This window comes from Schistocerca nitens, chromosome 1, assembly GCF_023898315.1.
Source record: "Schistocerca nitens isolate TAMUIC-IGC-003100 chromosome 1, iqSchNite1.1, whole genome shotgun sequence".
Taxonomy (NCBI): Eukaryota; Metazoa; Arthropoda; class Insecta; order Orthoptera; family Acrididae; genus Schistocerca; species Schistocerca nitens.
Window position 1 is genome coordinate 903,851,979 of NC_064614.1, and position 72,089 is coordinate 903,924,067.

Sequence of the window (72,089 nt, forward strand, 5' to 3'; positions counted from 1 at the left end):
AATGGATTACACACGGTGTCCAGACGAGAGGTCTGCTGGGGAGGTTTCAGAAGTAGCTATAGCTGTACAACCCGTTGCAAAGTTCAACAGTCTGCAACCGAGACACTAGCGGCTTCGTAGCCCATCCGAATTTCGGCTGTCTTGATAGTTGTTCGTCATTAACTCCGATTAAATCACTCCTAGTAAATCAGCAGTTGACGTTCTTGAGTTACCGGGGTCTACTGTCGGATAGCGTCGCCTCCCTTGCATCATACTTCGGTGACGTGACTCGCCGCCTTCATTAGAAGCTACCAGAGACTGATAGATGGCTGTAGCGTGTCCGTAATCAGTCCCCTCCGTCTTTCCGCTCCATCTGCAGACACCGCTATCGAGTGTTCTGTTTTCGGTTGAAGCCTGTTGATCGCGTCCTGTTTGCGGTCCGTACCTGTTTGGGTCGCAAACGGAGTGGGAAGGCAGAGAGTAAAAATTACGGACGCGCTCCAGTCGACAGCCTCAGGTAGCACTGGATGACCGTGGCTAGTCACGTTACCGAATTACAGGGTAAAGAAGTCGACGATATCCAGCAGTACACACGATAATTCAACAACATCGAGAAACCGCCGAGTATGCCTCAAGATTTATAAATCAACAGTTGTCAAAATTGCTCTTTTCTAGTCCTGATTACGATGATATTGCAGGCTACTTGGATTTCTAGAGGTAGTGTGAGTTCGATGAAGCAGCCATAAAACTCGAACCCAAAACATGCACAAGACGGTCTTCTCTCTCTAGTACGACTACACTTTGTCCAAGTTTCATCTCGTTCGATAGATAACTTTTAATTATCACCTCGACAAAATAAAATTTATTTCGTGCAGGTGCGTCTCTGTGGTCATTGTATATACTGTCATCACCGCATCACATATAGAAGTGAAGTGTATTCGGAACAGCATATTCATTGATGCAGACGCAGTCAGTTTGTTGAAACATGTTTGAATGACGAGGAGCAAAGTGACAAACTGTCTACCTGATAAAAGTCGAGAATTGCAATAAAAGTAAAGACCGCAGTGCAAAAAGACCAGGCTATCACAATGGAGGTGATAGCGGATCAGTTTTCAGCATCTCGCACTACAAGTGTTCAAATGTGTGTGAATTCCTAAGGGACCAAACTGCTAAGGTCATCGATCCCTACACTACTTAAACTAACTTAGCTAAGAACAACACACACACACACCCGAGGGAGGACTCGAACCTTCGACGGGAGAGGCCACCCAATCTCTGACATGGCGTCTCAGACCACACGGCCACTCCGCGCGGCCTCGCACTACATTTTAACGACAACAGAAGTCGCCATCCGCCGAGTTCCGTGACTACTCACACCCATTCAAAAAGCCAAACGAATCATGGCGACGGCGGAAATGTTGCATCTGTGTCAGACAACAGCAGTTGACTTCTTTAGCCGCTTGATCGCTATAAATGTTTTCCGGTTGTATCTTTATGACCATGAGACAAAGCAAGAAGTGGAACAATTTGAATACACCATAGCTCAATAAGGCGAAGACACAATCAAGGTTACGTTCAGTGTTTTTTAGTAGTGCCACAGTGTGCTGTTGGAAGATTACGGTCGTAAGTGGAAAAGCGTCACAGGAGCTCGTTACCGAAACCCACTGTTACGGGAGGTTGTCAAAACTATGAGCCACATCAGTCTGTCCAAAAAGGTGCCTTTTCTCCACCGTAGGGCCCCAGTTCACCCCACGCAGCCCAACACGACGTACCCACACTTGCTGCTTGTCTGAGGTATCATATTTTGTCGCAAACCGATAACGATCGCGATAACCTGCTCACATAAGACCCATTAATTTCTTCCTTTCTTCTCGGTTGAAAAAATCACTGCATGATAGACGTTTCGAAAATAATTTCCTAGGTGGTTAAAATGTGAGAATGTAGAGAAACAGTAATACCAAGTTTTATAGTTGCAGCTTTTTCGAGACGACAAGCAAAGAAGCGAAAGCTGAAAGATGGAGAGAGTGTGTAGACTGTTTATACAAGGAAAGTTAAGTTGAAGGCAATGTTATAGAAAAGGAAGCGGGCGTAGGTGAATATAGACAGGGGATATAACAGTGCGAGAAGAATTCTACGGAGCACTGAAAGGCCTAAGTCAAAACAACGCCCAGGGATTAGATGACATTCCGTCAGAACTTATCCTTCGGAGAGCCAACCATAACAAACGTATTTCACCTAGTGTGCAAAATGTATGAGACAGGCGAAATACCTCCAGACTTCAACGAGAGTATAATAATTCCAATTCCAAAGAAACCCGGTGCTAAAAATGTGATTATTATCGAACAATCAGTTTAATAAATCGTGGATGCAAAATACTAAACAAATTATTACAGAAAAATGAAAAAAACACAAATTATTACAGAAAAATGGAAAAAGTCGTAAAAGTTGACTTCGAAGAAATGTTGGGCCATGTGAGACAGTAATGAGCCTACGACTTTTCTTGGAAGATAAGTTAAGAACAGGCAAGCCCACGTTTATAGCTTTCGTAGCTTTGGAGAAAGCTTTCAACCACGTGACTGGAATACACACTTTGAAATTTTGAAGGTAACAGGGGTAAAATTCAGGGTACGAAAGGCTATTTACAACTTGTACAGAAACAAGACGGCATTTATAAGACTCGAAGGGGTTGAAAGGGAAGCGGTAGTTCGGAAGGAAATCAGGCAGGTTTGTTGTCTGTCCCCTATGTTATTTAGTCTGTATAATGAGCAAGCAGTATAGCAAAATAACGAAAAATTTGGAGAAGGAATTGAAGTTCAGGGAGAAGATTGCCGATAATACTGTAATTCTGCCAGAGACAGCAAAGGACTTGGAAGAACAGTTGCACAGAATGGACAGTGTCTTGATAGGAAAATATAATATGAATATAAACAAAGCCAAAACAAGTGTAATGCATTGCAGTAGACTTAAATCAGTCGATGCTAAGGGAATTAGATTAGGAAATGACACTAAAAGTAGTAGATGAGTTTTGATATTTGGGCAATAAAACAACTGATGCTGTCCGAAGTAGTGATGACATAAAATGTTGGTTGGCAATGGCAAGACAATCGTCCAAGACGAAGACAAATTTGTTAAGATCGAATAAACATTTACGTGTTAAGAATTCTTTTTGTAGGTATTTGTCTTGTATGTAGCCTTGTAAGAAACGAAATGTGTACGGTAAAAAGTTCAGACAAGAAGAGAGTAGAAGCTTCTGAAATGTTGTGCTACGTAGAATACTGAAGGTTAGATGGGCAGATCGTGTAACCAATGGGGAGGTATTGAATATAATTTGATAGAAAAGAAATTTGTGGCGTAACTTGGCTAAAGGAAGAAATCTGTTCATGGGACACATTGTGAGATATCAAAGAATCCCCAGTTTAGTATTGGAGGGATGTGGCGGGGAAGAATTGTGTAGAGGGAGACCAAGAGATGAATACAGGAAGCAGGTTCAGAAGGATGTAGGTTGCATTAACTATTCAGAGATGAAGATGCCTGCACAGGATAGAGTAGCGTGGGGAGCTGCATCAAACCAGTCTTGATACCGAGGACCACAACAACAAAACAACAATTCCAACTTTATGACTACCGCTCGTAAATGCTTAGCGATCCTTCCGCTGGCGAAGTATTGTCGCCCTGTAGCAGAGACGGCCCCCACAAGACAAGACGCCGTGTCCACCTGGGCCACCCGCCCCTGCCCTCCGCCCCCGCCCCCCCCCCCCCCTTCCACGACGCTGCTTCGCTCGATAGCCGCCCGCCTCGCTGCCCCCCTGCGGCCGACGCCTCCGCGGTCTCCCTCGCACTTGACGCTCCGATCAATCCCGACAAGGAGCCGCAGGAGCCCAAGACGCGCTCCCCCTTTTCCATCCCCCTGCTCTTCCCTCAGCCTCACCAGCAGAAGGGAAGGGTTCTCATGTCCGCCCCGAAACTTGTGTCACGAAGCGCCAACTCACTGCGTCCGTACAGCTTTCTGTCTGAGATCCCCTCCTATCAGGGACGATAGGGTAACAGTATTACTACAAGAAGCAGAGAACTGTACATGAATTTAATTGAAAGAGTTGCGTGATGACAGTCTCACTCCGCATAAATGAGTCACCTTTGATTCAATAGCATGTCATTCATTATAAGCTTTAGTAACAGCTACGATCACGATTTTGTGGATTTGAAACGCCTAATGATACAAAGGATCTTACTGTCACCTTATTCTTGCAGGACGCCTAGAGCACGTCGGCCAGTTTTATACGAGTGTCTTCTTTACTTACAGCACGTCGTTCCGAGATCATCTTGAAGTCTTCATTAGGGTTACGACCAAAATGTATCGCAAATAAGTCCAGACGTGTGACTGCTTTAATTGTCGCCGTTAACATGCTGTGGCAGACTGAGAACTTCCTCTGTGTATATCCGCAAAAAAAGGGAAGGCTGGAAATGGACTTACGCGAATGCTGCAATAGTGCCCCACGTGAACAGAGATTACCCTGGCACCTATAGCGCTGCATCATCGTGACTTTAAACCTCAGCGTACTCCTATGTGGATTCAGACCTCCTGTACGATAGATGGTTTCTTTCGTGACGAAGGAAATGGGGGAAGTTGTACAAAGCTAGGAGTCTTCTTTTGTCAATACATGGTGTCTGAAGCTGTAGCGCCGGCCACTGTGGCCGAGCAGTTCTAGGCGCTTCAGTTCGGAACCGCGCTGCTGCTGCGGTCGCAGGTTCGAATCCTGCCTCGGGCATGGATGTGTGTGATGTTCTCAGGTTACTTATGTTGTAAGTGGGCTGTTTAGGTTTTTATGTTGGTAACACCAAGTAGCTCTGTATGAAAATCACTGACTGTGCTGTGTGCAGTCTGTGGCTGGTCGGCATTGTTGAAATACTCGCTATTGTAGTGTTGGGTAGTTGGATGTGAACAGCGTGTAGCGTTGTGCAGTTGGCGGGCGTGGAGAGACAGATGCCAGAGTTATATATATATATATATATATATATATATATATATATATATATATATATATATATATATATATATATATGAACATTATTAAGGAAAATACATTGTGTTTTCTCTACCAAAATCTTTCATTTGCTAACTATGCCTATCAGTAGTTAGTGCCTTCAGTAGATAGACTCTTTTATTTAGCTGGCAGTATTGGATCTCGCTGTATTGCAGTAGTTCGAGTAACGAAGATTTTTGTGAGGTAAGCGATTCATGAAAGGTATAGGTTATTGTTAGTAAGGGCCATTCTTTTGTGGGGATTATTGAAAGTCAGATTGCGTTGTGCTAAAAATATTGTGTGTCAGTTTAGTGATGATCAGAATAAGTAAAAAGAGAAATGTCTGAGTAATTTGAGCTGTCTCTGTATCAAATAACGTAAGAGGTTTTTCAGCACTGTCATTCATAATTTTTCATAAGGGGACGTTTCAAGATTTAAGTAGTTCTAAGTCTAGGGGACTGATGACCTCAGACATCAAGTCCCATGGTGCTTAGAGCCATCTGAAGCATTTTTGAAACCGTGGCCCACAGCCGTTTATATGGAGATAGGGAACCAACGGTAGGTATATTTACTGTGTTGTGGACATACACAGCGTGCTTTTCATCACATCAACGTAGCTCAGAGTAACTGTTCAAAGTGAGAACCGCCAGTCTCAATGGATGCATGGGAACTGCGCAGGTAGTTCTGCTGCACCCTCTCAAAGATCACTGGTATCTACTGCACCGGGAGACAGACCAGCTTGGACCCTAGCAAGCAGGTCTTCATCAATTTCCACGGGGATTTCGTGTATCAGCGTCTTTAAGTAACCACAGAGGAAAAAGTTCAGAGGTGTGAGATCCGGCGATCGCGCTAGTCATGGGACAGGATCTTCGTTTCCAATTCAGCGATGAGGGTACGTGTTGTTAAGATGCTCGCGATCGTTTATATCGAAATGGCTTGGTGCGCCGCCGTGTTGAAACCACATCCTTTCGCGGACAACAGCTGTGGTAGTCACATGGCGCATGTGCTATAAGCTAAGTTGTGTACGCTGTTTATCACGCGCTGCCTGTACGGCAGACAACCAGCAGGTTGGTGTACGTGCAGAGCTCTTTGTATTTGGCCAGCTAAGTTTCGACATGCTGATCGACTGACAGATAGGTACTACAGGGTGGCGCACGAAATGTGTTACCAATTGTTTCTTTCACAATTTACGACGCACATTAGATATGCCGCTGGGATCTCTACAGCAGTACCAGCAGAGCTTAGGAAAACAAATGAGTTACGAAGTGACGTGTAATTCACGATACTGCCGCTAGGGGACTAGTAAGCAGCAATGGCTGACAATGGAAGGCTGACGACACAGCAACGAGCGGCAGTTGTGTTACTTTTTCATGAAACGAAAAGCCTTGTTGTGACCCAGAGGCGTTTTCGACAACAGTTTAACACACGATGGGTCCCTTGCAAGAAGACCATCCACAGGTTGTACGATAAATTTGTACAGGAAGGAACAGTATTGGAAGCGAAGCGACCTCTGCCTAAGCCTGTTTGTTCGCCGGAGAATATTGAAGCGGTATGAGTTGCTGAACAGAGAAGTCCCGGGAAATCGTGTAGAAAGGCAGCAGCGCAATTGGGAATATCCAAACGCTCCGTTCAAAGCATTCTTAAAAGTGACCTCCATATGTACCCATACGAGATGTCCTGTGCACAGAAGCTCACTGAAGAACACAAGCAGCAGGGACTACTATTTGCTCAGTGGGCGGAGTATAGGGAAGAAACTCTCAACAACGTTTGGTTTTCAGACGAGGCGCATTTTCATTTAGACGATGTGGTTAACAAACAAAATGTACGCTTTTGGGCCACTGAAAACCCACAAGTGCTTCATGAACGACAACATTATGCTCCGAGGATTACAGCGTGGGCAGCAATTTCCAGTCACGGACTTATTGGACCCTTTTTCTTTGAGGAAACTGTCAACAGCGAGCGTTATTTGAGCATGCTTCGCGATAGCTTCATTCCACAGCTTCTTGCTACTGCCTTGCCGTTCAACACGCAGTGGTTCATGCAAGATGGAGCAAGGCCACATACTGCAAACACTGTGTTGGCGTTTATACACGAGCATTTCGACATGCGGATCATTTCACTCAGGTTTCCAGGTCGCTTCAATGACGGACAAAATTGGCCCCCCAATAGTCCAAACCTCTATCCATGTGACTTTTTTCTTTGGGGATTGTTGTTGTTGTTGTGGTCTTCAGTCCTGAGACTGGTTTGATGCAGCTCTCCATGCTACTCTATCCTGTGCAAGCTTCTTCATCTCCCAGTACTTACTGCAACCTACATCCATCTGAATCAGCTTAGTGTATTCATCTCTTGGTCTCCCTCTACGATTTTTACCCTCCACGCTGCCTTCCAATGCTAAATTTGTGATCCCCTGATGCCTCAGAACATGTCTTACCAACCGGTCTCTTCTTCTTGTCAAGTTGTGCCACAAACTTCTCTTCTCCCCAATTCTGTTCAGTACCTCCTCATTAGTTATGTGACCTACCCATCTAATCTTCAGCATTCTTCTGTAGCACCACATTTTGAAAGCTTCTATTCTCTTCTTGTGTAAACTATTTATCGTCCATGTTTCGCTTCCATACATGGCTACACTTCATACAAATACTTTCAGAAACGACTTCCTGACACTTAAATCTATACTCTACGTTAACAAATTTGTCTTCTTCAGAAATGCTTTCCTTGCCATTGCTAGTCTACATTTTATATCTTCTCTACTTCGACCATCATGAGTTATTTAGCTCCCCAAATGGCAAAACTCCTTTACTACTTTAAGTGTCTCATTTCCTAATCTAATTCCCTCAGCATCACCGGACTTAATTCGACTACATTCCATTATCCTCGTTTTGCTTTTGTTGATGTTGATCTTATATCCTCCTTTCAAGACACTGTCCATTCCGTTCAACTGCTCTTCCCAGCCCTTTGCTGTCTCTGATAGAATTACAATCTTTGGGGCTACCTAAAGGAGAAATTTTTCCCGAAACGTCCACGTGATTTAATGGAGCTCAGAAGACTTATTCTTCAAGCTTGCAGTGAAATTAGGGAAGACATGCCGTAGGGTAATCACTAACTTCAGTGTTCGTTTGAAGGAAACGAAATGGTGGACATTTTGAGCATGTGCTGAGTTAGAACAAATCTCCATGGAAGGCTCTTCATTGTAGTATATGTTCCTTTCAGATGGTATTGACAATAAAGTTTATATTCAAAAACAAAATGGTAACACATTTCGTGCGGCACCCTGTATTTTCGAACTTAACAGTGCTAGAACAATCGTGTACATAGCTACCCCGATGCCCTATCCATCCGAGCTGTGTGCCAGAGGCTCGACTGGAGTAGATGCAGTTCCAGGTGCAGGGCGACAGGGCTGGTGGCAGGGTGTCAGCAGGGCAGCTGCGTGCGTGCGTGCGTAGCCGCAGCGCTAATTGCGGCCTGATCGATGCGGCGCTGCGTCGCGTAGCAGCGGGCTGCGAGCGCGCGCGCGGGGGTCGAACCGGGGCCCGCAGCTCGGCAGCCCTGTCGCACGAGCAGTGCGGCCGCGGACGCAAGGCCGGCTGGGCCGGGCCGCGACCGGTCTGCAGCCGGGCCGGCCGGATGCTGGAAGCGCCGCGCGGGACGTCCCGCGCCCGGCCTCCGGGGCGGCGTCTGGGACTGGTCCCATTCCCACACGGGACATCTTCGGGTCAGCGGCGGGGTCAGCGCTTCTGCGTCGGGAAGTGACTGTGGCCGCCACTGGAGCCAGTAATCCTTGCAAGTGCGTCGCGTCCAGTCGGTACGGCTGCTCCAGGGGCGCTCGCCCTACACGCCGGGGAGAGCCGCAGCATCCACCTCGTGCCCAGCGCGAACATGTCGATGGCTGCAACTACCGACATTATCCGGATGTGACTCGCCAGTTTCCTGAGGGTGACTAGAGCGGGCGTATCGGCAGCGACAACTGCACACCGTCTGGAATGCGTCCAGAGGTACTGCAGTTCATTTTCACGGCGAGCGCTCCTCCGGGCTGGTGTGGCAGTAGCCGTCGGCGGTCGAATGCTGCTGCAACTCCGGAGTTCCACAACCGCTGGCAGTAAGAGCAGTAACGGAGTAGGTGTCTGCACTGAGCATCGTTTCCTCGGCACTACCGTAATTTGTCTGAAACAAGTACATTACATCGGATGTACTGTACTCAAAAAGTTTCCGTATTTTATCGATATGAGGTGCTATTTCTTCTACTCATTCATACCATCCTTAATGTCTGTGTTCAGTCATGTTACTTGATGTTGTGGGCTGCACTTCTTGCGGACCTTGTGAATTCTGAGGAACGATAGGCCGGTGAATCATGTAGATAATTCGGAGCTACCGACTGCGGCTGAAATATCAGTGTTGCTTTCGATCGCATGTACGGTGAACGTATAAAACTAATTTTGCTGCAGTTTTTCCGGATTTGTTAACTTTCTCAGTAATCTCGGCGAACATCAGTCATCACTTGGAATAAGTTCACCGGCATTTCTCAGCTGGTATTAAGTAGTGAAAAGATGTGGATAAGTGCCGGCCGCTGTGGCCGAGCGGTTCCAAGTGCTTCAGTCTGGACCCGCGCGACTGCTACCGTCACAGGTTCGAATCCTGCCTCGGGCATGGGTGTGTGTGATGTCCTTAGGTTAGTTAGGTTTTAGTAGTTCTAAGTTCTAGGGGACTGATGACCTCAGATGTTAAGCCCCATAGTGCTCAGAGCCATTTGAACCATTTTCTGCATAAGTAGCTCCGTTGTTTTGTCGAAACGTTTCCATATGGCTCTGAGCACTATGGGACTTAACATCTATGGTCATCAGTCCCCTAGAACTTAGAACTACTTAAACCAAACTAACCTAAGGGCATCACACAACACCCAGCCATCACGAGGCAGAGAAAATCCCTGACCCCGCCGGGAATCGAACCGGGGAACCCGGGCGTGGGAAGCGAGAACGCTACCGCACGACCACGAGATGCGGGCACGTTTCCATAAGAATCATATTGTCCGTCTTGTACTGCACTTGCCGTTTCTGCATTAGAAGACAGTTCAAAGGTGCAAAGATTTTTCTGCACTTTCTCCTTACAGCGTGTTCGCAATATGTCTACACTTACCTGAATCTTTACCTGATTTTGTTTCTCCTTGTTTGATACAGTTGATGTATAGGAAATGAAGCCATGTTCCTCTTCATTTCTCCAGCTTTGTCTGCGAATAGTTCTGCGTCCGTGGTATCGTTAATGAAACAGTGCCAGGCAGCGGTTACTTCACCGTCACATTTCGTAAATGGGTGGGTTCAATTTCCAATCCTATTATCCTTGAGTTTTCAATGCATCTTTGTAAAACAATTTAGGTGGACTGGCTCTTCAAACTTTGTAACCCTTTGTAACTATCTTCAAGCGTCTGAAAGTTCATGTCTATGGACATTTCCGTGACGCTCGCTCTTGTGTCACACAAACCTGTGATTTCGCTAAATCGCTGAAGACGAATGCCAGGTTGATTCCTTTCAAAGTGCACGACAGTCTTCCTTCCGTATGCTCCTGTAGTCCGACCTTGTCCTCCATCTCCAACACTTCGTCGGCAGTGGGATGTTAATCTTTAATCTCCCTTCTTCGTTCCATAATGACACCATTGTCGTAGCCGGCCGCTCTGTCCGAGCGGTTCTAGGCGCTTCAGTCCGGAACCGCGCTGCTGCTACGGTCGCAGGTTCGAATCCTGCCTCGGGCATGGATGTGTGTAATGTCCTTAGGTTAGTTAGGTTTTAGTAGTTCTAAGTTCTAGGGGACTGATGACCTCAGATGTTAAGTCCCATAGTGCTCGGAGCCATTTGAACCATTTGAGCTATTTTCGTCGAGAAGTTTATTTAACCAAAAATACTAATGTGGTTAATATTACAGGTTACTGTTGTAATTTAATTTCCCATCATCTTTGACATAATTAAACAAAGATCACAAGCTGGGAATGCACGCGGATGGGAAATGCAACCGCCTTGTTTAAGGAACCATCCCGTCCTTCACATAGGTGTTTTAGAAAACTGCGATAACCTAAATCAGTACAGCCGAATAGGGAATTAAATGTCGTTCCTCTTGAGAGTGGGTTCAGTGTTGCCCTATCCGAGCATTTGCTCTATATGTAACGATCTTATTGTTCAAGACAATTTCGTCATCGTCCGTTCTAGCGCGTGCTGTGCATAAAAATCTTTGCACGTTTCGGTTGGTCGCTACATCTTCTGCCTTTGCCTGGCCTTTGTCGAGTATCTTCACGGGTGGGTTTGTTAATATTGGATTTGGAAATGTAAGTGGTAGTGGATGACCGGATGCCCTTTTTCCAGATCCCCCCTCCCCTCCGCCCCTCCACCGGGTCAGAAGCTGTGTACTCCAGTTCTCTGTTCTGTAAGCCGGCCGGTGTGGCCGAGCGGTTCTACGCGCTTCAGTCTTGAACCGTGCGACCGATACGGTCGCACGTTCGAATCCTGCCTGGGGCATGGCTGTGTGTGATGTCCTTAGGTTAGTCAGGTTTAAGTAGTTCTGAGTTCTAGGGGACTGATGACCTCAGATGTTAAGTCCGATCGTGCTCAGAGCCATTTGAACGATTTTTTGTTCCGTAATGTTGTCTCATGTAAAAGCATGCGAATCTATTAACATGCTTGCGAGTCTGTTAACAGGGGCGGGACGATATGAGTACCAGCCCGGTGTTCACCTAGTCGGATGTGGTAAACCGCCTAAAAACAATGTCTCGACTGGCCGGCACACCGGAACTCGTCATTATTCCGTCGGACGCGCTTTGCCGAATCCTGGAAACGGTGTGCTAACGAGGGCGGCTATTTGGCCAGGTTGTTAGTCTCTACACCGCCAGTGGGGATGAGCAGAGGTCGTTTCGGTCTCTTTCTCTGCCGTCTTCTTCAGTCCTGAGATATTTCGCTTCTGTAGCGTTGGAAGCGGGGTGCAGTGGTAAGTTGCCGCACACAGCCCGGTAGAGGCCGTCCGGTGAGATAGTGGCGGCCGCGGCCGCGGGCAGCTGCCATTGGCAGAGCGCAGCAGAGGCTACGGCATGGGTATCGGCGAGGCGCTGCTCGGTATGCCGCGGGCGTCGCGGCCCGGCGCTACGTGACGCCACGGGAGTTGCGCAGCTCCCCACAAAGCCCACGGCCCACGGCCCACGGCCGCGCCGGACTCGCGACGAGAATTGCAGAGGCGCGCCGAATGGCGATGCCTGCCTCCCAAGTTGGCCAGCCTACCCGCCGCCTGATTATACCCTCCAGGGAAGCGGCCGGTCCGATGACGTGCAAAACGCACCTCCTCTTCCATCTCTTACACCCAATTCACATTTCTACCTCATTCTTATACAAAGGCATGTTACTGAACCGTTTAAACCAATTTTTACTTTCTACAACAGTAGCGTAACTACACCGTTTAAGTGATGTCGATAGTGCTCCAGCTGTGGCGTAAGGCTTCTGTTTCTACGGGACAGCAAACCAACGAAATAGCAGAAAGACTGAGGCTGCACCGACACAGAATTTATCTTGAAGTTTCCCAGAACATATGCTGGACCGGCACTCGAACTGGGAAACGTACCTTTAGCGGGCAATGCTCTTACCGAACGAGATATCCAGCCATGATTACCCCAACCCTCTCCCCTCACAGCTTTAGGTCTTTCGTGCTTCCAAATCCTCTAGGCTACGCCTAAGTCATTTCTTAATAATATTCCTTGTTACGGGAACGCTAGTCGTGCAAGATATGTAGCAAATTTTTTTGTTAATTTAGGGATGCTGGAGAGAGTTATTGGCGGAAATAAAGCGGTGAGGACAAATCGTTCGTTGATGCTTGGGCAACGCAGCCGCTAAGAGCATCACCCGCGAATGGTGAGGTTCCGAGTTCGAATGCCGGTCAGATACACAGTTTTCATATGCTAGGAAGTTTCAGAAAAGCGCAGAAACCGTGGAAGACTGAAACATTCCTTCTGAGAGCCCATCTTCTAATTAAAAAAAAAGTACTTAGCATTCCAGACATGTGAACGAGTCGTTCTTGATCACCTTTTAATACTGCTCCGATAACGAAGCAACTACGACCATACCACTATGTAGATATCAACGAGAAAGTAAAGGAGCGAGTTCTGAAGGAAACAGTCCAGGGCCGGCCAGAGTGGCCGAGCGGTTCTAGGAGCTTCAGTCTTTAACAGGTTTGAATCCTGCCTCGGGCATGGATGTGTGTGATGTCCTTAGGTTAGTTAGGTTTAAGTAGTTCTAAGTTCTAGGGGACAGATGACCTCAGCTGTTAAGTCCCATAGTGCTCAGAGCCATCTGAACCATTTGAAACAGTCCACCGAGTCTCATGGACGACGATACAAAACCGTGGATAACGTAAACCTGAATTTGTTCCTTCTGATTACGAATTAACAGCTTCACTCACTGTAGCATTTCCTTTTTGCACAGACTCCGTGAACGTTTAAGCGGTAAAAATTTTAACATGGTCCCGATTTGAACTCTAGCAAATGTAGGTGGATTGTAATTACTTAGCTACTTGCCTGAAATTGCAGACATGGTGAAAATGAAATGTAAATCTCGGACATTAGCCTACTTGTGTTCTAATGTGTTGCTGAACATATACTCTGATATACAAGGGGGCTGAAGTTTAATTGGCAATCTTGTTGATTCTTGTCATAAAAGTCTGTCACGCCAGAGACGAAATTCCTTGCTGTGTTTCTGTGCAATATCATTTTCAGAACGATGATGGAGAAACAGTTGCGAACACTGCAAGATAGTTGTACATCAACGAATTGACTAAACATTCATTAAAACTTTTTCATTTATCCTTCGTATTTGCTACCGTTATTTAAATAATGCTCGGCACTAGTTAGCTGCGGTGAAGGAAGTATGCATTAATGCAAAGAGAAATGAATCGTATGCTCCATGACTTCCACACACTTTTTCTGTCCTGCAGGTGATGAGGCGGTAATTGTGGGTGACGTAGCAGAAGAGTACCGGTCGCTGCAGCTCCAAGGCGCGTGCAGTGCTCGGGAGAAGCTGTACAGATAACGCTGGCTCCAAGAGGCCAGAAACTGAGGTACGGCGGTTAGCCTTGGCTGCAGATTCGTCTAAATTGATGCCAAAATGATAGAAACTTTATGTTAGTTGGTACTCTGTGATTAGGATAGGGAATTTTCTGTTATTCATTGGTACCCTACAAGTTTCCATGGTTTTATTACGTCACTTGTAATGTATCTCTAATATTTTATCGCAGTCAGTGGAAGCATTGCCAGATATGTCGTAGCTTCTTTGACGTTTATAGCTGCTTGTTCCACCGCGGGACTAAAGTTCTTTTCTAATCAACATGGCCCAGTAAGCGGGAAGGCACAGCTGTTGGTGTAACAAAAAATCATGTTTTTGAACCACGCTTTAAGGAAGTTACTAGTTTCAGTGTAGCACGGGAACTAAGACTTCTGTAGCGCCATTTAGGCGTTTGGACGTGGTAAATCACTTGATAAAACAGAGATGTCAATCGATGCCGAGTAATTATGTGAACATTAAAAGAAACTGATTGCTAGTATCTTAAATTCGCTCAGTAACTCCATGCAGTAGTAATGGCACCACTCATACTACTCAGTGTGAAGTTATTATGGCGCGTCTCATAGTATAGGACGTTGTACTCATTGTGACAGGGAGTCGTATATGTCACGAATAGCTCAAAAGGCAATACTTTATACCTTCGCGGGTAGTGCTGAAATAAGGATGCTCTGGTATACTGTGATGTGGACGTTACTTCTCAGAGCAGACTAGTTGTACGAGGTTGGAAAAGGAAATCGGCCGTCACCATATTCAAGCAAGCAGCTCAGCGTTGGGCTGAGGCGATTTATGGGTAAACCACTAAAACGCAGATCAGTTTGTGAGGAGGGGGATTTTTGTAACGGTCGTCCTACCGAATATAAAGCTAATGCATTTCCCACCGTGCTACCTCTTGAAGGAGGTGTACTGGTTTGACCGACGGATGTGGTTAGACTCCCAGTGACGCTATTCAGTATGTTAAGAAATGAGCAGTATGACATCTCTGCTAACAAATTCTTATCGCGAAACTCTTATATTTGCCAGAAAACAATGTTGTACTAATCTAAGGTCCTGTGATATTTACTTCTTAGAAACATATTGTCTTTTAAGTAGAGTACTATGAGCTATAGAATAACGGGTCACTGGAACTTTCAAAATTCCGCGTTTAGTCTCATTCTGGCAAACAGTGTAAACCCGCCAACGGGTTTCAGAAACAGCACGACCTCCGCTGCAGAGTGAAAGATTCATTCTGGTACCACAACATCGTTTCACCCATCTCTAGCGACTTCGTCGTGACAAGATGTTAAACGCTACACGTCCTTCAGTGTTACCTCAGCTATGACATATATTCTCCCACACTGAACAGTGGAAACACTAAAGAGCACGACAGTCTCCGTAACAACTAATCCTAACTAATCCTCACGAGACTTATTGTATGTCGCGATTTTTAAATGATCAACGTCAAATATTGCACAGTAAAACTAATATACATTTTCTGGAAGTATCTTCGTAGCTTCAAGAAACTTTGATGCCAAAGATTAGGTGGGTGGAACGGAATAGCTAATGAAGAACTAATGAATACACGATTTAGTAAGAACTGTAGAAATATATTGTGTTTGTATTTACCATACTCGTTTTATCACCACTTGTCAGCCCGCATCTCGTGGTCGTGCGGTAGCGTTCTCGCTTCCCACGCCCGGGTTCCCGGGTTCAATTCCCGGCGGGGTCAGGGATTTTCTCTGCCTCGTGATGGCTGGGTGTTGTGTGCTGTCCTTAGGTTAGTTAGGTTTAAGTAGTTCTAAGTTCTAGGGGACTGATGACCATAGATGTTAAGTCCCATAGTGCTCAGAGCCATTTGAACCATTTGAACCACTTGTCAAAATTAAGAACTGGTCTTCAAAGGCCGAGAATAGAAATTGACTTCAGTCGCAAAATGCCAATATTCTCGCTGGTACATCGCTTCGATGACACTGTAATTCTGTCAGAGACGCCAAAGGACATGCAAGCGGAATTGAATGGAATGGTTAGTGTCTTGAAAAGAGGTTGTAAGATTAGCGTCAACAACGGTAAAACAACAGTAATGGAATATAGTCGAGTTAAATTAGGTGATGCTGATAGAATTGGACTAGTGAGTGAGACATTCAAAGTACTAGATGAATTTTTTTGCCGGCCGATGTGGCCGAGCGGTTCTAGGCGCTACAGTCTGGAACCGCGCGACCGCTACGGTCGTAGGTTCGAATCCTGCCTCGGGCATGGATGTGTGTGATGTCCTTAGGTTAGTTAGGTTTAAGTAATTCTAAGTTCTAGGGCACTGATGACCTCAGAAGTTAAGTCCCATAGTGCTCAGAGCCATTTGAACCATTTGAACCAGATGAGTTTTGCTGTTTGGACGGTACCGTAACTTACATGACTGGAGAAGATATAAAATGTAGACTGGCAACAACAAGAACAGCGTTACTGAAAAAGAGAAATTTGAAGTTTTAGGAAATCATTTCTGAAGGTCTGGGCTGTAGCCTTGTACGAAAGTGAAACATGGACGATAAGCAATTGAAACAACAAGAGACTATAAGTTTTAGAAATGTGGTATTACGGGAAAAGGCTGCAAATTAGATGGGTAGGTACAATAACGGATGAGGAGGTAGTGAATGGAAGCGGGGAGTAAGGAAATGTGCGGCCCAACTTGACTAAAAGAAGAGCTCAGTTGCTGCGACACATTCTTAGGTATAAAGTAATCATCAGTTTGGTACTGCAAGGAAATGTATGGAGTAAAAACTGTAGAGGGATGCAGAGGGAGTCAAGGCATGAATACAGCAGACAGGTTCAAATGGATGAAGTTTGCAATAGTTATTTAGAGATGAAGAAAATGTATGAGGGTAACCAGCGTGAAAACTTGCATCAAATCAGTTTGAAAACTGGGGAATATTATAATAACAAATTTGTAAGACATCACGGCAGCAAAAACTTGTCGCAATAAAAGCTCGTTCCGAAGTACCAGATGAAAAGAAAGTTTCTTTCGCCACTAACGCCCTGTTTCCATTATTTAGACCATCCTAAGAGAAAACCGAAAGTGTTTTGTTTCGTGGGATGGGGCGACCTGCGGGCCGGGAGGAGGGGGCGGCGGTCTGGCTCGGTAACGGTGCCGTTTATCAGCGCCGACCCGGGGGGCCCAGAGAGGCGAATCGGAATTCCCAGCAGGGCGGGGAGGGATTTGAACCGGGCAGCATTACCGGCCACCGCCACCGCCGCCGCTGAATTATTCAGCAGCGGGTGTGCTGGCGGGGGCGGCGGGCTGCTGCAGGGCGCCGCGCCGCTCAGTTAAGTACCAAGTTGGCCGCCGCCGGCACCTGCGCAGCTCTTGAGTCTCGAACTCGGACCCGCCGCCCCGCTGCGCCGCCCTACGGCCGAGGCGCTTCCCTCCGCGTGAGTCACTTGCCGCCCCCGCAGCCCCCCCGCGCCAGCCCACTGCCTCACTCCTCCCCCGCGCCGGGCACGCTTCGCGGTATACATCTTATTTCAGTCCTCCTCTCCCCATCTTCGGCTTCTCCTCCTGCGGCGCACTCCCTCCGTTTCCCCCTCTCCCCGCTCCGCCCCCAGCCCACTTCCCGAGGCGTCGCTCTCTCTCTCTGTCGCCCGCTTACTCTCCGTCCCCCTCTGCCGTCCTGCGCGTCTACTTACCACGCTATCTCTCTCTCTCGTCTCGCGCTTACTCCTTTCATCCCACCTGTTTTTTATGGTTTTGTTTGCTTCCACAAGTAGTCTAATTTTATATTACGTCTCGCATTCTCCTATCTGATTCTTCGGTGAATTCCCTTTCGTCTTCAGGATGTGTGTACGGCCTTAATGAAAGTGCTTTAAAGAGTTTTATTCTTTCTGGTTCATCGCTCCACCACGGTAGAACACATTTTCATTTGCCGTTACATTCCAGCCCACGGTGTTTTACTTTTCTAAAATAACTTTTGAGGCTTTCTTACGGCCCAGTACAGCAGTTTCATACTAGATTCGCCGGTCGCGAATGCCCAAACGTGGAAGGGAGGAAGTTGGGAAGATAGTGTTTAATGACCCGTCGTCATCGAGGTCATTAGAGACGGAGAACAAGCTGAGATGATTTCAGATGTAGGAAAGATAATCGGCCGTGCCCTTTCAAAGGAAACTCTCAGCATCTGACTGGACTGATTTAGGAAAATCACGGAAAACCTAAATCTGCATGTCCGCACCGGGGTTTGAACCGTCGTCTTCCCGACTTCGAATCCAGCGTGCTAACCACTGCACCACCTCGTTCGTGCGCTTTCCCGATACGACAGCCAGTCAGTGAGTGTAGCCTTGGATGGGTTTAATCAGCATTCGACAACAACGTACTTTTCCAAGACGCCTTTCTACGCGGCAGACATCAGCAGAGGAATTCTCAGGTTGTTAGTGTGTAGTTGCAAACATCTGAATGAAGTTCAACATCCTGCAGCTGTCATTGTAATATCCTCTAGTCTTCTCCACCCCTCATTCTTATAGAAACAATACATCACATTGTAAAATAGGGCACTTGTATTAGCGGCCGACCGGAGTGGCCGTGCGGTTCTGGGCGCTACAGTAAGGAACCGAGCGACCGCTACGGTCGCAGGTTCGAATCCTGCCTCGGGCGTGGATGTGCGTGATGTCCTTAGGTTACTTAGGTTTAATTGGTTCTAAGTTCTAGGTGACTGATGACCTCAGAAGTTAAGTCGCATAGTGCTCAGAGCCATTTGAACCATTTGAACTTGTATTAGCAGACTGTATAGTTCCACTAACAAAGAAGCACGATCGGATCGTTCAGCTAAGAAGGACATTGTCCGCAAATGTCCAAATTAGATTTCCGACTCGCCACTTGTTTTAATCAGTCTGGAGGTGCCGGTATTTCACTTTCCGTTGGCTTAGCTATTTCAAATTACTATTCCACTACACGCTTTAAGAGAATGAGTGACTATTTTAGACTATACCTTCTGCATCGAGATGACAATAATTACTGAGTGACTCTCGATGCCTCTTCAAAGGATAGCAGAATATGTTTAATGTTAATGTTATCCGTCAAAGAATATTGCAGTTTTTACTCACTAAATCGATATAATGCGATTTCTAAGACAGGGCTATGTTGCAGTAACACGCTTTGTAAAACCGAGAGTTTGAAGGACGAAAAAGGTGCAGAACACAAAAAGAAGCATTTAAAGTAAAGGAAAGGAGGTAATATGTTATGTAATGTCGAAGCGCGTTTCTCAGGCTAACTTTCAGAGGCTTCTTTAGGATATTGCCTGAGTGAGTCATACAAAGAATCCATTAGTTCCGTTCATGTGTTACTGAACAGCCGATTATCTTCACGTATGTGAATTCAAAGAACCGTGTAGGTGATAAACATAGCTCATAGAGGATAACTACTTGAAGCAGCGTTTACTTAGTGGTGTTTTGGTAACTGTGGTCCGGCTCAACAGTTGCTTTGTTACCAAATACGAAACTGACCCAGCTCCGCTAGTCAGCTCATGGGAACCGAATAATCTACCAGACAGTGGTCGTCGCTCTTGCGGACGTGTATTCTGGGCCTGTTGTAGCCAATTAAGTTGCCAGCCAATCTTGCTAAAAGTTGGAACGTATTCAAGACTCCAAATTGCGCCTGACGTGATCAAAAGAGTTGACGATTTGCGTAGCTCTGGTAAGAATGCAATGAGCACTATACAATAAATTAAAAAGCGAATACATGTGTTACAGGCGGTTCCGTAAATACTCAATAAGTGTTTTGTATTTTTCGTTGTATGCTCGCTAGTATTGTTGTATCAACCATAATTCTACTGTGTGTATGTCGGAAAATTATGAGCATATGTTTAATTTCTCTTTTATAACCATCAGCGTCTCGAGGACGTCTAGCGGTTAGACTGTTGCCGGACGCTGTGGCCGAGCGGTTCTAGGAGCTTGAGTCCGGAGCCGCGCTGCTGCTGCGGTCGCAGGTTCGAATCCTGCCTCGGGCATGGATGTTTGTGCTGTCTTTAGGTTAGTCAGGTTTAAGTAGTTTTAAGTCTAGGGGACTGATGACCTCGGATGTTAAGTCCCATAGTGCTCAGAGCCATTTAAACCATTTTTTTCTTGTTTGGGTCCATATTACCCCGTACCAAAACATGGAAAGCAAAGAGCTTTCAGTGGAAGAGATTTTTTCAGAGTGTCGAAGAAATAGTAATCATAGCTATTAAGAAACGTATTTTGGGCTCATGTTTACTACAGTTTTTTGCTTCGAATGATCGTTCCTCTCGTATTTGTGAATGCTGACCATTCCTCCTGAGACGCCCTTTGCAGAGCCAATGAAAGTAGCTGATCTATTTTTGGAAGTCCGGTGTTTCATTTAATTTAGTGGTGAATGCGTGTGATACTAATACTAACGATACCGTACAGCCGGCCGTGGTGGCCGTGCGGTTCTAGGCGATCAGTCCGGAACCGCGTGACTGCTGCGGTCGTAGGTTCGAATCCTGCCTCGGGCATGGATGTGTGTGATGTCCTTAGGTTAGTTAGCTTTAAGTAATTCTAAGTTCTAGGGGACTTATGACCACAGCTGTTGAGTCCCATAGTGCTCAGAGCCATTTGAACCATTTGATACCGTACAGAGCAGTGAGTTTCGTCATGAAGTTGCATCGTTATATGTGAAACATTTTGAAATTTTGCTTATAGAAGGGCTAGGAGTGAAACAGTCACACGTGTGAGGTAACCAAGATTCCTCTGGGCGGAGAACTAGCTTTCAGTTGAGGAAATTAACGGCCGCGAGAGCCGCCATCGCATGAGGAGAATGTGTGGATAGTTCCCTTGGTAGGGCAATGCCGATTTTCTTCCCTACCCTGCCCTATGACCGGACTGTCTCTAAACATCTCGTTGTCGATGAGACACTAAAGCTTACTCTTTCAAAGGTGCAGTCGGCCTGAGTACTTACTTTTTGTTTCCGGTAAAGTGCACTCCACTCTTCCAATGTTTGTTAGTATAGGAAATACCAAACAGCATCGTGATTCGGAGTCCAAGTGAAACAATAGCTCCTCCTATAACTGGTTCAAAAATGGTTGAAATGGTTCTGAGCACTATAGGACTTAACATCTGAGGTCATCAGTCCCCTAGAGTTAGAACTAATTAAACTTAACTAACCCAAGGACAGCACACACATCCATGCCCGAGGCAGGATTAGAACCTGCGACCGCAGCAGCAGCGCGGCTCCGGACTGAAGCGCCTTGAACCGCTCGGCCACAAAGGCCGCCCCAAACAAGAAAAACGTTGGTTGGTTGATTCGAGGGAAACAGCGAGGTCACCGCTCCCTTAGGGTTAGGGAAGGATAGGGCAGGATGGAGGCGTGCCCTTTTCAAAGGAAGCGTCCGAGCGTTTACCTGAACCGATTTAGGGAAATTACGGAAAACCTAATTCAGGATGTCTGGACGCGGGTTTGAGCCGTCGCCCTCCCGAATGCGAGTCCAGCGTGCTAACAAGAAGAAGTTGTCTGGTAAATACGGGCTCTAAAACGCTTCAGCTATGAGCGCTTGTTCGGTAGAAACTAAGTGTTTCACAGTAGCGAAAAGAAACGAATGCTCACAGCTCTTAAGGTATGATTTTAGAACCCATTTTTACTGGACTTTTTTTGCCTGGAGTTATCGTTTCTCTTATATCTCTGAATAGTGACCATTCTTCTTGGGACACCCTGTATAGTAACGAGAGACTGAGCACTTACGAGCAGAAAAATGAAAGATCAGTTTCAGCACTCTGCGAGTGAGAGATTAAGAGATCTATTATTTGTTCTGTGATCGGAACGACAAATAATGACAGCAGCCCAAAAGTCAACCTACGACGAAGCAATCTCGTGCTTCCCTGGGGAACCGAAGGCGCTGCTGTGGAAGACGGGCGGAACGCGCGAAGTCGGCGCTGCCTGATGATCCCCGCGCATGCGCGGCGCTGAGCGACTGTCTTGTGTTTATGAAGCGCGGTTGCGGCTGCGTGGGGCGCGCCACGCCGTCCGATAATTGCATTACAGTCAAGGATACGGCGTGGCGCGACCGCCGGCAACGTAATTCCAGATACGGGCGCACATAAATTGCGTCCCGGGGCCATCTCTGGCCGCCGGCACTTGCATGGCAAACACTTTTTTGTGCTCTGCTTGGCGGGAGCGGAGAGATGGCCGGACGACAGGTTCGCGCCTGGACCGGCCGCGCAGGTCCATTTTCTCACGGCCCGAGATGTGTAGCAGGGCTGCTGCGACCGGTGCTCCGGAACCGGTCCGCTCTGTCCAGTGGGCCACAAAGAGCGGGGAAGACGTTCCTGGAACTGCAGCTGCGGGGCAACGTGTAGCACACGGAGATGCGACTCGTTATGAGATACATTTCCGTTTGCCCTGACCTGGCGAGCTGCCGAAAACAGATTGGAGGTTTAATGTCCCGTCGACGTCGACCTCATTAGAGACGGAGCACAAGCTCAGCTTCGCAGCCAGGTATTGTTCAAAGCAAAACAAAAGTTTTAGGGAAACCAGGGATGTGATGGGCAAACATCTATTAGGCGCACTACGAATGTAGTGGTATGGACATGTTGGGAAGGTGGGCCTCACGGGGAGCGTACAAGGGGTAAGTCCCTGCAGGCGCACTACCCTCTATGCCCTCGGTGGCTCAGGTGGATGCTGGCACGGTAGCTCAGCGTGTTCGGTCAGAAGGTTTACTACCCTCTGTAACAAAAAAACTGAGTGAACGGATCAACGATCAACCTGAACGGGTGTCATCGGACGTCCGCCCCGAACAAATCCAACGAACAATCTAGAACAAAATGAGATCAACAAAAAAGAAACAAAAAAGTGGATAGAGCGTCTGCCATGTAAGCAGGAAATCATGGGTTCGAGTCCCGGTCCGGGCACACATGTTCAACATGTCCCCCATTGATGTATATCAACGCCTGTTTGGAGCTAGGGTGTCGATTTAATTATCATTCCAAACCAAGGAAAACCTAAATGTTGACGACCGGACAGGCACCTGTGTCTAGTGCTTTAACGCTGCGTCATCTAGACCGGATGGGGAAGTGCCATCTCAAAGAGATGGGCTACGTAGTGTCATGAAAAAGAGAAAGAAGAAGAATGTCACCGGGATGAGAGGGATCTTCACTTTGATTCTTAATGAACCGAAGCAAGAGATTTGCATATTTATTAACATTACGGAGCTACCTACCATCTCGGTAACTATGGCGGTTTGTTTGCTTGTAAAAACTAGAAATAAAGCCGCCGACATGGTCTGTGTTCTTTTTCTGCAGCTTTTCTCAGATTTTATCCTCCCTTTGTTTACATAATTGCTGTTAGTTAGAAACACATATGACGCACAAAGTAAATTTTGAGAAGGGATGCCAATGTTATTACGTTTTAAGAAGAAAGTAATAGACGACAGGAAATATGTAGACAGAAATAGGGGTCCGCGTAGCAGGCTATTTCATTTTGGAGGGCTTCGGTAAACACTTCAGGCCCGTATAACCTGGGGTAGCATTGGCACGAGTCCCATCGACGTCTAGGTCATCAGAGATAATGTGCTAATAGAGATGAGGATGTGTGGGCAAGAAAATTGGCCGTCGTATTGAAGGAACCATACCAGCATTTGCCTGATGTTATTTACGCACTTCAAGATGATGAATTAAGTTAATTTCGAGCACTAGAGAAAAGCGTCTCCAGACTGACTGCTCTGATATTAGACACAACAAATTGCGTTCTTTTCTCTAATTATGCACGAAATTTTACACGAATATAAAAGAAAAATCTAAACTCCCCAGCCTGAGGAGTTATCTTTGGATTCTATGGTGGCTAAGTACGACAAAGACTTACGACGCTTACTGTGGCATTGTGTTTCTCGGATCAAAGAAATGGTTTAGTCCGGATGACACTCTGGTACTATGCTTTCTTTTCTTTTTTCTTTTCTATTTTTAGTACGTGATCTTTTGCTGTACAGTAAATATAATTCACCAACGACTTGCTGATTATAAATATTATTAAGAATAAATATGTGCTTCAGTGATGTTCTTATAAAAACTGCACGCTGATTGTTTGGATAACGTCATACAAGACAGCTCCTATAATTAGATGCGAATCGAGTTAAAATGACGGCGCCCATACATCACGTGAACAGCAATTTTATTTATTTATTTTTTTTTTTTTTGACGCGTTATTCTTGGCGTCCCACCCAGTAACGCCTTACATTGTTGCCTGTAACTGCGTGTAATAAATGCGGACGTCATCGCACATCTGACTACGGTGAGACGGATCGGCTGACGTGAACGAGAGTGAAGAACCCTCGCCATCTGAGCAACAAAAGAGTGAGAAACGCAGGTTTTGAAATGCTGAACACTTTTCCGTCGAACGTTGATATTGTTACAGTAGCCTACAATGAGGATGTGCCTGCTATATACGTATGAGAGAAACGCTTATAACTGACGTTTCCAGAAGTACTTGATTGATTAACGGGATCTGACGCTGGCTGGAAAGATACCTCGTCAGATACAGTAAGGTGGGGTGTATGTTGAATACTAGCCAGACAATTTACAATTTTACCTTACGTGTGATCTAGGATGTTCGCCTATTAACTGCACTGCATTTTTCTTATACCCATTTTTTACGGACGCTTCTGACTAAGCTGGTGTGTGGTCAACGTTTCCATCTCCGTCGTACGAGATACGGTTTCATGATTTTTCCAAATTTGTTTTTATTGTAACTATGCATTGTTGTGACCCCCACATCGCCACAGTGGTCAGTTAGCACCATGTCTGTGAATCGTGTGACCGTATTCTGTGTGTGCGTGTTTTTTTAACTGTTTGTGGTTCGTGTTTTCTGAGATTGATATTGGGAAACAGACCAGAATTTGCCCCTGTGAGCGTGAGAAACCGTCCAAAAACGAAAATGAGACTGGCCGATGTACCAGACCAACGGTGGATTCATTTCGGGACTGGCTGACCCTATTGTCTAGCAGGCTAGCGCTGCGAGTGTTAAGCTATCCACGTTTCTACAGTCTTGAGCTACCGTATCACCGCAACATTAAGTGAATAACCATTCCCTCAACCGGCGCCCTAGGTCGCTTTATTGTACCTGAAAGATTTTACGTCCCTTCGATAAGCATTACGCGCTGAGAGAGACCGCTTGCTGAGCTCGGAAACTATCCGAAATGATTTTGTAAATTAAGCAGTACGAAAAACGGTAACTGTAGCCTTTTTATAAAGAATAACGATGACATCAATCTGAGTCGATCAGTGAATATCAGTGCATAGCCTCGATTGGAAATTCGACTTGGTTAACTATAGGTGCTGCTTTCTTGTGCTGTGTGTCAAAATCACTGGCTCGCTATCGGTTACGTCCGCCTTGGCACCGCAACTGGCGAGGCTGAACACGTTGTTAGCATTGTCTGGCTTCACCCTATCTACATCCAGATAAAAAATATACTTCACTGTACACTGCTCCGTTTCGAAACGTCTCCGCACCATCCACGTTGTAAAAGAGATGCAAGAACCCGTGATCGCACAGCAAGTTTTACAATAGCACTTTTTTTCTTTTTGTGTCTATTAACTCACGTTAACTGTTTGAACTTATTTGACGTTACCAGTCGAGAATTACAGATTGCTTCCAGTTTATCAAATCAATCAAAAAAATAATTAATCCTTACTAATAGTTGGTTTAGCGAACGGCCTTCCAGCAGTGATACCACCGGTTCACGTCATATCAACGAAGTTAAGCGTCCGGCCCGATAGCTGAGTGATCAGCGTGACGGATTGCCGTCCTACGGGCCGGGTTCGAGTTCCGACCGGGTCGGAAATTTTCTCCGCTCAGGGAGAGGGTCTTGTGTCGTCTTCACCATCATTTCATCCCCATCCGGCGCGCAGGTCGCACAAAGTGGCGTCGAATATAAGGCGGCCGAATCTGCCCCGCAAGGAGCCTCCCGACCAATGACGTCAAACACTCATTTCCATTTTTACCGAACTTAAGCGCTGTCGGGCTGGGCTAGCAGTTGGACGGGTGACCGTTCGGTCTGTCGAGTGCTGTTGGCAAGCGGGGTGTACTCAGTCATAGCGAGGTCAATTGAGGAGCTATTTGATTGGGAAGTAGCGACTCCAATACGGAAATTGACATACGGCTGGGAGAGCTGTGTGCTGACCACATGCCCCTCAGTTAGCCCATCTAATGACGCCTGTGGGATGAGGATTACACGGCGGCCGGTCGGTACTATTGGGCCTTTCAAGGCCAGTTCGAGCGGAGCTTAAGTTTTTTTAATAGCTGGTTCATTAACAAATTTAGTGCGTATTTGCTTTATGCTACCATTTCTTCGCTCCAGACGGAAAATTGCAGCCTAAAAACATAGAATCAACGCAGTAACCAGTTAGGGGAAAGCTGCAACACACCACGGAAATCATCGTGCTACAGTAGTGTAGAAAGCAACAGCTTCAAATGCATTTCATGGCATTTACTTTGAATGTAAAGCCACCATTTAGAAAAGGTTTGCCAGAAGATGCTAGTCAACCAGCGAACTGTGGTCAGCCTGTGGCAGGTACAGACCTCAAACGTAAGCGCCGATCGGTTTCACTGTGGTGGCTCGTAGTGCCATATAACAATATCGGTGATTACGTGGCTAATCCACATTTTCTGCCGTATCGTCCTGTCAACACATACACCACGACATGAGTTCCAGTAAAATGCACAAAACTGTTTAGGAAATAGGCAATAGCAAAATTTTCTTACAGTTGATTAAAATGCGTGGATGCCTAAGAAACGGAAGAGCCAGGTCAATTTCTAGTTGTCCACCCGCGCAACAGTGGCAGATCCGGGGTGAGCGAATGCATCTGAGTAGCTGCCTGGAAACAGAAATCGTGGTCAGCGCTTTCTGCAAAAACTCTTGAGTGTCTCTTGAAACTACGGACAGCTTTCGGCGAGAATGAAATCAGAGAGAGACGGTGATGGTGGCTGTAGTACTGAAGACGGTACAGAAAGTTATTAACGTTAACCACTTAACCGAGTGGTACTCCTAGGTCAGGGAATAATTCTTCTGAGCGAGGATCGTCCTGCACATGCGCTGTGCTGACCTACAGAAGCTGAGCTCTGCACACTTTCACTTCTTCACTAACATTTTCTTTACGTAACTGTTTTTAGAAGTTTACCGAGACGTACTGGCAGCGTGCTACTGTCGTCAAATATTTGAAAACATGAGGTTACACAAAATGGAACTTGACACTCTGTGCATAAGGGCGATGTCTGTTTACGAGATTTTTCTGTTAGTGCGTGCTGGCCTTCGCTTAGTTGTGCTCCACAAAAATTTCAGAAAATGACTGGCTACAGGATCTGTTTCCACTGGTGTTTTTCGTGGGCATGGTGACAGTGATGCTTAGATTAGATTAGATTTACTTTCATTCCAATTGATCCGTAGTGAGGAGGTCCTCCAGGATGTGGAACATGTCAGAACGTACAGTTAGCTAATTACTATAGTAACATGCAGTGCTGTTGTGCTATGTGCCTCTAAAAACATACTACTTTCGGTGAATGACAGAATGCTTTTGGCTGCAGTTTCGGAGTTTACGGTCGCTCATTTGGGAATTGTGCATCTACACTGTTGTGGATTGGCAGGAGAGCCAACCCAGGATTATAGAGCAAGCCGAAAGGCACGCGTTTTAGCTCACGCAGGCTGGCGTGAGGTCTGGAACAGGACAAGGAATTTAGACTAGAAAAAAAAAAGGATGTAGCTGGTAGAATACTTAACTTTAATCCATTAATGTTGAACGTAGCTCTTGTCTGTACATTATTTACAATATCAATAGTAACTGAACATGGCGCCTTGCTAGGTCGTAGCAAATGACGTAGCTGAAGGCTATGCTAACTATCGTCTCGGCAAATGAGAGCGTATTTTGTCAGTGAACCATCGCTAGCAAAGTCGGCTGTACAACTGGGGCGAGTGCTAGGAAGTCTCTCTAGACCTGCCGTGTGGCGGCGCTCGGTCTGCAATCTCTGATAGTGGCGACACGCAGGTCCGACGTATACTAACGGACCGCGGCCGATTTAAAGGCTACCACCTAGCAAGTGTAGTCTCTGGCGGTGACACCACATACACAATCTGTTGTCGTTTTACTACAGCGTTGAAAGCTATCCGCGCCTAGGCGATAACGCCAGGCTGTAGCTAAGAGACACGGGACTGTCTCATCGATATATTCATTCCTTCGTGGTTAATCTCGGCACCAAACAAATAGTTTAGTCGAACACACTTCAGGACTACGCTAAGAGTCTACTATATCCACCTCAGTGTCCGCCTATAATTTGCTATCAACCGCACTTCTGACATGCAACAGATGCCTAGTACTTTAAAAATAACAGTAATAAAATGTATAAAATATTTTAATACAATGATATTAATAATTTGTTTATATCATTGCTTAGTACATAGCTGTAGCGTAACTTTCATGGAACTGCAGTTCAGACAAAGAATTTGTCCGAAAAATTGAGAAATACATGTATCATGTAACTGGTTTACTACATCATAATTATATGACACAAAAGTGCATTCACCACTGTTTCACTTAGAACTACGACTGCCAACCCAAGTCCACCAGACAAGAGGTGAGCGAGCGTGCAGACAGGGGACACTGGTTTTTTTCGGTCGTTTCCGCCTACGTTCGGAAAAATCAGTCTTCCTGTTACTATTTTACTAGCGGTAAGTCTTTCCTTTTCGTAGTTCCTAGCTAAACTTCGTATAATGCACTCACGAATCGTCTCTGATTTGTTGTTGAGCAACCTTTCACTGATAGCCTTTTCCCATAAGGGATGTTTCCTGCAACCCCTAAGGCCGCAAGCCCATCATCGTGGTCGGCCGCTGTGGCCGAGCGGTTCTAGGCGCTTCAGTGTGGAACCGTGCGACCCCTACGGTCGCTGGTTCGAATCCTGCCTCGGTCATGGATGTGTGTAATGTCCTTAGTTTAGTTACGTTTAAGCAGTTCTAAGTTCTAGGAGACTGATGACCTCAGACGTTAAGTCCCATAGTGCTCAGAGCCATTTGAACCAACATCGTGAGCTTGTGAGACAACAACCGAAAAGTATTTTGTGTTAAACGCCGGGTGTAATTTTCCAAACTTTCTTGCCATTTGTAAGACTCAGTTTTCACGCTACTTTACTGACCAAAAGTTATCCGCGAAATTTGGAAATTAATATGTATAAATATATGAACGCATTTGGTAAAGTGTTCTTTGGTGGGCAGGAGGACTGAGGTTCTAGACCGCATGACACTCCTGCCCCTTTTCGAATCTGTGTGTACTATGTATTGAAAGATTACGCCCAGCATTTTCTTGGAGAGACTTAAATGAATCACGGAAAATGATAATTAAAAACCTCTCGCTGAACATTCCTCTTGAATGTTATTCTGGCTTCTTGTTCCACTGCGCCAGCTCGCTAGGATGCAGATATTGATCCCAAGCCGGGGACAGCGTCCCCAAAATAGCGCCCAGAAATCTGATGTTTCACTCTCAAGCTACAGAACGAACAGCGCGTGACACGAGCGCAACAATGCTCTCGCGACTTCACGAGTAGAAGCGTGGGCAGGCTCTGTTATCGCAGGAGAAGGCGCGTCATTTACGGCGCATCGTCAGTTTTTGTCTCAAAGAAGTTTGTTGCCCGCAAAGGCTGCGAACTAATGCTGCTGAAGGGAAACTTTAGTCGGGTAAGCGACCCACACCGTCCTCTTACCCCTCCTCGAGCGCCCCACAGTCTGCCGCCGAAATCGTCGCCACCGCGTGGAAAACTCGTGGCGCGCAAAAAGCAGTGCCGCAGTGCGCAGGCGGGCGCGCATGCGCAAAGTGCGCGCAGTCCGCTGGGAGACGAGGCGCCTCGACCAACTTTGCGCCACGGCGGCGGCGGCGCCGACCAAATTTTCGAGGGAACTCGCAATTACCGGCAGCTGCCAGGGGGAAGACCGGCTCTCCGGCGGGAGTGCCGCGGACGGGGGAAAGAAAAAACTTCCAACTTGTGTTTAGAGTTTTCCTCGTGTAATTTATCTTGCGCAGGGAAAGGGATAATCTTTACTGAAATGGATGTCGGGAGAGGGGGGGGGGGCGCTTTTCGCGGCTGGTGGGAGGTGCCGGGGACGGGGCTGAAGCGGGCGGTGTCCTGTCTATCGCCAACTTGAGAACTTCCACACATATTTTACTTCACGCCTGTTTAGAAAGGCGAGGGAAGGACTACGCCACTCCGCGCGCCGCGCGCGCCAGCTGCTGCGGAGGGGATAAGAATGAAACAGAGCGCGCGCAAATCGCATTTGTCCCCCCGCTTCCTTCTGTTTGGTTTAATTACGCGTCTCCTTAACAGGTGGGAGCAGCAGTCGCTCCGAATATTAATTGCGGCAGGGACAGCAACTTTCTGTTCCCCCCCCCCCCCCCCTGACGTACTTCCTTCGCGAATCGATTGTTGTGATTATGTTGCAGCAAGGACAGTACACGGCTGTTCTTGTCGGTGTGACAGTGCTGGCCTTACGCTCAAATGTTGATACCAGTATAAGTACTATTCTACTCTTTTATGGGTATCTTGTAATAAACTGTCGACTTCTGCAACTCAAAGTGGTTACCCTGTGGTACCTGGAACTAAAATAGAATCCTCCTACTTAAATGGTGCAAATGGCTCTGAGCACTATGGGACTTAACTTCTGTGGTCATCAGTGCCCTAGAACTTAGAACTACTTAAACCTAACTAACCTAAGGCCATCACACACATCCATGCCCGAGGCAGGATTCGAGCCTGCGACCGTAGCAGTCGCGCGGTTCCAGACTGTAGCGCCTAGAACCGCTCGGCCACTCCGGCCGGCTCCTCTTACTTAGCTTCGGCTTCAGTCCACTGAGGTACCTAGGACTGCTTTCCATTACATACAACCAGTAGTTAATAATAAGCATTTACCTCGTAACAGGAGTTCACTGATAAGCCCTAGTCAATATATTTGCCTCAATAAAATGAGTACAGTCGAAAGACACGCCAACAGCCTAAATGCATTTAATAGGAATGCCGCCTCGCTACGACTAGGCTTTATCTGAAGATTTTGACTGGTAAAGTGTTTTAAGTTTTCCACAGAATGCACTATATCTTTTCATCTCAGCATATAAACTCACTCGTCCTCTCCTATTTAATTCTTTTTTTGGAGTACAGCCTTATAACTGGTGCGACTCGGACGGCCATAAATTCCTCTCTTTTACCAACCTCTCCTTTTCACAGCGGTATTAGCACACTACGATAGCAATTGTTTGTTGGATATATTCCAGTTCCTGTCTTCCTTTATATTTTTTACCGGTTACATCTCCCTGTAGTACCACGGAAGTTATTCCCATCACTCCGTACCTTCTTGTTGTCAGTGTTTACCGCCTGTTCCTTTCTTCGTCGATTCTGCGGAGAATCTCCTCATTCCTTACCTCATCAGTCTGCCTACTTTTCAGCATCCTTCTACAGCACTGCACCTTAAACGCTTCGGCTCTCTTCTTTTCCGGTTGTCCCACAGTCCTGATTCACTAGCCCACAATACTGAGCTTCAAAAGTATATTCTTAGAAGTTTCTTATATAATGGTCGGTGTTTCATACTAGCAGACATGTCTTGCTCAGAAACACGCTCTTTGCCAGTAGTCGTCCTTGTTTCGTGCACCAAGCGGTATTTTGGCTCCAGGGTGGCAGAATTCCGTTAGCTGCGTCTACTTCGCGGTCCCCAGATTTGATGTTAAGTTTATCTCTAATCTCATTTCTGCTATTCCGCATTACTTTCGTCTGTCTTCGGTGTACTCCTAGTCCATATCGTGTATCCACTAGATTGTTCATAACACCCAACAGGCATGAGGATAGCAATGTGGACATCGAGTCTTATCACTATACCTCTCCCCATCCTTTTATTTCTGCCGTTGCTTCTTCGCTGTGTAGATTGAACAAAACATTACACCCCTGTTTTACATACTTTGTAATGCGACCACTTCGTTCTTACACGTAAATAATCTATCCTTCCCTAAAGCTTTTGTCTATTTTTCTCAGAATTTCGAACGTCATGCATCATTTTACATTGTCAAACTCTTTTCCAAGTCGACAAATCCTATGAAAATGTCCCGTTTTTCCTAAGCATTGTTTCCATTATCGATTTCAACATCAGAACTCGCGCTCTGGTGACCTCACCTTTCCGAAAACGGAACTGATCGTCATCTAACAGATCTTAAACTTTCTTGCATTATTAGTTAAATAAGGGTAACTGAGACCATTTTCAGCATTATGATTCTTATGCTTTTTGTCCGTTGTCTTCTGACTGGCTCTTGAACGTGGCAGGATAATAATGAAAAATCGAAGGCCGAAAGAGGCCAGATAGTCGTTCTTCCGAGAAGTTATCTAGGCAGTTTATTTTAAAGAGCGGATTTCCTTATTTATAATAGGCTGTAGTAGAGTCTACGTTTCGACATAGAAAACAGCATCAAAAATGTAATAAGATATCACAGAACTCGAACTGGTATGTCAAGCGTAAATCGTTTCAGTCCAGACACCTACGAATCATCTAGTTTCTGGCGACTTGAAACTAACTCGCCAGCTGATGTGTTGCACCGTGTGTAATCCCTGCATAATTTACTGTTGGCTAAGCGTTATGTTTCATTGTCCATGCACAGTTTCCATCAGCTGCCATTCTGTAATAAAATCGCTTGTATTATTTTAGCGTATTGAGTAATGGTTCAAATGGCTCTGAGCACTATGCGACTTAACTCCTGAGGTCATCAGTCCCCTAGAACTTAGAACTACTTAAACCTAACTAACCTAAGGACATCACAAACATCCATGCCCGAGCCAGGACCGAACCTGCGACCGTAGCGGTCGCGCGGTTCCAGACTGTAACGCCTAGAACCGCTCGGCCACCCCGGCCGGCTAAATATTTCCAGTTCCACTGGCCATTACATCAACTATGTCAGCCCTTTACAGCTCATGTGTATCCTTCTTGTGAAATGCACACAGTACGAACCATCTAAACATACATTTTGGACGCAAAGATTTTTTTACTAATTTACTGCCCACATCATTGTGACTATAGATTGTAAGACCTGGAAATGCGGGAAAAAAATACAATGAAATTGTATTACATCTATTAGAGGCAGCAGCTGTGTAACTTCAATTTATTCATTACTATCAGTCGAACAGTACTTAGTAACTGACTTATAAATATATCGGAAACTTAGCTATTGTTGTATCCTGTTGATGATTTTATTTTGTTCGTAGGAGTCGAAACTAAGTTCGGCAGTGTGTACTGTGTCTGTTCCAGCGTGCCATAAGCGAAGAATAGAGTGACCTTAAACTAAGCTAAACTGAATGTGCTGTAGAATTTACTCATCATTCCACTCGAAGAAGGAGGTCGTAAAGTACATTTAAATTGGCAGTCAGCGAACTTGTGTAGTAAATAAGGCTAATATGATAATTTATCTATTTACATATAAAATGTCACGCATCCAAATGTAGCTTTCGGTATTGCAGTGATCTGGCCGACATGGTCGTGGTCGACCCAATGGTCCATCACATCCATCCGGTCGTAGGGAAATCCACACGTTCACGCAGAAGGCTTACAACGCTCGCCAGAACTGTATAACAAGGTATGTATCGACACACTTACGTTATTACCAAATTGGTTAGTTACTTTAATACCGGAGATACTAAGCACACAGGTGACCGTGGAATTAAAGGAAACAGACAACTGGAGGCTTGACATGTCCAAGAATGAAATGGAGTAATGTCAGTAAACGACAGATAAATGACAAACTGACACGCTGATACGATGTGAACTGCGAAGCACTCTGTACCAGCGTCAAAAGAAAGCGGCCCATAAAGATAGTTCAGGGTTTTCTTCTCTCTTTTTTTATATGTTTCCACTATCTGCCGTTGGCAATACAGTAAGAAAAAGTGTCACATATTTCCTTTAAAAATGCCGACTGAAATCTTAAAAATACAACTACATCATAATTACTGTTTGTAGGTGTCAACTGGCTCTTGTTAGGATACACAATGTATTCAAAAAAAGTCCGATACTTTATATTAAGATCTAGTGTTTTGTATGAGTAAAGTTTTGATATGTACAAGGGGTAAACCACTAAGGTTTACAACGTGCCACAGTGGTGTAGGTGAAGTCGAGTCGAGTTGATCAATCATATTATGTCTACATTTGGCTCTGAGCACTATGGGACTCAACTACTGAGGTCATTAGTCCCCTAGAACTTAAAACTAGTTAAACCTAACTAACCTAAGGACATCACAAACATCCATGCCCGAGGCAGGATTCGAACCTGCGACCGTAGCGGTCTTGCGGTTCCAGACTGCAGCGCCTTTAACCGCACGGCCACTTCGGCCGGCTTATGTCTACATTTCTGCCGGCCGAAGTGGCCGAGTGGTTTTCGGCGCTCGAGTCTAAAACCGCGTGACCGCTATGGTCGCATGTTCGAATCCTGCCTCGGGCATGGATGTGTGTAATGTCCTTAGGTTAGGTCTAAGTTCTAGGGGACTGATGACCTCAGATGTTAGGTCCTATAGTGCTCTGAGCCTTTTGAACCATGTCTACATTTCTAAAACGTAAGACATTTGGTAGGATATAATGGGAATTTTGAAGCTACAATATGAAGCAGGGTAAATAAGGAAGTAAATAAATGTGTGACTGTTGATTAGCAAAAAAGTGGTACAAATGGCTCCGAGCACTATGGGACGTAACTGCTGTGGTCATCAGTCCCCTAGAACTCAGAACTACTAAAATCTAACTAACCTAAGGACATCACACACATCCATGCCCGAGGCATGATTCTAACCTGCGATCGTAGCGGTCGCGCGGTTCCAGACTGAAGCGCCTAGAACCGCTCGGCCACTCCGGCCGGCTGTTGATTAGCAGGCATGCGTAATTTCAGAACGTAGTTGCGATGTGTATTTGAATTGCACGTGTAACGCTGTGAACTGACAGAGCTGTCCCACCTCTCTAGAAAAACATAATCTGCACGTACCGACTCTCGTCCTACCCCACACCCAGGCTGACATTCAGAGTCAGATTGGAGAAAGGCAGAACGTACATACCTGTAGCAAGCGTACCCAGAGTCATTTATAGAGGAATCAAAAAACTATTTCGTCATTACTACTGTGTTTTTACGATGTACCCTGCTAAGCACGCAGGCGCTGCACTAAGGTATTTCATACCAAGACAAAACCGCGGCAGTAATCTAAAGCCTGTCACTGGGCTGGAATCGCAGTAATTGTGCGAGTACATGACATAGACACACGGTGATGTATGGAAGTTTGGATCGATCCTGGAGGTCTGTGCGGATGGCCGTCCACGTAAAGCTGGGGACCAGGGTTCGAGTCGTGGTATATTCTACATATAGATACTGATCATACTCGGAACTCTGAATGCATTTCTTATATTTTCTTTTCCACTGTGAAGTCAATACGAAGTACCTCCCCGCCCTCTCCCACGTTGCTAACCCCCACCCTCCTCTCGCCAGCACATATCATGCGTACGATCTTGCGTCGCATGCTGGCAATCAGCTGACACGGCGTAAAAACTGGGTCAGTGGACCAGCCGTGCTGTGCGATGTCCCCCAGACAGGGACTGCGGCGTCGTGTCGCTTTGAGCACTTGCGCGGCGCTACGGTGGGAGACTGCTAGGTGTGGTAAGAAGCGTGGCCCGTGGCGCGCCTCTGATTAATCCATTTCCGTTTAATTATCCGCGGCCAGCGACGGCTGTTTTGCCGGCGGAACACTTGGCTGTCATTAGCAAGATGCGCCGCCTTCAGCCCGGCGTTTCTTACCGGCCCTCCCTCCCACCCGACCGCATTTCGCGCCGCGCTGTAAATCAAGTTTTAGCACTACATTACTGTGAAGCAGGAGGAAGGAAGTCTGGCGAGCGCGAATGCACAATGGGAAGAAGGCGGCGGCGGTGGCGGTGGTGGAGGAGGACGTGGCAACAGCGCCGGGAGGATTTTGCTGGTCTAAGAAATATCCACTCCCTCCATTTCTCCCGGTTATACCTCCATCGCACGCCCCCGCATCGATGAAATTTTCTTGCGGGAGATCTGTCATCTCCTCCTTCTTCTTTTCCTCCTTTTGTTTTGTAATACGCGCTCGCATCTTGGCGTCGCGTAGGTGGCGAGCGAAGGGGTAGCGGCGGCTGCCGAAATGCTATGTAACGCTCGCCGCCATTGGTCGGCTGGCCGGCGGGTGGGCGTAGCCGGCGCAGTTCGAGGGACAGAGGAGGGGAAATGGCGTCACTGGCAGCTCTCCGGGCTGCCTCTAAAAATTCCCCCTCCCTCCCGCGGCCAACAGCCAGAATTCCCCCCCACGCGCTCGAAAAATTTTCCCCTTTTTCTCCCCGATCCCCACCCCGCGTAGAGCGCTCCACGCGGCCGTAATGGCAGGAGATGGCGAGGAGATAAAATTAAGCAAAAAAAGGCGAAAAATTGGCGAAACAGAGGGAAAAAGGAAAAAGACGGGTAAAAACTTGCGCATTGAAGGTATCGGCGGCGGTGTTTTTACGCACCCAGTCGGGTGGCGGAGCGCGCGCCGTCCCGTGCGCCGGTGGCGCCCGCTTTTTCCACCCCTTTTTTCCGGCGGCAGGTGTGGGCGGCCCGACTGGATGGCGGCCGCGGGGGTGTGGGGCGGCGCGGGGGTGCCCGGCGCGCCGCCGCGCGGCTGAAAAATGTAAAAAGCTCCGTCGAGCCGCGGCCGCCGTCCGAAGCGCAAGCCACCAGGGAATGAGGCGCCGTCTCCCGCTTTTTGAAAAGCGCACGGCCAGCACACCGCACTGCGGCCGTTTCTTCCGCATTCGGCGCGGCCTGACGTCGCCGGAGAGCCGGCCTCGGCGGCGCGACTCCCGCAAGGTAAGCCGCGACGTGCGCGCCGCTAGCCCGTGCTCCGGAGCAAGGGCCGCTTCGCCCCGTAGCTGCCGTAGTCCGCCCGCTGCGGCCGACGTCTTGCCCGCGGCCCTGCGCTCTCCTTAGTCGCGAGACGCCGCAGCCCCGCAGGGCGAGGCAAGATGGCCGCCGTGTGCAGCGGGCAGTGTCTTGGATCGATACGGCGCGCCCGGCCGGCTCCCCCTTGCGGAAATGCGAAGGAGAGGCGCAAGGCGAGGCAAGGAAACGCGAGCGCTGCCGAGGTGGTGGGCCTCCTTCTTCTCCATCTGCAGATTTCCGCCGTAAGGGGGTGCCGGGAGAGGGGACGGAGGGGCGGGGGGAGGCAGGCGTCCGTATTGATCCGCACGTCGTCGCACTTGGGCGGAAGAGGGCGGTGGGAGGGGGGGGGTAGTCTTTTCTTGGTAACCCCGCCATGACACTTCTTGGAGGAAGCTGTGTACATCGATCCCTCGCATTCATATTTAGCATCGTTACAACTTACGAAACTTCCTCTCCACAACTCACCAACTTCTTTATTTTTCTTGACACACTGAGTGTTTCCGAATTTGCTAAGTCTTGCTTACATACGGAATATGCTTCGCTTATAGGTACAGATGATCATCTTTCTGTTTAGTCACCCTTTTAATTCCGTATTCATTTCACATTCACTCCACTTCATGCTATTGTGGACGATCTTCACACTGTCGTATTCATGCGTGTTTCTTTTTTCGTGAGCCTTTTAGTTTTCCGTAAATGGCGAGTCTATCACTTCCGCTCATATTTCTTTCCTTTCTCCAGACACCTATTATAAGTTCATGTTCAGTAGTCCTCTGGGTACTGCAGTCCTATTCTGTGCTTGCAAGGAAAATTTAGTTTCAAATTTCTTATTATTTATTATATCCTACTTGATATTCTTTGATATTAGTTATTCATAATTAATTTTTTTCTGAACTTGTTCATGGACGAAGCGCATCATTTTCATTTATTTGCTGACTTGTGCATAAATTCCTTACATATATACATACACCTTGTTAGGATTTTCTGAGCTTCATTGACGGTGCCACATGATTTTTTCGTGTTAAATATTTTCTTCTTAAATATAGAATTATCTAGAATGTGGCAATTATATGCCTTGCAACCACGCACTTCTGTCCCTGTGCCCCCCTAAATGATTTTTGGTCGCTACAACGGCAATTCCATTAGTGTACTGAGGGTTTATTTTAGCAAAACAGTATTTATATCGCTCAAAGATTATTCCTTATGGAATTACGTAAAGTTAGGATTTTAAGTATTTGAAAATATAGATATCTCTAGTGGATTTTCATCAATATATTTACCACAGTTATGCATTTTTACAATAATTAAGAGATGGCAACGCAGCTAACCAGATGTAATGTAATCTGCCCTTAGTTCCTGTGCTGGGTTCCTTATTTGTTTACCATTTTCTTCTTAAAGCTAAATAACGGAAATAGGCATTTTAGATATAGGCTCCATATTCTCGCTACCAATTGATTGTTGAAAGATACCTCTACACCTTGAAAGAAAGCGAACGAGAGTGGCACACAGCTTTGACCTGTTCCAAAGCTCTAACTAAAGTAATCTGATACGTCAAAAAACAGCAGAAATGTATTCAGTTTGTACACGTTGAGTTTTCGTTACTACTCGTGTAATTGACAAGTTGTGTCTTGCCACGTTGTACCATCTGGTGTAAAAGGCGTAAGGATATGTAAATAGAACAGTCAAAAATATTTCGCTAAATGGTTCTGTCCTCAAAGGGCCGAAAGTAAAAATTCACTTTAGGCGCATTATAGCAATATCAATTTTTTCTCTGTAAAATGGGAGCATGTTGTGTCTATTATTTACTTATTAAGTTTGTTAGAGAAGAAATAAGCTTTTAGCGTAGCTTATGAGAAAATAGCTATTTGGGTACTCTCGATAAGAGGTACAAGACACGGGCACTGAGGTGTTGCACAGTCCTGCGGAAACCAGTATATCTGGTCTGCTCCCGGAACACGGCGCGTTTCCCCCTACGACCTGTGGCACTCAATCCGTTACTAAAAATACTTTCCAGAGTATTGTGAGGCATAGAAATTTTCCACTGCTAAAATACTACCTTAAATGTTCTGAATTAAGAATAAGGTGTGAAAATCAAGAGTTATTCATGGGGGGGATCGCTGCCTACACAGTTGTGTGTGTATGTGTGTGTCTATACATGTGGACATCTTACTGCGCATGCGCCGTAGCTGCGTAGTGCGATGCGCATGCGTGCGATCTGTTTTTAATTGTGTGCTATCCTTTCTTTCCTGTTTTTCACGAATTTCAGAAAGAAGAAACTGCTCTTCCCACAAAAGACATTCTTTTTCGGGACAGAAGTAATCAAGACATCATGAAGCTCACTCATAAACATACACAGACATAAACATACCTCATATCTTCTCATAATTTAAGTCTATTCTTTGATAGCTGAGCCATTACGGAAGCACGACTCAATAATAGAACCGTACAGAACTCGCACCTTCCTTATTAGGGGATTTCTTGTAGCGATAAAAAACGTGTGACCAACAATACGTAGCAACTTTGCCAATACCCCTATCAAACTAACCAGATTTGGAAGGTCTGTGTTTTTCGTAATCCACTGTAGGTGAGTACCGGACAGGTTTCTCTGAACCGACCGCAGTCCCTGCCGCCCTTTTCTAATCCGGGCTTGTGTTCGCCTTTATAATGATCTCGTTGGCGATGAGAAGTCTAAAACTGATATTTTTTCCGCCATTGGACATTTTGTCGCACCATGAAGCGAAGCTATCCGTTACAAATTTCTGAGATCATCTTTCAGGGAAGTGAAACTTTTGGAAGTATGTAAAGACAGTGCTTATGCTAGGTAGAAGGGCAAAGCTGGACCTTACCAAACGGGTTCTGAGCATGCGCACGACAAGCATGACACTATCGGCAGACTGGTTGGGGGCAGTGAGTTGCAGGTAGTTCCACTACTGCTTTTTCTGAGTGAATGAAGACTCCCTCAGTGGCGTAGCATGTGTGGAAAGCTTCAACTAACCTGCACTGAACCGAACCACTACTTCGTTCTCCCTACTTGGGTGAAGGAATTGTTAATGTAAATGCTTCAAGAAGTCAGTTTTCCATGGTGATACTGAAATCAGAAGATCGAAATGCCCCTACTGTTACATCGAAGAATGAAAGCGATCTGGTTTTAAAAATATTTCCAAACGACTCTGTCCAAAATTGCAGGACGATCTCTGTATTTTTAATCTCTTCCACCACATCGACTGGCTTAGAAGGAAATTTATCAAATTACCTGACATGCGTGTCTGATTACTAGGAATAACCTGAAAGTCAAATGAGATCCATTTATCGAATGACACAGTCGTCTTATGGAAATACAGTTTATTTGAATTTTTCTGCACTATGTGCATTATTATTCGAAGTACTGCATCGCTCGTCTGTCTGTCTGTCTCCTTCTTAGACTAAGAGACTTCAGTGTAGTGTTGAAGAAGCTAAGCCCAACGAAAGGTGTAGGGATACTCGGTCTGCATATTTTAAAACAGTCGCCGACACACCAGCGTGGCTTTCATATCACATGACGCACCATCGGTATCTTCATCAGTACGCCTTGGTCGTTCGCTTCACACCTGGCGGTTTACAGGCTGTATTTCAGACACGTAAAAGTGAAATTCCTGTGATTTATTTGGATCTTAACCCCTGAAAGCCTGAATTATACTGTTTCAAATATTCTGTGACCACGGCAAGGCCCACCACCAAATCGGGAATGGCCAGGAATTGCATCCCAACTCCAGGCTGGTTATCCCGCACTAGACTGCCTGTGGTTTCCTAAAATTACTAAGCGTGTGCTGCGATAAAAGCCTCTTCCTTTTACAGATTACCTACATTACCCCTTGTTAATGGCACTGCGGATGGGGCATTCTACTCTAACAACTACATCTATTATTGGAATTAAGAGTTTTTATTTATTGAGGATTAAATAGAGAGGTAGCATATAAAGAGAAAAAAAAAACATTTCCTCATTCAGAATGAGTATAAACTTGGAGCACCATGCATAAAAACTGCATGTTCCATCTCGTCAGTGCAGCAATAAGTTGAGATACAGAGCAGCCAACGCGAACAAATGAGAGACCTAGCTCAAAAATAAGCAATAAGATGCATAGTGAGCTGTGTAGCCAATTAATCAGGCTATCGTACCGTCTCAGGCAATACATAAAGCGTACTGGAGCCACTTTAATAATGGGAGTTGTTGCTTAGCTGCAGTCAGTCACAATATTCTGTGTGCATTGTAAAATTATAAAACAACTGATTGGTACACATGTAAAATATGCAACAGAACTTACATCAGTAACAGAAAAATTATGACTGAATGTTTTGCAGTTGTTTTTCAGTTGCCGGCCGCGGTGGTCTCGCGGTTCTAGGCGCGCAGTCCGGAACCGTGCGACTGCTACGGTCGCAGGTTCGAATCCTGCCTCGGTCATGGATGTGTGTGATGTCCTTAGGTTAGTTAGGTTTAAGTAGTTCTAAGTTCTAGGGGACTGATGACCACAGCAGTTGAGTCCCATAGTGCTCAGAGCCATTTGAACCATATTTTTTGTACTGGTGTAATGGGGAGTGAATGTCCCTGCAAATAGGAAAAATAATTCAGAATTTAATACTAGTTAACTGCAGAATGTGCGAGGGAGGGTTCAGAATTACTCTTACTTGCTAAAGGTAGTACCGCAGTCACATCTTAAATTTCTAATACAATACATATCTGCAAGATAGTCTCGATACCAATGGTAGCGGCGTACTTACTGCCATGGAAATCTCAGCAATGTCTAATAAAATACACTCAGATAAACCCAGAATGAGAGAGACTCTGCGTGAAGATAGGTGTCACAGGCGATGTAATCTTTCATTACCATTCCATCAATTTCAGAATTCTAGGTGTGAACAAAACTTCTTACATCAATGCCTTACGCGTGTTTCCTCGAAGAGTTCTTGAAACAAAGTAATAGATCTAATGATTGCAAACATGCCTGAACTAAAATCAGTTTTTTTACTGGTAGGAGTCAAGGTCTAAAAAGCTAAAACGCCGTGACTGATCGCTAGTATTGAGCTTAAAGTTGAGAAATGTAGAAAACATACCTGCTATCAAGGTTGAATAGACGATGGACAGCAACAAACAGAAAAACAGTATTGCTACGATAGCAGAGAGAGTTGCATATAAACATTAAAGGAAATAAGTGATGATAAATAAAAGCTGAATGAAATCGAAGCATGTGTAAGGTCTGCAATTCGATAAACTTTAAAAGAATTCAGAAACAAGATCTTACCTCACAAGTTGTCAGAAATGCTAAAAAATGTCGGCTGTGAGTAAAATCAGTGCGTGGACCATGGTGGTCTATCCATGTTCTTGGTGACACCAAAACCGAAGGTGATAAACTGAAGACAGATACATTATAGGTTATCATCCAAGGCTGTTTCACCGAAAAACACTAGCGTTTACGACCGTTGCTTGGATACGAAAATGAGTCTGGAACTGAAAAACAAAGGAAGGCCTTTGAATCTAATGGGATACCAGTCATATTAGGACCTACGTGTAGAATATGCGGGATCGAATATGCGGGACAGCTGACACTACATCCATCAAAAATCTGTTGCACTTCGCTGGAACAACTGGGCATCAGTTTGACTGTAATGTGCTGTTGCATGACCCTTGGAACTGTCCTCGGATCCTTTCAGCGGCTGGTGGAAGTATTGAAACCGATACCCTCAGTCGCAATTTCTGTTGTTGTTTGGAACCGTACGGAAAGCTTAAACTACCGCTTCCGTTGATTCTGTGACAATCTTGAGTACAACGTTTCGTTTGTCTGATCTATCGGCTGGATTACTGTGGATAACTTTGAACATGTCTGGCGTGCTTAGGGTTTTCCCAGCCTTTAAAAACTATCGCAAACAAATGCGCTGAACAACACAGGCCTAGGGCACTGCCGATCTGTTACATGACTGAGAAGCAGAATCGTGAGGAAACAATCACAGTTAAACTATGACCATGCGGGTGTCATGTAGGGCTTTGATGGAAAGGAACCGTCTAGCATTGCGAAGGGCGGTAAAAATCGCATGAAATCAGGGAAGGAATCACGTGTGAGTTCCATCATGCTACCATCGGTCCAGCTAGCACAATGACTGCATCTAGGGGATTAAGAGGAGTGGGGTCAAATGGTCAAGCAACGTATCAAAAGCCACGCATTTTTGTAGCCAGTGCTAAGCGAAGTTTGAGACGTTGAAAATAGCGGCGGCACTGGACAGTTGATGAATAACAACGAGTGATTTAGAGTGATGAATCACGCTGTATCCTGTGGCAACTGTCACTCAAGGTAATCCAACGAGTTTGGCTTAAACGGACATAAAGAACCTATACGGTTTTTCTACACGATCGACGACCAATCACTGCGGTCAGTCACAAATGTTCAAATGTGTGTGAAATCTTATGGGACTTAACTTCTAAAGTCATCAGTCCCTAATCTTACACACTATTTAACCTAAATTATCCTAAGGATAAACACACACACTCATGCCCGAGGGAGGACTCGAACCTCCGCGGTCAGTCACAGTCTTCAAGCATATATAAGTAGCTGTATGGAGCGATACACACTATATAATCAAAAGTATCCGGACACCTGGCTGAAAATGACTTACACGTTAGTGGCGCCCTCCATCGGTAATGCTGGACTTGAATATGGTGTTGGCTCACCCTTGGCCTTGATGAGAGCTTCCACTCTCGCAGGTAAACGTTCAATCAGGAACTGAAAGGTTTCTTGGGGAATGGCAGTACAGTCATCACGGAGTGCTACTTTGAGGAGAGGTTTCGATGTCGGTCGGTGAGGCCTGGCACGAAGTCGGCGTTCCAAAACATTCCGAAGGTGTTCTGTAGGTTTCAGGGCAGGACTCTGTGCTGGCCAGTCCATTACAGGGATGTTATTGTCGTGTAACTGCTCCGCCACAGGCCGTGCATTATGAACAGGTGCTCGATCGTGTTGAAAGATGCTGTCGCCATCCGCAAATTGCTCTTCAGCTGTGGGAAGCAAGCAGGTGCTTAAAACATCAGTGTAGACCTGTGCTGTGACAGTGCCACGAAAAACAACAAGGGGTGCAAGCCGCCTCCATAATAAACACGACCACACCATAACACCACCGCCTCTGAATTTTACTGTCGGCACTACACACGCTGATAGATGACGTTCACCGGGCATTGGCCATAACCACACCCTGTTATCGGATCGCCGCATTGTGTACCGTATTCGTCACTCCACACAACGTTTTCCACTGTTCAATCGTCCAATGTTTACACTCCTTACACCGGCGTGATATGTGGCCGCTCGACCATGAAATCCAAGATTTGTCACCTCCCGCCTAACTGACATAGTTCTCACAGTGAATCCTGATGCAGTTTGGAATTCCTGTGAGACGGTCTCGGTAGATGTCTGCCTAATACACATTACGACTGTCTTCAACTGTCGGCGGTCTCTGTCAGTCAACAGACGAGGTCGGCCTGTACGTTTTTGTGCTGTACGTGTCCGTTCACATTCCCACTTCACTATCACATCGGAAACAGTGGGCCTACGGATTTTTAGGAGTGTGGAAACCTCGCGTACAGACGTTCGAAGTCCGTGAGTTCCGCGGAGCGTCCAATTCTGCTCTCTCATGATGTCTAATGACTACTGAGGTAGCTGATATGGAGTACCTGGCAGTAGGTGGGAGCACAATGGACTTATATTTTTAGGGGTGTCCGGATATTTTTGATCACATAGTGTAGGCCTAAGATGGAATAATAACTTAAATATAACCGTGGGATGAAAGTACGTGGTTCATGACTGATGAAACACAGCGATTGTTATATGGAGGCGAGAAATACTTCATTGTATCACATTTTAGTGATTTTTGAAGATGATGTGCCAAAGAATGTTGACTTTGGCCAGCGACATAGGCAAATGCTGCAATTCTTATGGTTCGTTATTTCAGAAACTGAAATTTTCTTGAGGGAAAAGTGTGATTGTTATCGTTTGAAATTTTAGCCTTACAGGTAAAGTTTTGGTATTTACTGTTCCATTACGTCCAACCATTACGCTTGGTTTCTTTACCTTTACATTTCACTGATAGTGAGATAATTTCCTCATGGAGCCCCATGTTTTCAGTAGGAAATGGGAAGAAAGGAAATAGTAATACTGTGGTTGTGCAGAAGGAGTAGATATATTTGAATCTAATATTGTCCTCAATTAGAAGATTGATACATATCTACTTCTTAATTCAGAAATACAACTAATTGTAGAGATAGCATCTGTCAGTCATATGGTTGAAAAATGAGACTGAACAGAACAACAGGCGGAAATACAACATTAAGAAATATCGGAAAAGTGTGTTTTGTGGTTCTTTCACGTAACTACTTAGTGATTAATGCCCTTCCTGTTTTCAAAACATGACATTGAAAAAGAACTAAACACCAACAGAATAAAAAATAAGATTCAAGATAACGAAAGTTTTTGAAACGCCTAATTACAAGAATGAGTAATGACGGGTTATGTCTGAAAATCAGAAGTTATAAACTGAGAGTCAGTGTACTACAAGAATGAGTAGTGATGATTACGACAAAAGTGTGCAGATGTCTCGACAAACAAAACAATCGACAGGTGTCATACACATATCTGCCTATAATCTAGTGAAGATGCTCACCTAGTATTTCATGTAGTCAGGAGTAAAATGTAAACTATGAGAGAAAAACTGCGTCTATATGACGAAAATATATTTGCTCAAAAGCGTAAAGAAAGGCGTTCGATGTGTATCGTAAAAGAACGATATACTAAATTAACTTGTTTGCTTCAGTTATCACTGCATCGAAGGGCAGATTTAATGTTCCTTAGTTCATAGCACTTGAACTGCTCCAGAAGTAGAAAACAGAGATCGGTAGAAATAAGACAGCCAAGTAATGGACAAACTTACCAAAACCAAGATGATAAAGTGAAATATTGCATACATCCAGTGGTACCTAAAGCTAGAAACTATTGTGATTTTGAGAATATAAGCATTTATATAATACAATACTTCGCTTCCACTGCGTTTTTCTGTAGGGTTAACTATTTGTTGTTGTTGCCTGCAGACGTGTAAATTGTTGACGTGATCGTATATAGAGAATCCAAGTATTTTCACGCCGTACTTCATGCAGCATGATTGAAATAGTACGAAGCAGTCTAAGGAAAAAAGGCTTCTACATCAAAGCAAACATACTGAAAACTTTAATGGTTACCAATATTTCTTTTTTTCTGTAGGAAGAACTGAGATATAAGGAGCACATCCCATCACTTCGTTGCACAATTTCGCGTATCATGGAAATGTCGAAATTTGGGCTATAGGTAGAACGTAACAATGTAATTAATCAGTTGACTCAGTATCACACAACCATTTATTAACGAAAGTTCGATCATAAGAAGAGTAAAAAAAATGTTACTTGACTGAGGATTTCTTGGTACAGAGAACCCAGCACATTATCTGGAGGGTCATCGACAGGTGAAGAAGCAGCTTTAGCCGTACTCCAGGGAAGTTTGTTGGGACACTTACTGTTGATAGTGTACATCGATGAAGTGGCAGGCAGTTGTATTAGAACTTCGGACTCCGCAGATGATGCAGTTGTCGATATTGAAGTAGGGCTACTGCCTGAAAAAAGCCGCACAAATATTCATTTGGTTCTTGACACTATTTCATGATGCTGCGAAGATTGGCTACTAGCTTTAAACCTACAGAAATGCAAAACTGTACACCAACAATAAGCAATGACTAACCAGATCAATGTTGGAATCAGTCTAGTCACACAAAAAACTGGGTGTAACCTTCTGTAGTGATCTGAAACGGAACGATCACATGTGCTAAGTTGTAGGTAGAGCAGATGGCAGACATCGATATATTGGCAGGATACGGGGAAACAACGATTGGTATACAAAGGATACCACTTACAAAATACTAGTGCGACTGATCGTGTACTACTGGTCAGTTGCGTGGGACTCGCATCAACTAGGGCTAACATCGGGGATTTAACGTAGACTATACAAAGAAGGGTGGTACAATTGGTCATAGTTTTGTTTGCCACGTGGGAGAGCATCACAGAAATAGGAGCAAATATGCACTGGCAGATCTTGAGAACAGACACCAACTACCCCGGGAAAGTCTACAAGTCTACTGTCGGAATTTTCAAAACGAACTGAGGAATTTAGAAATGTACTGCAATCTCCTATGCATTGGTCCCGTATGGACCACGAGGAGAGGTTACAGCACCCACAGAAACATTTAAGCACTCATTCTTTCCACGTTCCTTATGCGAATAGAATTGGAATAAACCTCAATACGCGGTGTAATGGGAAGTACCCTCTGCCATGCACTTCACAGTGATATAATGATTTCAAATGGCGAAGTACAAGTATGGAAACAAAACCGTAATCACACCGTCGCTCTTAAGAGGGTTGCATGGAAGATTTTTCTGAATTAGAATACTGGGTTGTAGCTTCTGCAAATACAATGGAATGTTCATTTGATAAAGCTATATTATTTTAAGCATAAATTATAATATTCTGTGGAACGTGTCGAAGGGAATGACATGTTCTTACTCGAAAGATTCGTTACTCAGTTAATAAGTAGGCATACCTGTAGATGTACCCAAAATTCAGACATGGCTCGGGTATTGGTAGGTTTATGACATTAATAACTAGTATCCAACAACTGCAAAAAATTTGTTGCAAATAATTCTTTTAAATTATTGTTTGTGAAATCTTAGGAATCTGGGCTTATTATCAAAACGTTTCTCTCTCTTAAAACGAGTAATTTCTGATATTTACGTCTCAGATAATCTTGGTACCACAAAACGATAAGGAAGTGGTTGCTGATAATTATCTACAACTTATACGACAGCTATGCAACCTATACTACAGTTATAAGAATCGAAGGAGATGAAAGGGAAGCCGCAGTTGAGAAGGAAGTGAGACAGGATTTAGTATATCTCCGACACTATTCAATCTGAACTTTAAGCAAGCTGTGAATGAAACAAAGGAGAAATTGGAAAGGGAATTAAAGTTCTTGGAGAAGAAATAAAAACTTTAAGGTTTACCCTGACATCGTAATTCCTGCAGAGACGGCAGTGGGCTTGGGAGAGCAGTTGAACGCGATAGACATTGTCTTGGAAAGAGGTAATACGCATACTAAAAAAAGTAAAAAAGAGAAATAGAATATATTCGAATTACATCGGACGATACTGACGGGATTAGATTAGGAAACGAGACACTAAAAGTAATTAATGACTTTGGTAGTTGGACCAAAGTTGAGAGAATATTTATAAAATACAGATTGCTGATAGCAAGTAAAATATATCTGTAAAAGAGAAATTTGTTAACATTTAATATCAATTTAATTGTTCGGACCTCTTTGCAGGAGGTGTTTGTCTGGTGTGTAGCCTTGTATGGAAATGAAACATGGACGATAAACAGTTCAGACAAGAAGAGAATAGAAGCTATTGAAATGTGATGCTACAGAAGAATGCTGGAGATTAGATGGTTAGATCGAATAACAACTGAGTAGGTATTGAATCGAATGGGGGGAAAAGAAAATTTGACTAATCGGTTATAAACCGATGCATCAAGGAGTTTTAAATTTGGTATTGGCAGGAAGTGACTAGTGTAAAAACTGTAGAGGGTGACCAAGACTTGGAATATTGTAAGTAGCTTCAAATGGATGTAGGTAGCGATAGGTACTCAGAGATGAAGTGGCTTGTACAGGATAGCCTAGCATGGGGAATTGCATGAAACCAATCATCCGTCTGCAAACCACAAAGACAACAGTTATTTCAGTTTACTGTCAGAATATGTAATACAGGTGACAGTATACTTAACCACTTATGATTTTCATTTACTGTTTGTAAGACAATCGCTGAACATTATAAAATGTAAAATTCTCATCTTTATTAAATAATTGTAACGAAACATACTTATTTTAATCGCTTCATTTCCACTAATTCTTCTTAAGAGAGACGATATGTCTGTTCCGTTTCAGACAGTTGAAGACTGACAGACAGCACATTCATTGTACAACAACCGAAAAAAGTTTTGTAGGGCCTTTCGCTGGCGCACGTGGCTCACATGTCACAACGCTCTGGTACTGTACAAGTAAGTAAGAAAATCGTTTCCGAAGCTCTTAAAGCTATAAACCGTAACCGCTTTGAATTTCGTTTCAAAACTGAGCAACAGTCTTCAAGCTACATCTTTTCAAATGTATAGGTAAAAAATGTTTCTAGAGTTCTTCTAAGAATGTCATTTTAATTTGTTCAAGTCTCTAATAGCAAATTTCCACTCGACACTTCAGTAATTTATACTTAGTCAGGCATTACGTTGCTCAAGCTGCAATATACGTGGAAGTTGTTATCAAACAGGGTACACCGCTGCAGTTGAACAAATAATGAAATTGACGCCAGTTATGTTAACATGAACCGTGACATTCTATATGCTCACTAAAATTCTTATTCGGTAGTTTCTATAAGTCACAGCGCATTTTATCAACTGTGAAGCGTATGTCTTACAATGATATTGCTGTCATTCGGATTAGAGATTGCTCTTTCTATAATGTACTGCAGTACATTATGAACAATTCTGGGAACAACATGCTAGCCAACTATCTCACAATCCGACTCCATTTCAAGCGTTTCCGACCTCAGGGTACTTGGGAAGGGAAGCCTCTACATTTGATAATCTGTCGCCTTCTTCAGACCTAAAATTATTACTGAAATTGCTTTAGTTTCCCACAACCCTCCGAAAAGTCTCGAAAACTGATAGTACCTTCCCGTCACATCAGTCCTTACATTGTAAGAACTGGTCATCTGTTTCACTGTTGTTTCCATATTTCTGCCCGGAAAGGGACACTGTACCTACAGTTTTTAGGTTGCCAAGTTCATACTCGCAGGACCTTTTCAAAACCGCTTCCAAGTATGTAAGAGATACAGGTACACTGCGTTTTCTTTTCTCGTCTTTGTTTAACCATAATACACCTAAAATCAGCACTCTCTCACACACGTGAAATTATTTATCCCTTATCAGAAGTTGGCAACACATTACGAAGTAAAACAAATTCCCGGATGCGCATTCCCAGTGAACAAGCTGCTGCGTCGCAAATTAAATTAAATAAATCCTATAAACAACATCGCATGAGTGAAAATATTTCCAGAACCGAGATCCTAGTTTGTGAGAGAAATGTCGTATTCGAGATTTCTTACAAGACATACGTATAAAAAGAAGTTCTAGAATCTTAAATGTCGATCACGGTGCATACCTCGCATTTGTGAAGAAACGAAATCCGCTACCTATGACTGAGAGATACTTTTCCCCCAATTAAGAATGGCAATTTTGCTCCAACTTAAATTCACCACTGAAAATGTTGAATCATAGTAGAAACTGTTTAGCAGAAGCTTGTCATTTTTGAGGCGAAAGGAAACCAATTACACAAACAATATACTGAAACCGATGGTGGTAGACGGTAATCTGTCAATCTCTGTCAAGGTAACCTTCAAAAATGCTTCAAATGGCTCTGAGCACTAAGCGACTTAACTTCTGAGGTCATCAGTCGCCTAGAACTTAGAACTAATTAAACCTAACTAACCTAAGGACATCACACACATCCATGCCCGAGGCGGGGTTCGAACCTGCGACCGTAGCGGTCGCTCGGTTCCCGACTGTAGCGCCTAGAACCGCACGGCCACTCCGGCCGGCAGGTAACCTTCCCTACGGTTACCTTTACCCTGGCAGGAACGAAACTGACAAATTTACTGAAAGTATTTGAAGACAATATTAAAGTCTTACGTTGTAAAACCACACATACACATTCTGCAGATTAAACTGTTGAAGCTGTTAAAAACAATTTGGCAAGGAAAAATTCTGCCCATCCGTGTTGCTAAGCGGCCATTGGTTCATACGCTCTTCAATAAGTGGAAGGCAGTTATAAAACAACACCAACAACCTATCCAATATAAAACTTCGGAAAGAAAATAAATTTTTTTGAACAGAAATAATTCATAAACTGCTACACATTTCCTCCATTATCTGTTCAAGCCCTGACACAACAAACAATTATTTGCTCCTGTAATTCTTTGAAAAACTGTGTACGTAATATTCTCAAGATATTGCAACAATCAGTCCTGTTTAAACATTTCAAACAAAGCTTGAAGGACAAAGCTGTCGTCTCGAAAGCACAGATGAGGTAGTATTCTATACACTACGTGCATATTTGTACCTGGAAAAGGAATATAATGTTTAAAAATATAGCAGACAGCTCCTTACGGCACAAAACCAATACCCTTCATCGGAATAGGTATATACTCCTTCAGTTCAAAACTTGTAAATTACTCAGTCGCAGTTAGATAACAAGTGAAATATCTGCAACTGCAGACTCGCTATATAGTGGATTAAGCATCTACCTTCATCAGCTCACAGATCGGCAAGTAAACTAAAGATTTAAAAGACATGATGGTACGTTACGGGATAGCGAAGTTTGTAGTTTTAATGAAAACAGAAGCAAAATTATAACAAGCAAAGGGTTTTTTCAGGACTGTGTGTATGGATTGGCAATAAGAAGATGTAATGCAGAGTAAGGCATTATGATGAATTTTCATGAGTTTTAAATTACTCTTGAAGAATATGAAATTTTCAAGAGTTTCGAATTACTCTTGAAGAATATAAAAACAATTCGTGAAGCTTCCTAGAAAAATTGCGCAATGACTCCAACTTCGAACTGTCATGAACCATGTACCCAGCGATCGTTTCAATAAGGATGTAACGATTTCTGACATATATTGTATAGTGTAATCACAGACTACAACACAAGACATGATGGTAATGACGAGTTTTGAAGCATATTTCTGGATCTGTTAACCAGCAGCATAGCGTGAAATACTCTCCAGCTTCAAGTTATGAATCGTTCTTGAAAGAAATTTGACGCTATTTATATTGTACAAACTGGGCACAATTTTTTTTTCATTCTGTTCACAATGAGTTTCTTCAGTTGATCCCCAGTAGTTTGACCGGCTACCATAATGTTTTTTTTTTTACTTTGGTTGAATGTTGATCCTGATATTGTCATACAGTTCATATGTAACAGGACATCTGTCATTTAGCTGGAGAATAAATTGTTTTTACAACTGCAATATTTTAGTTCTTTATGGCGGTATTCCATCCAGTTTGGATTGGCGCAGGAAACGCTTAACCTTCTCTTACGATTCATACTGCTCCTCTTGATGGTGTCACTTCATAGTTAATTCTACAATAGTGAGCAGTGATAGCAAAATATCGTTGAGATATTTTCACAAGGAGATTGATTTTTTGCACTGACGTTTCTGTATTTATAATCTTAATACAAACGCGCCCAATGTGGAAAATCAGGTCGTCGTACTTTGACTACAGTTGTTCAGTTCCGAGTGAGTCACACTACACCCAAAGACTGTAGGAAACACGAAAATAAATTCCACGTCGAATTTAAATCCTTATCTAACGGAGTAGCGTTGCGTATCTTTTTGCTACAACGTTTTATAACAGCCTCAGTTACGTATGGAGTTATTGTCGTGGTCTTAAGTGCAACGACCGCTCTGTTGCAGCTCTGAATGATAGTCTGTCTGGTGTAAGTCACCTCATTTGAGAGTAACGGCTCCAACTTACGTCCATTTGAACCTGCTTGCACTTCTTTCTCTTTTCTCGTCTCTCTCCAAAATTTTAGTTTCCCACACTTCCTTCCACTATCAAACTAACTGTTCGTTGATGCCTCAGGATGCACCCTGTAAGCCTACCCCTTCTTTTAGCCAATTAATACCACGTAGTTGTTTTCTCCCCATTCTCTTAACTACGACACCTACCTATCCAATTATTGTTTAATGTCTCCCATTCTCCTCTTCTCTGTGTTATTTATCTATTATGTTCTACTTGCTCATAAGGCTAAACTCCAGATAAACGTATACAAAAAATGTTTTCTGACATTTAAATTTACATTCAGTGTTAAGAAATTTCCTTTTCTGGAAAAAATGTATTGTACCATTGCCTGTATATATTTTATATACTTTTTCCTTCGACGATCGACAGCGCTTTTGCTAAGCAAACTACAAATCTGGCACCTACAGTGTCTCGTTTCCTAATATAATTTCTTAATCTTCGCCTGTCTTAATTTAACTCCATTCCTCTACCGTTTTTTTTTTTTTTTACTTTTGTCGGCTTAGATCTTATAACCTCTATTCAAAACATCTGCCATTCCATACAACTGATGTTCCAACTGTTAGCCGTCTCTTATAGGATTACAGTGCTTCGACAAATCTTAAAGTTACTATTGCCTCTCTCTGAACTTTGAATAACATAGGATACACAAAAGTTATAAAAATTAAAGAACAAGTTAACAGTAATTGTGAATTTCTTTCGTGCTAATAATTAAATTAATATACACAGCAGACATTCACGAAAATAATATGCAAGCGGTTTGATACCTTTTATTTCTGGAAATAACTGATTCCTTTGAAGTGGTGGAACAAGAATGTCACAGCTTGTTAAAAATTCGTAGCTGAGACAGTTTGGCCTTTAGTATTAGGAACTTGTTAAAGCGAATGTCTGGTGTCTGTAATTAGAAACCCGAATTGGTACCATTTGCGATTATTTTCGTAAAAAGAATGCCATTATTATTGGATATCTGTTTTCCTTTGACAAACATCAAAATGTATATGCGCAAACGTATGGCCTGCAGAAGCAAAATTCGTTTCACCGGTTTCTTGAAAGTAGAGACTTAATGCATGCTGACGACGCCTAAGCAGAGCTACGTATTGATTCGGGCATTTTACAATTTAAGTGGTTCGCTTCCATGAAGGCAACACTAACACACTATGACTTCTGCAGCTGCGGAGCAGTAAAGCTGGTTGAGTCAAAAATATACTGTTCTTTCAGCCACGTCTAATAAATACGTTGCATAGCTACAACAGAATTCGTTATCGAAAGGTATTCAGACTTCATGTTCCTTTTAACAACATTTAAATTTATGTTTTTAATTAGTTATCCCTGATCACTTGAAATTATCTGTATCAGGTTGTTTTCATCTCAACAGCACAACTTAGGTACTAAGAACGCACGTATCTTGAGCCCGGTATGTTTGGAACGTTACATTGCTATGAAGCGCGGCGATTAGAGCTCAATGTTTTCACCATTCTTTGGGAGTTCGGGGTGAGATGCTTCCTGTAATTTGATCAAATAATTTTTATTCAGCGCGGGCGGTAAATTTTGAGCAGTAACTGTCAACCTGTTGATGTTAACCATCGGGGAAGGGAATTTGCTCAAGTTATATCTGTGTGCAACGTACAGCAGTTTACAAGAACTGCTTGGTTCAGAAATGTACTGCCAGTGCTCACTTTAATCATGTAATTCGCGAAATGACACTCTCAACCACAAGCAATGAGCAATTATCTGATGCGAACTCCGAAAGTCACAGTTTCCGTACACAATTTAAGAAAATTGCACAGTGCTTTAGCCTAATATATAGTCTGTGATATTGTGACCTATCCGTAATTTTCATCCTGGATAATCGTTTTGATATGTCTGAAACGCATAGCTGAAGTTCTGGCCTACACTTTCACAACAATATGTTACGACCGCTTCGTGTTTGACTGACATCTCTGGGTTTCACGGGCGCTCTGACAGTGGATAACGCTCGTCTGTTACTGAGTGGGTATTAAGGTATTTGCAATTAATGTTGCGGTAAGACCGGCCAAAGAAACGGCGAGGCGTGTCGGCTGTACGGCACGCGCGCATCGGTCTGCGCAAGCCGGCATCCGAGGCCCCGGCCGCCGCCATCTCGACTGCGCAAACTGCGGGCCTCCCAATGGCGCGACAACGCGTCTCTAACACCGCCGCCAGCTGTTGCGTACAATGCTTGCACGCGAAATTCAGCTTCTTCGACTTATAAATGACCTAGCAGTCTCTCCGAACAAGCGAACGACAAGCTGTTGAAAAAATGAAATTGAGAAATTAAAAAAAAAGTCTATTAAAGGAACTACAGTTTCGAACTACAATATTGAAACATGATGGTGAAAATTGAGGAATCATACTTCGTTCAAAACAGCAAAAGGAAAAAAATGGTTCAAATGGCTCTGAGCACTATGGGACTCAACTGCTGTGGTCATAAGTCCCCTAGAACTTAGAACTACTTAAACCTAACTAACCTAAGAACATCACACAACACCCAGCCATCACGAGGCAGAGAAAATCCCTGACCCCGCCGGGAATCGAACCCGGGAACCCGGGCGTGGGAAGCGAGAACGCTACCGCACGACCCACGAGATGCGGGCCAGCAAAAGGATCTCAGTTTCAATCGTGAAAAGATTAGCTCAAGACAGGGAAAGATAGAGGACAACGTCACACGATTCGAAAGGCTGGTGATGTAAAACGGAATAAATGAGAAACTTTCAAGCGAGACAGTTAACCATAGAATGTTAGATAACTTTCAACGTTTTCAGTACTTTCATTTCGGAAGTGTTGCCCCTCTGTGAATACCAAAACAGATTATTTGAAACGTCTCTATAACTCTCTAAATATAAACGACTTTCACTGAATTATTATGATTGTCGTACCTGTGACATCAATTTGCAGCTACTTCCCAATTCCCTACTCTAATGCATTCAGTGCAAGCTTTATAAATTTACGAAATGTAATCCTTATAATGACTGCGCTCAAAACTGATGTTTATGGACAGTAACTGGATGCGGTTTTAAACTGTATTGCTGCTGTTGTAACGGTGCTCTACGTGGGCCATACAAGTACCCTGTTAAGGCTGTGTTACCGGACTTTCATACTGAACACTTACTTTAGGTCTATTATTTAGGACTCAAGCTACAATCTTGACGTACGTTTTAAAGAAGACAATGCTTTAAAATACTTTAACTCGCAATCTGTCACTAAATTGTTTCCGAATTCCAGACGCTGGCAGCAAACAGCCATTGCGAAGTGGGTGCGTGGCATTCGAAGTTACAGACATACCCAAAAATAAGTACGCTTTCATACTCACGCTTCAAGCAGTAGGAAAAGTGAAGCAGAATGACTGAAAAACGTTTTCAAAGTTGTTTTGCAAATACAACGGCCTTTTCTTGCTGTAACTTAATTTATTTTTCCCAGACGCGTTTTGCCTTTTTCTTACTCTAAGGCATCTTCAGTGGGATAGTTTGTTGGCATCTGTGTTCCCTTGCAGCTGGTCTAGAGGTCACACTACCATTTTTTTCCAAAACATAAGCACAATTTTGCATTCTGAACCTTTTATTTCACACTGTTCGCCAAGCTTCACCTTCTTCTTGTGGTGCACTGTTGTTCTTTTGCCACAAGGTACAGCTATTTGTTCGAACACTGTTCTTTTAACAACGTAAATGTTGTGACAGGAGGAAACACATAATGAAGGGACAATATTTAGGTTGTTAAAAGCACAGTGTTGGAACTAATAGCTGTAACTAGTGGCGAAAGAATAACAGCGCACCACAAAGAAAAAGGTGAACCATGGTGAACTTGTGAAAGAAAAGGTTCGGAATGCAAAATTGTGCTTATGTTTCGGAAATAAAGTGGAGTGCGACCTCTAGACCAGCTGCAAGGGAACACAGATGCCAACAAACTATCCCACTGAAGATGCCTTAGAGTAAGAAAAAGACAAAACGCGTCAGCGAAAAATAAATTAAGTTTCAGCATGAAGACGCGGTTTTATTTACAAAACAAGTCTCTCTGTGCTTGCTTCGGAGGATGGCAATGTAAACAAACTTGTTTTGAAAGTTGTCTTCTAGAGCAACACAATTGGCGATCACAATGAAACAATTGTCTGAATAACAATTTATATGTCACACCATTTCGAATATCAGTTTGATGTGCTACACAAATGTTATCCAATGTTATCATATTTGTTTATCATTTAATGAGGCTACTACTTGCAGACGTAAGACAACTGTAAATAAATGGGAATTATAGACTACTGCTTTTACAACAACATTGTACCACGGAAAGTTTGCGAAAGTCACTGGTTCTATAGGGAGAGAAGGAAAAGCACGACTTTATAAATCTATAAGCCATGTTACCAGTCGTGAGTAACAGCTTTCTTTTATTAGCAACTGTTTTACACCTTCCGCCCCCCCCCCCCCCCCGTTTGCGGAAGCGTAATTGTTATTCTGTATCAGTTTCTGTTTCATTACTTTCTTTGAAGCGCAATCCATTCTACCCGTATCGCTATATTACCGATAAAACAGAAATTAGGTTGTTGTTGGGTGAATCAAAAATCGCTTCATTCTCTCACTTTAAGCTCGTTTTCCTTCTTACAGGTCCGAGGATTTTACAATTTGATATGACTGGCATTAATTTAAACACTGACTATATCTGTTTCACTTACTTTCAAGGGCTGCCATTAATTTTTGGAGACGAGCACCCAAGTTTATACGTTAAGAAAAACACAAATAACTGACAGAACGGTCGTACAATAAGAACCAGTAACTGCTCCGTCGAGGCGAAAACTGTTGCAAGCACAAGAGCCTATCGTTTATTGTAATGCCTGAAACAGAACATTATTAATAAGTACCACTATTTCTCGTGCGATGAAACGCTTCAATAAGCACTAGAATGTCAGTTAATTAATCCGAAAGTATCACAATGAAAAACGAATAAGTATAGAACAATTGTAATATCCTTGTAAGGGATATTCTGCAGTTGCCCGCATCTCGTGGTCGTGCGGTAGCGTTCTCGCTTCCCACGCCCGGGTTCCCGGGTTCGATTCCCGGCGGGGTCAGGGATTTTCTCTGCCTCGTGATGGCTGGGTGTTGTGTGCTGTCCTTAGGTTAGTTAGGTTTAAGTAGTTCTAAGTTCTAGGGGACTTATGACCACAGCAGTTGAGTCCCATAGTGCTCAGAGGCATTTGATATTCTGCAGTTCTACAGACAATCCCCCACTCCCCCATTTCACTGCTCTTGTTTAGGTTTCCACCGAGTGGCAGTTGTTAGAAGGAATGTGTTATTGTTGAATTTTATTCACTTACTTGCACTTCAACATTCTATTAAACGGGTTGTTTTTTTCCGAAAAGTCGCACGTTGAATCGGTGCAGTTTAAAAATATCCTGCTGCCCTAAAGGCAGAAGTTACTGAGCTCCTTACTCGGTAATTAGTGTCGCCAATTGCGTTATCCTCTTGAAATCCTGAGCTTAGATTTACATGAACGAAAATTTTATACGCCTATTGCACTGTTCTTGGACGAAGTAAGATTAAAATACTAAATTCAAAAAACTGTTGCGATTCGCAAAAATTTTAGAACAGTTTCAAACTGAATATGTTAATGTTAGAAAATAAAGAAGTCTTTTCTCATGAAAGATAATATTAAAAATTATGGAAACAGTACCAATGGAATGTGTGTGAAAGTATAGGTCGTTCCCGAATGCAGTCGCAGTGCTCTGTAGAAAAAAAATATGTCATTGTGTTGCTGAGATGGAAAAAACACTTACTCGAATTGCAGGGTATATTAGCATAATACAGCATGTTCTAAACACAGTTCGAAAATTACTTAAAACGAACAGAAATTGCCTTTGTCGAAGCCATGCTGACAGTACGATAAACAGCTTTCTTTTAGCAGATGTTGCCACCTCGTGGGAAGATGCAGATACGAAAACAGATGACGCACTGATCGCACGTGGTGTAAGTTATACGCTACAGTCACACACGGAGTGTTTATTCCATGAGTTGGAAAAACAAAATTGGATGTAGCATTTATGCTACGTACTGTCTGAGGGGATTATAGAAAGTACTGAGATACACTGCTTTCTTCTGTGGCGGGTACAATTGACGATGTAGTGACATGTTATCAAGCGCCTTCCGGGCTCAACGCGCCTGGAGATGGTGCGGCCACGCGCGGCTTCGGCAGTCGGCCGCCCCTGGCAACGTGCGGGCCAAACACGCGTCCGATCCACCGCACCCCTTTCTCGGAAGCCCGCACCTTCACTCGTTGTTCTGTCTCCTCTGTACAGTCTTCGCTGTCTCAGTTAGTTTTATATACATAGTAGCTTCTTCCGTGACTGTTGGCAACTCATGTATCTCATTATTGTTGCCATTTTGATGTTTACAATAACAGTATAAACTATAAATCACCACCAGTTCGGAATAGCGTTTTGGGCTGGATGAAGCAGTAGTACTCGGCTGCGCCCATTTTCCATCCTACGGCAGTCCTTGAGGCGAACCTTCATTGCAATTTACGTTTTGTATCTTCAGTAGATAATCACATTAATGTAAGCAAATGAAGATCGTATTAAATCTTATTTAACTTTGAAGAGATTATAATGGGTGGTCTTTGAAAAAATAAAAGAAACATTTGTCATCGTCATAGACCGGATTTTTGTGTAATTTGCAGATTCCTTTCCTTACCATGTGAAAAGTGTAAATTTCCACGAATCATGTTGGCAGCGTTCATATATATATTATTTTATCGTTCCATATTCTTTCATATTTCAGTATAATTGCATGTTTTCATATTACAACTTTATTTTACACATAATTACACGTTGTTGCTATTTTATCCTCGATAGGACGCTCCCTCAAAAAATTATCCGAATCCGACATATCCCAAAAGTTGATTTTTTTATGTTCAGAATTGAAAACCCATGATGTCAAGATCGCGCATGAAGTCTTCTTTATCTGGATTGATTACTAGTTTCGGCTTACAATCTACCCATCTTCAGATACATAAAACAGATTTGTTTTCTCATGTGAGCATCATACAACAGCTTACTGAAATGCAGATGACATTGCGTGATTAAAAACAGCTTTTCGTCGTTCGTGTCACCGAACGACAGTCGGTAAACTGGAAATGTACGTGAATATAGAGAAGAGGCAGTGTTATATAGTTTGTTATTAATTCGTGTATATACTCTTATGTGCAGTTCTGTGGGCTGTTATTTGTTGCTAAAATGATAAAAATCTGTTTTTTATGTCAGATCGACAAATGGGTAGATTACTAGCCGAAACACGTAATAATAAATCCAAATAAAGAAGATTTCATGTGTGATTTAATTTCATGGCTCTTTAAAGTTAGCACCGCCATTAGATTGTTGTTTTTTCCAGTGTTACATTTACACTTACACAATCATGATTTCGGCTTCGAAGTGCCATTATCGTTTTAAGTGTTATAAATTGACTAAGATATACTGCCGTATTGCCATCTTAGGCAATTTATAACACTTAAAACACTTGATAATGGCACTTCGAAGCCGAAATCATGATCGTGTAAGTGTAAATGTAACAGTGTAAATAAACAACAGTCTAATGGTGGTACTGATTTTAAACAAATATATTATGACTGTGGCTCCACATTATGAAAAAATTATTAATTTCATGGGTCTTCAATCCCTAACAGAAATAAAAGAATCTACAACAGATCTCGTATCCTCTGGTTGACAATGTCAACAAACGTATTAAAAGTTGAACACAGGGAGTGCCTTATCTCTAAAAACCATAGTCTACTGCACTAAAAGGAACTTAAATTCATTTATATTTGGATGATGAGGGACGTGCTTCTGCTTACCTTACTAATATTTCGAATTTCAGTCCACAAATGTAAAGCAGACAGAGCAACAACACTGTGGGTAGGACTGTAGCAACCATTACTGTGTGTAGCAAAATACGTCCTGTGCAGTCAAACTTGGTAGCTGGGCCATCAAATAACTAGCGGCCTAAGGTATTCCAACTACTAGCGACTTCTATCGATCCAGAAATAGGAAATGCGTGCGTGCGCCTTTACAAGTTTGCCAAATTGTTCTTGTTAAGAGCTCACTACTGCTTGTGTTCACGAAGCCTCCTCTTGCTCTGAAATTATCATTTAAATTAACACCTTGGTTTAGAAATTGTTGAGAATCTCACACCAAGGCTGACTGATACAGAGGGTGGACAAAAGTGTGGAAACACCAGAAGACGACATGTTACCATAACGTTAGCACGACATGTTACGTTCTAACAAAAACATTGGCGTTCAAAATAAATAGAGGTTCTGTAAGATGTTCACAGGTGTCCTGTACCAGTCTTCTAGCAAAATAGGGCAATTTCACGTAACGATGATGGAGGTGGATAGCGTTCACACACCTTTCTCTCCAAAGCACACCACTAAGGCTCAACAGTAGTGAGATCTGGTAACGGTGATGGCCGAGGGAGATGCGACAGTCCATCTTTGTGCTCACAAAATCAGTTCTGGATTATGTGAGGTGTGTGAGCGGGAGCCCTGCCACTTTGGAAGACCGCGTCACCACTGGCGAACAAACACTGTACCACGGGACACACTCGGTCAGCCAAAATGGTCAGATTATCCCTGGCAATATAACAATCTTACGGAGTAACCAGAGGTCCCACGGACGCGATATGTCTTACTGACTGGGTTCGCTAGTGCAGCATCTAATTGAGTAGTGACTTTTGCAGTTGTCGTCCCCTTATTTTCGTTACAGTACTCTTCGTCCACGTTGTGGCTCAGCGAGTAAGGTTTATCCGCTTTTCCCGTATGCGGTACGAATCTTCAGTACTGTACATTTATTTTCAAGAATGCATTTTTTACTGTTTACCCATATTTTTGTCCAACCCCTGTAGCAGAGATGATATTGGGCTGAACGCAGTGAATAAGTTTGACGCTGAAGGCAAGAAATCCAAAGTATATTTTTGCCACTATATGCAATATCCTCAATGGCGGCGAATACGCTACAGTGGACAGCTCTTCAACAACATTTCTCTTCTCAAAATTTGCTCCATCAACGTTGCGTGATGTGATGAGGTAATTTTCGTCCTATAAAAATCTCGTTCCGCTCGGTGACACTGTATGAGTCTAGAGAATTTTGAGAAATAAGTTACCCGGTTGTTCACAGCGATTTAAAATTTATGAACACGTTTGGAATTTCAGTGAAGAAGGAAATTTTAGCTAACAGACTTGACAGAATATAATTTTCTTCTTTTCCTGTTCCTGATTTGTTGAGGTGCATAGTAAGATAAGGTCTAAGCATATTGTATAATACAAAGTTGATTTCAGTTGAAATCAGTGACACTCCTCCGAAATATTGCAAAACAGTAAGAAGGTGCAATGAATTCTGCTTTCCAGCATTTCGCATGTTACTGCAAGCGAATAACTAGCTTCATATGTGTGAATTATGCGGTTCAGCAGAAAGATGTAGCAATATCTGTGTAAGGGACTCCCAAAATGTCAACAGACTGGTACATTACCATCCATAATTATAGAATTCGCAGTAAAATTGATACAGGCTGTTGTGATATGCACGCAATTTTATTTAAGGCATCAAACAACGAAGAATTCTTCTATTGCGTGTATACTAGCCAACAAGAGCGGCATTACCCGGGTATCCACTTTCGTAGTTTTCCATTGGAAACGAAACCTTGTACGTACTCCTGCAGTAGAATCGGTGTGAGATAACCCCGGACCGTTACTGTACGCTAGACACAGCTGCTTCACTTGTCTACATTGCGATTCTACAAACGTCTCTATGGCAACGCCTCTTCATATCTCAGTAGATGGATTTTGTTTTCGCCTACAGTCGTTTGCGCTTCTCAGTTGAAAGCTGTCAAAAGCGCTGCCAGGTGTCAAGAATTTCCTTGAGTTAACTCGTTGTGCAAGTGTCATAATAGTAAAGAATAAATGTCTTAAAAACTTCATTCCTGATGTGGCATTTTTTCCGAATCTCATTGTTTATGATGTCATAGCTCTTGAACTATGTGTCGTACAATGATATTTTTGTGTAGGTATATTCAGCGGCATGTGTGGATACTGTCTGCTAAATATATTGCGAATAGAGTTAGTAGCAAAGAAGTAATAAATTTAAATGTCGTGCACAATACAGCAATTTTTCACGCATCTCAATGTTTCTGACGTCATCTCCCCTCAACTATGATGTGTAGGTGGTTATTACTCCTACAGCCATTGTTGCGTGACTGTAACGGATAGGTAAGTGTGCCACGTTTGGTTGAAATCGGTCCATTGGCTTAGGAGGAGATGTGGAACATACATACAAACATACACATATCAAACTTTATAAAGTGTACGTGAGTTTCGCAAGAAAATAATTATTTACAGTGTTTGTCAATGTGTATTTGGCCCCGAGGCAGTAGTAAAGGATGACGAGCAACGAAGAAAACAACTTGAAACTCTTCGTATATTCGTAGAGGTAGTAATATTCAGAATCGCACATGTGCAGCAGACGTTGACCGGCAGATCTCTATAGAAGAAACGCGACCTGGTGGGCTGAGCGCAGCAGAACATCAGCGAACAGCGGCACTCTCTGCCAGAGGGCTAGAGGCAGGACAGAGGCTGCGTGAAGGGGACATGGCAGAGCAGGGCAGCGGCGTGTTCTATCGGAAAGAAATTAAAGCGCGCCGCTCGCCGGAATATTACTTTCCCCGCATTCAACAGGTTGCCCTCACCTTGTGTGGGAAAAAAAGCGGCCACGGCGCGAGTTTTCGTGCGCGGGGCGCGCGCGCCGGCGGCCACACACGTACACCGCAGACGCGATCGTTAAGAGCCCGCAGCACCACGCCGCGGCCGCCGCTTCTTTCACGTGGCCCCACAAAAAGGCACGAGTCGCAGTTCTCAAGGTACTCCGTCTCCACTCGCCGGCCTTACCACTTGCACTAACCTTACATCGTAACTGCAGCGCCATGAACGAAATTACGTGTCTCTTTATTTCAAACTGCTAGCTCCCTCATGGACGGAATTAATTTTAAGTCCGCCTCCGTAGCTCAGCGGTCAGCGCGGCTGATTGCCTTGCCGAAGATCTGATTTCGTTTCCCGGTACTGCCAGGGACTTTTCGTTGGTGAGAGAATCAGTACGAGATGCACTCAGGCTATTGAGACAAACTGAGGAGCTACTCGACCCATTAGTAGTGGTTCGAAGGTTTAATGACTGATCACATACGTTCCAGACCACATACAATGACGCCATTGGTTCAAAATGGTTCAAATGTCTCTGAGCACTATGGGACTCAACATCCGTGGTCATAAGTCCCCTAGAACTTAGAACTACTTAAACCTAACTAACCTAAGGACATCACACACATCCATGCCCGGGGCAGGATTCGAACCTGCGACCGTAGCAGTCGCGCGGTTCCTGACTGAGCGCCTAGAACCGCTAGACCACCGCGGCCGACCTATGCCATTGGCATAGGATGACATGGCGGTCGGTCGGAACACGGAATTTTACCTTACTTTTGCAGGATGTTTTACAAAATTAATCTTTAAATATGAAAAGGGTAAACAGCTTACAGGAATGTTTGATAAAACACTGAATTCAATATAACCTCAAGTTCCATTCCCACGCAACACTGTTCAAAAAACGGTTCAAATGGCTCTGAGCACTATGGGACTCAACTGCTGTGGTCATCAGTCCCCTAGAACTTAGAACTACTTAAACCTAACTAACCTAAGGACATTACACACATCCATGCCCGAGGCAGGATTCGAACCTGCGACCGTAGCAGTCGCACGGTTCCGGACTGCGCGCCTAGAACCGCGAGACCACCGCGGCCGGCGCAACACTGTTAGTTCCCGACATTCCCACTGGGTGGAATGCGCGAATGAGTTATTTCAACAGTCATCATGGAGTCGTACAACGGTGCAGAGCATGTGCAGTGTTCTTTCTGGTTTCATGCCTACAAATCCACTACGGTCCTACAGTTCAGAGACAATTCAGGAAGTGGCTTACAAAACACTCGTTCGACCTATACTTGACTATTGCTCATCAGTGTGGGATCCTTACCAGGTCAGGTTGACAGAGGAGATAGAGTAGATCCAAAGAAGAGCGGCGCGTTTCGTCACAGGGTTATTTGGTTAGCGTGATAGCGTTACGGAGATGTTTCGCAAACTCAAGTGGCAGACTCTGCAAGAGAGGCGCTCTGCATCGCGTTGTAATTTGCTCGCCAGGTTTCGAGAGGGTGCGTTTCTGGATGAAGTATCGAATATATTGCTTCCCCCTACTTATACCTCCCGAGGAGATCACGAACGTAAAAGTAGAGAGATTCGAGCGCGCACGGAGGTTTTCCGGCAGTCGTTCTTCCCGCGAACCATACGCGACTGGAACAGGAAAGGGAGGTAATGACAGTGGCACGTAAAGTGCCTCTGAACTGTAGTAGCGGATTTGGAGTCATGAAGCCATAATCGACACTGCGAACGCCCTGCACCGTTATACGCCTCCACAATGACTGTTGGACTAACTCATTCGCGCATGCCACCTAGCGCGAACGCCGGGAATAAGCAGAGTTAGGCGGGAATGAAAGTCGAAGATACACTGCATTCAGTGCTGTATCAAACCTTACTGTAAGTTATTTACCCTTTTCACAATTAAAGGTTACTCTTGTATAAATAACCTACAAACACCCTGTACTGAAAGGAAGTTCCATTGAAGCGCATGTGCAAGAGACAAGGAAACTGTTTCCTCGGAAGAACAAAATAATAACTTACTTATTTACTTATCACGCTCTGTGGGACCATGCTGGCCAGAGCAAACGAGTCATTACTCAATTTACAGGATGTTGAACGATGAATGTTGATACAAAATTACAGATTTAATAAAACACAAGAAAATGTTACGAAGAAATGTACGAATAGACGCCACGTCACAGAGGAGAGTTTCCAACTGCGAGGAACTCTTGCTGAGACCCTACTGAAAATGGAAGGCGCTCAATTGCACATACTTTTCTGTTGAACATTTAAGGAAGTGCTATCCAAGTGCAAATTGCTTTTCTGTCTATGGTTTGCTTAATGATGGTTACAGTTCCTTCCGAATGAGCTAATCCTGTAATGCACCAGCAAACCCTGTAATGGAGTATATGTATAGAGATATCAGAGGTATGATTCCGGGAAACATGAACAATGGCCTGTACGGAGTTCACCAATTGACACCAAACATCTGCCTGATCGCCCTTTTCTCGCTGAGAATGTTCTGATGAGTGCTCACCCTTGCCCCAAAATGTGATACGATTGGAGAGAATGCGGTGAAAGTAAGTAAAGTAAACAAGTCTTTGCATTTCGTTGTCAGAATCGTTAGCTGTCTTCCGTACGAGCCTCTATGGAAGGCTCATATCCTGTTAGGTTACCTTCCGTGTCTTCCTGTCAGCTTTCTGATCGATCGTTCACACACAGCCTCCTCGCTGCTTATGTTTCTTCGCATTAAATCGCCAGCACCGTTCGATTTTGTTGCAAGGATGTACAAATACTTCTGCTAAATACTTTACAGCTCAAGAATACAGAACTCATTTATTTGTATTATAAAACTGGGCAGAATGTTAGTTCAAACTGTAAGAAGCGCAGGAAGCTCTCCACGAATCAGTCAGATCGTTAGTATTGTCATTTATTGAAAAAAATAAAGAAACAACATTCCATGTGGAAAATTTATTATAGCGTTACAAATATTGTAAATTTAATTTTAATTACTTTAGACACAGGCACGAAATATGTTTTTTTTTATTTTCAGTAAAGTTTTAATTTCTCCTTTTGCAATACCAATCACCCTATTTTGACGTATTATACGCTGACTACTAATTCCTTAAGACACAATCAAAGTATGTCATGTTATTGTATCTAAAGGACCTACAATACACCTAACAATCTACTCGAAGTAAAATTAGTGCTAAAGCCAAAACCATTTCTGCGGTCAAGCGTTCAATAAGGCGATTAAGAAGTACAGAAAAACATGACAATTGATAAATTAAGAGAGCGATATAGACAAGAACTTGACTTCTTCGGCTAGAAATTCACATTCCGCATTGATAATAGTCGTCACATCAACGCAAAATCATTCTTCATTAAAATCTGACGAACCTTATCTTAAAAGTCATAGCAATATCGGTTCTGAAAGCTATTTACCACTATGCTGTCTTTTCCTCTTACTACGACAGTAGTTAAAAGATGTGGCATTTTATTCATATTACCAGTCAGATCACTGCATGAACTTTATTTTTGCTTAGCTGGCCATTACTCAGTGAATCAGCTGTTAACAAACACATGACACGAAAGCTTTTAAGGTTCAACAATTTGGCAGTATGAACGTGCTTGAAGGTTAATAATCTTCTGCTAATTTTTGCCGAAGTGGATATGTTCGTATCTGACAATAAAGACAAAGTATCGTCTTGGATAGTTCAATGAAGGGAAGGGGATGTGGCATGGGTTTTTAGTCGAAACTGCCACAGCATTCGCATGAAATGAATTGAGAAAACCCTACGAAACCAAATTCAGAACTGCTGAACGGGATTTGAAGTCTAGTATTCCTAAATATGAGTCCACTCTTTAGCCACTGCACCACGTCGATCTTTACAACTTTCATTAGACAGAGAGTATTTCATTTTACTTTTGTTTGCTTTTGAAGCGGTGTACAATCTATTTGATCGTAAAACCTGTTTGTTACTTTGTTACTTTTGTTAGTTTTGTTAGTCTGGATCAAAGTTAATTTCTTTCAAAGCGAATGTTAAGTTCTGTTAGCCGCTATGCTACATTGCCCTTTTTTTCTAACGTGAGCTAATTTTATAGCTTTCAGTACCACCAGAAGCACCGAAGAGTTTTGATTAGCTGTACGTGTACCACATCTCACTACAGATGTCGTTATAAATATATCTGGCGTTAGTAGTTCACAGTGTAGTTCTTAGCGCGAAGGAGTACAAACGCTGTAAGAAGGGTTATACTACTTCCTAATATGTCTGTCTTAAGGCGAATTTGCTCCCATTGTTATGAATTCTGTTAAATTCCGCCGTCTTTGGTGTCGGGCAGGGGTGTAATTTCGCACGAGGCACAACCCCTTGGCCCGGAGTGGAGGAAGTCCCCGCGGCTGACTGCTGTATGAGAAGCCAACCAGGGGGCTGGCGACACAGCACGTTACGGTCCCCGTGCCCTGCTCCTTGGATTTATAGCCACACCGTCAACAGCCGCTGCGCGCTCAACTAATTAGAAGCCGTTATTAACGCAATGGCAATATACTGCGGCGCGGATTTCATGCATAACTCAATTACTGCCACTGTATTACTTCTCCACCAGTACTATAACAGCACTCATTCCTCTGAACCGTATCTTTATGTCATTTTATTTACTTAATCTCGCATAATGCACACTCTCAGAATCTACTGCAATGGCAAAGGGTAGTTCCGCAGTCTATTGATGCCGGCAGGAGACAGCAAGTATTCTCACATTACTAAGGAGCAATCTGTGTGCTTTACACGAGGGAGCGAGTTTGTTACAAAGTGTGTTGAGGGGAGAGAGGGCATGGTTCCAAATATAATGCCTGTAGTCTATGCTTTCATGCCCTTATTTGGCAGGCGAACTATGGCAGAATACATATCATACTTCTATGGTAAAGAGTAAAAAACGATCACGACATTCAAAGCACAAAAAATAAAACATTAAATGTTTCAAAAAGGAGTATTTTTTTGATTCTGAACTACTTTGTTACTTGTGAACGAGTTGTGAGTAAATAGGGAAAGGTAGTCAATAAAACGAACAATAATGTTTGTGCTCTTACATTCAGTGTTTGGCAATGGAGCTAACTTGTATTTAGTCATCCTTGGTAGCAGCACGGTCAGCGCCGGGTATAGGTTAGCGAAGGGGCAGGGGTTCCATTGCTGGCGGACCCGGAGATTTTCTCCGCTCGGGGACAGGGTGTTGTGTTGTCTTTACGTTCATATTGTCACAAGTGACGCTCCACAGGTGAGATGGCTGTATGGGCATGTACCGAAAGCCGTTAAATTGAAAACAAATCTATATTTAATTAGCACACCGACACTATTCCTTATTCGTAGGTATTCCGAGCAGTTTCCTAGCTGACCCTTTAATAATCTATACTGGAACAGGGTTTCCTTCAATAGTAAAGGAAGAAAAATTTGAGTTAGGAATTCAACTTCAGGGAGAAGAAATAAAAACTTTGGGGTTTGCCGATGGCATTGTAATTCTGTGAGAGACAGCATAGGATTTGCGAGAGCAGTTGAACGGAATGGAGGATATGAGATGAACATCAACATTAGCAAAACAAGGATAATGGATTGTAGTCAGAGTAAATGAGATGATACTAAGGGAATCAGATTATGAAACGAGTCACATAAAGTAGAAGATGAGTTTTACTATTGGCGCAGCAAAATAACTAATGATCCCGAAGGGGAGAGGACATAAAATGTAGACTGGCAGCGAAGAGAAAAACATTTCTGAAGAAGAGAATTTGTTAACATCGAATTCGATGTTGTATGGAGTGTAGCAACGTATGGAAGTGAAAGATCAATGCAGTCTGGAACCGCAAGACCGCTACGGTCGCAGGTTCGAATCCTGCCTCGGGCATGGATGTTTGTGATGTCATTAGGTTAGTTAGGTTTAACTAGTTCTAAGTTCTAGGGGACTAATGACCTCAGAAGTTGAGTCCCATAGTGCTCAGAGCCATTTGAACCATTTTTTGAAAGATCAACGATAAATAGTTCAGATAAAAAGAAAATAGAAGCTTTCGAAATGTGATGTTACAGAAGAAAGTTGAAGATTATACGGGTAGATCACGTAACTAATGATGAGGTACTGAACAGAATTGGGGAGACAAGAAATATGTGGCACAACTTGACCAAAATTAGGGAACGGTTTGTAGGACACATTCTGAGACACCAATGGATCACCAATTTATATTGGAGCCCCAGAGATGAATACAGTAAGCAGACTGAGAAGGGTGTAGGTTGCAGTAGTTATTCGGAGAGGAAGAGGAAGAGTAGCACGGACAGCTGCATCAAACCAGTCTTCGGACAGAAGACCACAACAATAATAACTGGACCATAACTTGAACTGCGGTGGGATTTACAGCTATATGTCCAGCAACACGCGTACTGTTTCCGGGAAGATAAGGCATAGCTGTCACGTATACCATAGAAGCCACTGAATGGTGGTTAGCGGGATCTACACTCCTGGAAATTGAAATAAGAACACCGTGAATTCATTGTCCCAGGAAGGGGAAACTTTATTGACACATTCCTGGGGTCAGATACATCACATGATCACACTGACAGAACCACAGGCACATAGACACAGGCAACAGAGCATGCACAATGTCGGCACTAGTACAATGTATATCCGCCTTTCGCAGCAACGCAGGCTGCTATTCTCCCATGGAGACGATCGTAGAGATGCTGGATGTAGTCCTGTGGAACGGCTTGCCATGCCATTTCCACCTGGCGCCTCAGTTGGACCAGCGTTCGTGCTGGACGTGCAGACCGCGTGAGACGACGCTTCATCCAGTCCCAAACATGCTCAATGGGGGACAGATCCGGAGATCTTGCTGGCCAGGGTAGTTGACTTACACCTTCTAGAGCACGTTGGGTGGCACGGGCTACATGCGGACGTGCATTGTCCTGTTGGAACAGCAAGTTCCCTTGCCGGTCTAGGAATGGTAGAACGATGGGTTCGATGACGGTTTGGATGTACCGTGCACTATTCAGTGTCCCCTCGACGATCACCAGTGGTGTAAGGCCAGTGTAGGAGATCGCTCCCCACACCATGATGCCGGGTGTTGACCCTGTGTGCCTCGGTCGTATGCAGTCCTGATTGTGGCGCTCACCTGCACGGCGCCAAACACGCATACGACCATCATTGGCACCAAGGCAGAAGCGACTCTCATCGCTGAAGACGACACGTCTCCATTAGTCCCTCCATTCACGCCTGTCGCGACAACACTGGAGGCGGGCTGCACGATGTTGGGGCGTGAGCGGAAGACGGCCTAACGGTGTGCGGGACCGTAGCCCAGCTTCATCGAGACGGTTGCGAATGGTCCTCGCCGATACCCCAGGAGCAACAGTGTCCCTAATTTGCTGGGAAGTGGCGGTGCGGTCCCCTACGGCACTGCGTAGGATCCTACGGTCTTGGCGTGCATCCGTGCGTCGCTGCGGTCCGGTCCCAGGTCGACGGGCACGTGCACCTTCCGCCGACCACTGGCGACAACATCGATGTACTGTGGAGACCTCACGCCCCACGTGTTGAGCAATTCGGCGGTACGTCCACCCGGCCTCCTGCATGCCCACTATACGCCCTCGCTCAAAGTCCGTCAACTGCACATACGGTTCACGTCCACGCTGTCGCGGCATGCTACCAGTGTTAAAGACTGCGATGGAGCTCCGTATGCCACGGCAAACTGGCTGACACTGACGGCGGCGGTGCACAAATGCTGCGCAGCTAGCGCCATTCGACGGCCAACACCGCGGTTCCTGGTGTGTCCGCTGTGCCGTGCGTGTGATCATTGCTTGTACAGCCCTCTCGCAGTGTCCGGAGCAAGTATGGTGGGTCTGACTCACCGGTGTCAATGTGTTCTTTTTTCCATTTCCAGGAGTGTATTTCGTCCACTTATTTGCCACGACCTACCGTCTTCACTAACGTGTCGAGCCAGAGAAAAACGACAGCCTGTATGCCTCCATACGCGCACTAGTCTCACTGTTTTTATTCTTCTGGTAAGGCTTAAGGGGGAAGCAGCAACATTGTTGCACACTCTGCATCGAATACCGATTCTCTAAAGATAATAGGGTTTGGAAGAACCGTATCGCCTTTCTTCCGAGGATTCCCATTTAACTTCCCTTAGTATCTTTACTACACTTCCATATGGGCTGTTCGGATCCTAACAGGCGTCTGGGATTGCCTTCTGTATCTGTGACCTGTTCCTCCTTGAAACACAAGAGCAGGCACTGTGACGAGCGGTTCTAGGCGCTTCAGTCCGGAACCGCGCTGCTGCTACGGTCGCAGTTTCGAATCCTGCCTCGGGCATTGATGTGTGTGATGTCCTTAGGTTATTTAGGTTTAATTAGTTCTAAGTCTAGGGGACTGATGACCTCAGATGTTAAGTCCCGTAGTGCTCAGAGCCATTTTATGAAACACAAGAGAAGTTCTCTAGATAGGTCGCAAAACTTCTAGCTGTCCTTAATCATCGTAAAAGCACTGCACTCCTCCAGAACCATTACAAATCGATCAAAGCCTCCCCTTGGCTTTAACTCGGTACTGATTCGTTCCATTCATTTCAGTCCAGTTGTATTATTTCTTGATACTTAAACCATGTGGCAGATTCCAGAAGTTCCTTTCCTTTGTGCTGGAAA

At 44.2% G+C, this 72,089-nt stretch overlaps 1 long non-coding RNA gene across 1 annotated transcript; it reads left to right on the top strand.

Annotated features, from left to right (window-relative positions):
* Positions 1-8,702: 8,702 nt before the first annotated feature.
* Positions 8,703-33,657, top strand: LOC126237334 (uncharacterized). Its single transcript, XR_007545061.1, has 3 exons — positions 8,703-8,992; positions 13,953-14,075; positions 33,537-33,657. It is a non-coding gene; the product is annotated as an uncharacterized LOC126237334 (long non-coding RNA).
* The last annotated feature ends 38,432 nt before the right edge of the window (positions 33,658-72,089 follow it).